This window comes from Gastrolobium bilobum, unplaced genomic scaffold (assembly GCF_033153095.1).
Source record: "Gastrolobium bilobum isolate Gb01-03AN ecotype WA unplaced genomic scaffold, APGP_CSIRO_Gbil_v1 utg27635, whole genome shotgun sequence".
Taxonomy (NCBI): Eukaryota; Viridiplantae; Streptophyta; class Magnoliopsida; order Fabales; family Fabaceae; genus Gastrolobium; species Gastrolobium bilobum.
This window is the reverse complement of record NW_026896329.1, coordinates 109,924-182,012: the sequence shown is the minus strand read 5'-3', so window position 1 is coordinate 182,012 and position 72,089 is coordinate 109,924. Positions and strand designations below refer to the sequence as shown.

At 34.4% G+C, this 72,089-nt stretch overlaps 4 protein-coding genes and 1 pseudogene across 7 annotated transcripts; 3 read left to right on the top strand and 2 right to left on the bottom strand.

The window, feature by feature from the left end:
- Positions 1-28,539: 28,539 nt before the first annotated feature.
- Positions 28,540-29,187, top strand: LOC133298976 (uncharacterized). The gene has a single exon (XM_061498359.1). It carries the CDS (start codon positions 28,540-28,542, stop codon positions 29,185-29,187), a length of 648 nt encoding a protein of 215 aa, XP_061354343.1.
- A 267-nt stretch (positions 29,188-29,454) lies between these two features.
- LOC133298975 (uncharacterized) lies at positions 29,455-32,733 on the top strand. The gene is made up of 5 exons (XM_061498358.1): positions 29,455-29,532; positions 30,002-30,014; positions 30,819-31,187; positions 31,505-31,691; positions 32,598-32,733. The coding sequence occupies exons 1-5, from the start codon at positions 29,455-29,457 to the stop codon at positions 32,731-32,733; spliced, it is 783 nt and encodes a 260-aa protein (XP_061354342.1).
- A 10,828-nt stretch (positions 32,734-43,561) lies between these two features.
- On the bottom strand, positions 43,562-46,277 carry LOC133298970 (proline-rich extensin-like protein EPR1). 2 transcript variants are annotated; one of them, XM_061498353.1, is made up of 3 exons: positions 46,062-46,276; positions 44,825-45,974; positions 43,562-44,689 (listed from the first exon to the last, which is right to left on the bottom strand). In XM_061498353.1, exons 1-3 carry the CDS (start codon positions 46,228-46,230, stop codon positions 43,702-43,704), a joined length of 2,307 nt encoding a protein of 768 aa, XP_061354337.1. In that variant the 5' UTR covers positions 46,231-46,276; the 3' UTR covers positions 43,562-43,701. The 2 variants fall into 2 exon arrangements, with proteins under 2 accessions (XP_061354337.1, XP_061354336.1); XM_061498352.1 differs by having other exon boundaries at positions 43,562-45,974; positions 46,062-46,277.
- Positions 46,278-56,663: 10,386 nt separating this feature from the next.
- Positions 56,664-63,041, top strand: LOC133298974 (pentatricopeptide repeat-containing protein At1g07590, mitochondrial-like; annotated as a pseudogene).
- Positions 57,115-67,762, bottom strand: LOC133298969 (protein DETOXIFICATION 19-like). Of its 3 annotated transcripts, none has more exons than XR_009749879.1 (8): positions 67,397-67,762; positions 66,351-66,895; positions 66,098-66,184; positions 65,943-65,999; positions 65,598-65,836; positions 65,384-65,502; positions 63,857-65,245; positions 57,115-57,192 (listed from the first exon to the last, which is right to left on the bottom strand). XR_009749879.1 is itself a non-coding variant. In XM_061498351.1 (7 exons), the coding sequence occupies exons 1-7, from the start codon at positions 67,709-67,711 to the stop codon at positions 65,114-65,116; spliced, it is 1,494 nt and encodes a 497-aa protein (XP_061354335.1). In that variant the 5' UTR covers positions 67,712-67,762; the 3' UTR covers positions 63,505-65,113. The 3 variants fall into 3 exon arrangements, 1 of the variants encoding a protein (XP_061354335.1); XR_009749880.1 differs by lacking the exon at positions 57,115-57,192 and adding an exon at positions 63,128-63,226; XM_061498351.1 differs by lacking the exon at positions 57,115-57,192 and having other exon boundaries at positions 63,505-65,245.
- Positions 67,763-72,089: the final 4,327 nt, after the last annotated feature.

The following is a 72,089-nucleotide window of genomic DNA, read 5'->3' as shown; positions in this document are numbered from 1 at the left end:
AATGTTTGCGTTTGAATTAGATTGCCTATTCGAATGAATAAATGAGTAAATAAATTGAATACCAAAAAAAAGAAATAAGTAAATAAATTTATACATGCAAGATGATGTGTATAAATGAGTAGCATTATTTTCTATTCTGTACACACCACAACACTGATGTGAAAGTAATAATAATTTTTTTTTTGAAGAGAAAATAATAATAATTATTTGCAACTCATTTTCATTACATTATTCTTACATCATTTCTTTTTTATGATAAAATAAACGCAAATATATATACATTTTATTGCGCTTTTAATTTTGTATTTATTTTTTTTCAAATATAAGAAAAGTGTACACATGTATAACAACGTGATGTGCAGAGATAACCAATGAAAAATTGGAACATAATAAATGCTGCTAATATTTGTCAACATATACATGTTGGATGGGGTGGATGGAATTTAAGCATTGTCCATTTAATGATACGATGTACTACATATCAATGATTAAAATCTCAACCAACATGTTAGATGGGGTGGATGGAATTGAAGCATTATTGTCAATGTCAATTTAATGATTCGATGAACTACATAGTTCATCTTATTTAACCTGAATTAAGAAGAGGAAAGTGGCGCGTACAGAGAAATTTGTGGTTATTTGACCTTGTCAATGGTCAAAGTTTTTAAACTTGCAAATATGTATTCCGTGTACATGTGTTTCTAGAATGGCATCACCTATTGGAAACATAAGGTCCTTTGTTGTCCATCCAAATCGCAAGTCCGGGATTTGAATATAATATTGTTTGTTAGCATATATAGGGCATTCCTTCACCATTCTAGCAATTTAGTAATCAAATTTAGATTATACTATTAGCTAAAAATTGTCACATTATACTGAAATCTTTCGTTTGATTCCAAATTGCTATCATGTGTTCTGTTCCACCCACACTGCATTGACAAATGGCTTGCTTGCTTCTCACACCACCTGCCCTCTCTGCCGCACCAATCTCGACCCCTAAAACCTTATACTCTGGTATGGTGATACTATATTGGACGCTCTTGAATTGAATCTACCCTTGAACTTTCTTTGAATTATCATAAGTTTTATGAAATTGAAGTTGATGTAGAAGTTTGCAGTAATTTGGAATTAACCTTGATTGACTCTTACTGTTACATCTATCTCATTGAACTTAGTTAGTCTTTTAATTAAATGGGAGTTGATCTAAGCGATAACAACTGTGTGTCGGTCTCTTGCATCCATGCTCTTTTCTTTTTGTAGTTTTATATGCATGTTGCTAAAACTGCATATTGAATTGTAATGGGACCCATTAGATATAAGATTTTGAATTTTATTGTGCCTATCCCTTATTGGTTTATAGGGTAGCTCTTAATTATAATCTTGCATCAATGTGTAACTGAATTATTGGGAGAGAAACCTCATCTTGAACAGTTTGCATTGATAGATTATGTGTTAAAATTGTTGGATTGATTTATAGCTGCACTGTAAACTTGGAAAGGTACCAACGATAATTTGACTAAACTATAACTTTTTTTTTATATATAAATAAGTTTGCGAATTAACTTGAACAAGTTGCCAAATTCTGCATAATTGGTTTGCTTGAACTTGAATGGACATCACTAAACTTGATATCAAATAAATTGTATCTTGGTGCTTGAGTAGGATGCTACACATACAGACGTACTTTGAGACGATCCACTTGTCCATCAAGACCAACCTTGACAGTTATATCCATATGCATCCAACAATAGATTTTTCAGAGGGAAGATGAACCAGATCCTAAGTACTATTGTTGTGAAGTTCACACATCTCGTCAATCATAGCCTGTCGCCATCCAGAATGGGATAACGCCTCACCTGTAGTCTTAGGAACATACACTAAGGAAAAAGAAGAGAGACAAGCAAAATATGATGAAGAAAGGCGATGATAACTCAAATTTATCAAATACATGGGTGGAGGACGAGATTTACGAGTACCTTTTCGGAGAGCAATGGGTAAGTCAATGTCGGAGGGCGGGACCGAAGCCGCAGGATTTGATGATGACAGAACTGAGTCCACGGGAACCTCATTAATAATACAGTCAGATTCTTGGGGTATGAGTGGATGTGGCCAACGGTGATAAACCTGGAGATGGGGATTTGGTGTCAAGATATCTGGAGAAGTGACCGAAGGAAATGGAGTATCAATAAAGTCACTAGGAATGGAGGTGGAGCCAACAAATGGAACCGACTCAAAAAAAGTCACATTCGTCGAGATAAAAGAGCAACGAAGATTGGGAGAGTAACACTGATAACCTTTTTGTATCCGAGTGTAACCAAGGAACACACGTTTGTGGGACTTAGTAGACAACTTGTCACAATTGGGGCCGAGTTCATGGACAAAACAAATAGAGCAAAAAATATGAATGGGTAGGGAATATAACGGCTTATGGGGAAACAAGATAGAGTACAGTACTTGGTTATAGAGAATAGAGGAGGGCATGCGATTAATAAGATAGCATGCGGTGAGGACAACATCGCCCCAAAAATTGGTAGGAACATTCCCATGGATTAAGAGTGTCCGAGTTGTTTCAATAAGATAACGATTTTTCCTTTCAGCAATCCCATTTTGTTGGGGGGGTGTGCGCACATGACGTATGGTGAAGAATGCCGTGAGAGGCTATAAATGATTGAAATGGTTGAAAGATACTCACAAGCATTATCACTATGGAAAGTAAAGATAGGAACACCAAATTGAGTAAGAATTTCATTATAAAACTGCTGAAATACAGAAAATAACTCAAAGCGATTTTTCAGTAAAAGTAACTATGTGTTCCGAAAATAATCATCAATAAAGGTGACAAAATATTAACACCCCCGAGTTGACTCAGTAAGACTGGGTCCCCAAACATCAGAGTGAACTAAACTAAAAAAAGATGAGGCACAATGATTGGCTTTATCAAGAAAAGAATTGCAAGTATGTTTCCCTAATTGACATGATTCGCACTGCAAAGTTGTCAGTTTGGACAAGCGTGGCACCATCTTCTAGAGCTTTATAAGACAAGGATGACCTAACTGAGCGTGAACAGTGAGTGGAAAATCTAACATAGAATGAGCATAAGAGAAACTGGAGAGCATGTAACGGCCATTAGACTCAAATCCGCCGCCATTTGTCTTCCCTGAACTCCAGTTCTATAAAATAGCAGAATTTTTTGTGAAAGAGATGAGACAATCAAGAGATCGTGTTAAACGACTAATGGAAATGAGATTAATGGGTGAACCAAAGACATAGAGCATATTATCAATAGTATGAGATGGAAAGAGATGTATTATTCCAATCCCACGAGACTGAACTTGGGAACTATTAGCTATAGTGATAGCAGGCAAATAACCAGAGGTAGAAAAGAGGAGAAAAAAGATTTATTACCAGAAATATGATCAAAGGCACCGAAATCAAGAACCCAATAACCAATGATTGTGAGGCAAGACATATCTTGAGGAAGGATAAATGAGCTAGGATTAGCCATGGCTCAAGAACAATATGCTAAAACAAAAAAAGAAGCACAAAAAGACGTCGTGAACAGTAATAGAAAGAGGAGAAATGCTTCGGTATGGCCGTAACAGACTCGAAACCACAAGGTAAGAATCGATCTGGACCCAGAAGTAGAGGGCGAGCCTACAGTGGAAGTATCGTGTGAAAACTAAGCTCCACGCGCCACTGCAGTTTTGGAAGTCTTGCATATGTTTCACGCGCGTGAGTTAGAATCTTAGAGCGGGCCTTGGATAGACAGAACCTTCGCATTGTGATGATCACAACCAAGGGTGGCTTGGCAAAAAAAGCGTAGGAAAAGTGATCGGTATTGGCAGTCATCGGCAATCAAATGGCGCCGACAACCTCTGATGATAATAGGTCTTACGGCGTTTGGTAGATCGGTTCCTTCTGAGTTTGTTGATGTAATCTTTGGCAGGAATGGTCACTGAAAAATTATTCCGGTTGCAGAAGACGGTGGCCGGAGAATTGACGGATGTGATAGTTACCGAAAAAATGTTACTCGACGGACAGTAGGTCCACCGGAAAGACGATGATTAGGATCTCTCTTGTTAGGTTCTAGATATCATGTTAAATATCAAGACCCGATAGATTTGTGAGTAATCCGTGTGTTTTAAGTACACAACGGAGATTCTATTATATAACTGGGAAAAAAAAAGAATTACAAAGAGACCTACATGATGTGAGACTTTTAAACTACTATTTACAACAAAGGTAAACCCAATTTCCTTGTTCCTTGCCCTGTTATGTTTCGACTATGGCTGTCACAGCCCTTACTATTCACCTTAGCTTCATTACTATGCTTGGATGGAGTGTAATGACTCCCTATGCGAATAATATGCTTGGTTAATTAAATTCCAGCCGATACATTATGTGTATGTATGTAACTTATGTTGCACTTGGTAATGAATATGTTTTGACCATATAAGAGTATGTGGACAGAATCGAAAGTAACTCCCATAGTCCAGTTGGTTCTAGCCCCAAACTCTTTCAATTTTGGATTTACAACGTTGGGAGGGAAAGATAAATTACCTCCTAGCCTAGCTAATGTTTAGAATTTAAATTTAACGAAACTCAAATTAAAAAAATTAATTCCCCTTACCTATGCTATGTTCGGCCAACTTGGAGAAAGAAGGAACCAAATAGACGTGATTTGTTGCTCGAAAAGCTTGGTAGGAAAGTGACGGTCACTTAAATCTCGTGTTATGCAATAGTAGTGTATTATTTACCTGTGTGGTTTCATGTATATGAAGACTAATGTTGCATCATTTCACTCATTTACATTGTATTGAACTTGTGTTGAACGTGCTGCACTCTTATGCATCATAACATTGCATACCCATGACACTTGATTTAAATAAGAGGTTAGGAATATAATATTTGAGCATTTATCATGTAATACCCGATACTGGGATATAGAATCTAGGTGGGGTTCGCATAGGCACCCATAGAGACTCCTATGAGCGCCACAGAGATTCTCTTTGAGAAATTTTTTTAAAATTCTTATTATGTATCTTATGATCAAGGTGTTATATACACAAAGGAAAACTTAGAAATTACCATGTTATATAATATGTTGCTATGTGTGCAGTATGAATGGATTGAGTGTCATTTACTTGCTTGGATTTTTCTCACCCTTTTATGGCTGTAAAATTTAATTTGCAGGTGCCTAATAATGTAAGGAAGTAAATGCCAAAGAGTTTCATATGTGGTTATGGTTTTCAAGTTATGTGCTTCACATTCGGTCATGGTAGTTGAAAACTTGTGTGGACTTGTTGAAATGCTTGGTTGTATTGAAAGAACAATGTATTCCAAATACGTTGTGGGCTATCTTTGTAACTTATGGACCTAGGTTATGTTCATGTATAAATAGATTCGGTTATGATGTGGTGTAAAACATAAAATCTTGATGTAAAATAATACGTAGAGGTACAATGTGATTTTGTTTTCCATCAAAAGAAGGTAATCAATTAACATGTTGTAGGTGAAATGTTGAGGCATTATAATCCAAATTGAAACTGGACTTGATACTATTTTAAATTTGATGAGGACGCAATGTTGTTGCAAGGAATTTGTGTTGTGAAACCCTTTACACAGTGTCTAGTAAGAATTCTGGTTGAAATCAAAGTCTGCCTGCAATTTTAAAAAATTTATTTCTAGAGTTGTAGGCTTCCAAATGAGGCAAATTTTATATCATTTTGAAGCCCGAGATGTCTACTTTCTACCATAAAAATTTCAGGATTAATCGACAGATAAATTTAAAAAATAATTCTAAAAGTAATTGTTGCAATAAAATTTATGTCAACCACAATTTTATATGAAATAATTCTCTTGAAATTTTCGATTTTTTAGTTTTTAATCGAGAGATAATTTAAAAAAGCTGTTTATATATGTCAAAGAATAACACTTGAATGAACCGATCAAGAAAAAATAAACACCTGAATGAATAGGCATAAAAATAATTTTGTCCTGATTTGTTGAATGTTTTTAATAGATGAAGATTGAAGCACATTATGGCTAAGTGGGAAGAGAGATTTTCCAGATATTTATAATGATCATTTCAACAATTCCTCGTACATTAACTTCCCCGAAAAAAGATCACAACCTCAAGACCCAATATTTAGGACGAGGATTGGGTTAAGAGAATACGAGATTCTTTGACTTCCGAAACCTCAATAAAGATAGGATAATTGCGTATACTCCTTCTTGTTCTCTGGCCTCTTGGAATTTTGCATCAGTGCCAACCAACACAACAGTTCTTCTGTAGCAGATTCACTCAGAAAAGAAGGGAGAGATTATGTTAATAGTTTCTTATAATGTTCCAAAAGTTTAGATAGATTTCCTTATAAAATTTATCCAAATCCTACAACATCCTTGGGAAGTTTTCGCGGTTCCACTACCCCATTCTCGCTTCCAAACTACAAGATTGTTGTTCTTAGTCCTACAACATCCTTGGAATGATCGTTATAAATATCTGAAAAACTTCGCTTCCCACTTAGTTTTGATATTTTTCCCTTTGTCTTTAGATTCATTTCCTTATTCGTTGGCATTTTCATTTGACAGTAGGAAAACATCATTATGGCTTGTCCTTTCGTTTATTTAAATTTTCAATTGTTTTATTTTAATGAATTTTAGATTAAGTTAGATTTTTATAATAATATAAGGGTTTGATTTTCTCAAGTTGCATAATTGTCTCATGCAACACACAAGATGAATAATTATAATAAAATGAATGACAAAAAAGAGTAGTTATGAAAAACCGATCATGTCATATTAATAAATTATTCTAGAACTTGGTTAAAAATAAATCGAAATAATTCATCATTTATATATATGATCATGCTATTTTTTAAATAGCCATCCCACTTATATATAATAACTTATATAATTAATAAGTTAGAGTGATTAAACTTAAATAAAATTAACTCTTAAGATTGAGTGTAATATTTATAGTGATATAAATTAATTCCCTCTCCCTCTATATATTTAATTTTATATTTTTACAACAAAAATGGTTTAATTAGTTTTTATGTTACAATAATAATATATAATATGAATTCACTACAAAATAAATTTTAAAAATTTTACACATGCATAGACAATCATTTAGGGGCACATGTACTATTTAGGTCTAGGATATAATAACATTTAATATACTAACAACTCAACAAAGATTTAGTCTCAAATTATATTTAAAATTTTATCAAATTTTTAATGAGCACAATAATGGTAACGATGTGTATTCCCTCTGCCGGTGCACAATCTGACATTATAGACACTTTATTGACCATATATAAGAGAGTGAGAGAGATCATATATATTCATGGATTGACCACTCTCTTCCTCATCGGCTTAATTCTACTATATTATTTTATATCCGCCATGCATCCTGAAGTTCTGAACATCATTGGTTCGGAACATGGTGCAATGCACAATATGTATGTATGTTTGGATGAGTTTAACTTCATTCCAACAATTCCTCGTGCATTAACTTCCCAGAAAAAAGATCACAGCCTCAAGACCCAATATTAAGGACAAGGATTGGGTTAAGAGAATACGAGATTCTTTGACTTCCAGAACCTCAATAAAGATAGGATAATTGCTGATAGTCCTTTTTGTTCTCTGGCCTCTGGGAATTTTGCATAGTGCCAACAGACACAAACAGTTCTTCTGTATCAGATTCACTTAGAAGAGGAGGGAAATATTATGTTAATAGTTTCTTAGAATGTTCCAAAAGTTCAGATAGATTTCTTATAGAATTTATCCAAATCCTACAACATCCTTGGGAAGCTTTCGCTGTTCCACTACCCCATTCTCGCTTCCAAACTACAAGAGGATTGTACCTAGAGGTCGTTTGTTTCACCTTTTAAAAAAAGTAACTTTTATCACTTCCTTATTTTAAAAGTACTTTTTATAAAAGTTAAAGCTACTTATATTTTTATAAAAAAATTTAGTTTTTGAAAAAAATATTTGGCTTTTGACTTCTGCTTTTCTTAGAAGTTAAAATTTTTAGCTTCTGAAAAAAGTAGGTTTTTGACTTTTTTTTGACTTCTCCTTTTTTTAAAAGCAGACATCCAAACGAATTAAAAACAATAAGTGCTTTTTTTGTTGAAAAAAAACAGCTTTTGAAGAAAAAAAAGCTCATCCAAACGGGCCCCTAGTCCTACAACATCCTTGGAATGATCATTATAAATATCTGAAAAACTTCTCTTTCCACTCAACTTTGATCTTTTATTATTATTATTTATCTTTTTCTCTTTGTTTTTAGATTCTTTTCTTTATTCACGCGAGAAAAATATGAACTGACAAAGTTATCTAGAGCTTTTCTAAAAGTCATGTATACATTTTGAGGATAAAATTTAATTTTGGAGAGGGAAAATATAACATCTTAGAATAATATATAATAATATTATTATTAATTAAAAATAAGCAATCAAAAAAATATAATTACTAAATATTTATCAAGATATAGAATATAAAATTAATTTAATAAAATATAAAAATTATTAAAATTATTGATTATCAATAAAATTAATAAATAATAAAATAATGATAATAGTTATTTTTTATGTCGTATTAATTTGTTTTACTTAATTTAAATGTTCATCTTTTATCCATGTTAATTTAACACAACAAATGAAAAAAAAAAATTATGTGATTTAAATGTTGGAATCATAGGTGGCATGTTATGCAATACTTGAATACTTAATCGTGATGTTGAATATCAATGAAAAGTGAATAGTAGGAGCAATTATAATCTAACTAATAAAGTGCCACAAAAATATTACAATATGACTAACTCAAGTACATTGACATGATGTTATGATAATATAAAGAAAAATGAGAAGAATTGAGGAAAAAACAACGTGAAAGTAGCTAACAAAAGACATTATTCCTTGGAAGTGGAATGACATTCTCAAAGTAATGGTTTTCTTAAAGTTAGATAAACAATTTTTTTTCTTAGCTATAGTACACGGATTTTTCTTATTAAATTATAATCTCTTCAACTGATCAATATGTCGTGATATGTGCATCATTAGTTTGTGTTACTAGAATATTATCTTCATTTGATAGTTTTATTATTATTACTTAGAAGTCATATTGTTAATAAAAAGAAAATAATAATATAATAAAATAAAATAGAAAAAATTAATATAATTGTGTATAAGTAGAATAAAAATAGTAAAAATGAGTACTGAATAAACTTATGGTGTAATATATATACATAGAAATATTTAAAATAACATAATTATAGAATCCAAAAATTATTGAATGGTCGGCCTAAAGTTACGTGTATGACCATAACAAAAGATAAGAATATTTCCACGTAACATTATTATAATAACAAAATAGTTGGAAGTGTGACAATAAAATGAGAGGTGCGGGAGGTTTGGAAACACTAAGGGCCTGTTTGGAGCACATGATAAAGAAGATAGGATATGATAACTTATCATATCCTACTTTTATCTCTTGTTTGGTGGGTCAATAGGATATGATTAGCTTATCCTATTGTCTCATTTTATCCTATCCAATACATGATTTCTTATCTTATGGGGAGAGCTGAGTTAAGATTCAACAAAATAGGATACCAATATTGGATATCCAATATATCCCCACGCTATCCAATATATACCCACGCTACCCAATATATTTGTATTTATTGCATTATATTTTGTTTTTTCTTTCTCCTTCTATATAATCTTATCAGATTGCTAATCAGGTGCTCATCAAACACAGTACATGACATAGGCTTATCAGCCCCATTTCATATCCTACCCTTATCCTATCCTGTCCACCAAACGAGCCCAGGGAGTAAAGAAGAGAGTGAAGAGAGTAGGAAGATAGAGTTCTTATAAAGAAAGACAGATAGTATTTTTGGAGAAAGATAATGTTGGGAGTAAAAATCATTCTCTTAGTTTCTTTTTCTTTCTTAACTTTATTTTATAGAGTAAATACCCTTTTGGGTCCCTAACAAAAAATACGGTCCCCACTTTAGTCCCTTACAAAAAAAAGTTAGTCAGTTGGTCCCTAACAAATTCAAAGTGAACCCATTTTAGTCCTTTTGAGGGACTAATATGGGTCTTTTTTGAAATTGTGAGGGACCACGATTTCAACTAAATGGGTCCACTTTGAATTTGTTAGGGACCAACTGACTAATTTTTTATTTGTAAGGGACTAAAGTGGAGACCATATTTTTTGTTAGGGACCAAAAATGGTATTTATTCTATTTTATATTTACATGGTTTGGATAATTTTGATATTTTTTTATTTTAGAAATGTTGTAGTTAGATTATTTTTATAAATAATAAAAGAATATATAATTTTTAACTGTATGATTTTGATGTGAACAGACCCATAGAGGTTTGGGTTCATATGGTAATATTGTAAGGGACACCTTACTTAGCTTTGAGCTCAGCTACTTAGAATCTTTCATATTCGGAAACCCTCAGAGATAGGGCTTTAACAGTTTCATAATATGAACATACTTGAGAGAGTGATATTTTTTGTTATCACGATCAGACTGGTTATAGTTAGAAAACCTAAACATTACTGAGATTTATCTCACAATACATTTATTTTTATGCTAACTTGTCCAGAAAGGAATCATGCCAAACATTTTCCTAACAAAAGACGAATGAGGGATGATGTTCTCTATTGATGAAGAAAAAAATGAATTTTGTGTTATGCTTGGAACACGAGAAGTGACTGTTACATTTTACCCAGATCGCTTAGAAACAGTTCAGTTTAATATGGAAGACTAATAGAATTAAAAATTGTATTCTTACTCTATGTAACAAATAAATAAGAGTAAAAAGTAGGATCAAATATGTGTATAGTTTGTGTTAGTATTTCGAACGAAACAGATGTACACGGCGAATCTATTTTATGTATAATTAACTATGGTGATGGCAATATTAGTTTCTTCACATGTCATCTTTGTTTCTTTGCTTGGAAATTGTTTGAGATATCCGGCATAGATCCAACATTTTGTTGTGACAAGTTGTCCATTTATCTTGGGGCCAAGCCAGTTGCATAAAAGAAAAGGAAACTCGGGCCCAAACGAAAAAATGTGTTGGAGGATCACGTGAAAGAACTACTTGAAGCCGAGTTTATAAAAGAGATACAGTATACCAATTGGTTATCCAACGTGGTAATGGTGAAAAAGCTTAATGGTAAGTGGAGAGTGTGTACGGATTATACCGCCTTAAATAAGGTATGTCTAAAAGACTCGTATCCATTGCCAAATATTGATAAACTCTTGGATAGTTCATCCAGGTTCTTGCTATTGTCATTTATGGGTTCCTACTCTTGATAGAATCAAATTCCTCTGTTTCCAGATGATCAAGAGAAAATCACCTTTATTTCAGAAAAGACGAACTATTCTTACAACGTCATGCCCTTTGGATTGAAAATTTCAGGGGCTACTTATCAAATCATGATGAATCAAGATTTTGAAGATCAACTCGGTAAGAATGTTGAAGTCTATATTGGCGATATGATTGTCAAGTTTGCGAAGCTCGCAGCACACGTGCAGGATTTGGAGCATACCTTCGGCAAGCTTAGAAAATTCATTATCAGGTTAAATCCGACAAAATATGCCTTTGGAGTTTCGACAGAGAAGTTTTTGGGATTCATGCTAACCCACCGAGGCATAGAAGCAAACTCGGACAAATCCAGAGTCGTGCTTGAAATGTAGGCTCTAAGAAAAAAAAAATACAATAACTAATAGGGTGGCTAGCTGCTCTTACTAGATTCCTCCCACGATCTGCTGAAAAGGCATTGCGTTTCTTTAAGTTGTTGAAGAAAGAAGTATGTTATGGGTGGACTTCGGAATGCAAAGCCGCCTTCGAGGAAATTCAAAAACACCTAGCAATGTCGCCTGTGTTATCAAAGCCAAGACTAGGGGATGCCTTGATATTATATTTGTTTGTTAGGGAAACTGCGGTGAGTGAGGCTTTAATCTAAGAAACTGAAAGTGGGCAAGAGCCGATATACTTCGTGAGCAGAGCTCTCCAAGGTTTTGAATTGCGATATCAGAAATTGGAAAAAGTAGCAATTGCTCTACTTATTTCAGCAAGGAGAATCTTGTTAGTATATAAGTGTCCTAGAGGTAATCTATTTTATCATATGCACACCTTTTTCTATTTAGTATTTCATGATTAATAAGTTTGAGCAAACTTTATCTTTATGATATTTATGTCTCGCCAATATTTTATTGTTAATATGCGTTAAAAGATAAAGACCCTAGGAATAGAATAGGTGTTCCCTCGGGGATCTATGATAGGGATCATGATCATGAGTACTCGATGACACTGAATGTCTATTACCTAAAATCTGTTCTTGGTCTTGAATCACCAAGAAAGGGTATTGGTGATCTCAATAAGACTAGTACGACATCATCTACTTGTATGGAGATACAAGGTAGGGACCTCATGGAATGCAGGCATGGTGATGCCTTAGCTGATGTCGTGGGTGGATCTGTTGGAGAACAGATAGCACTGAACTGACCCGCCGAGAGACTCCACAAGAATTCATTATGGAGAGTATCATTGGATTTGTAAAGTCTCTGAACGTTTGGTAGTGCGGATCGTCCTAGACTTAAGGATGTCATCGAATATTATGTCCTAGAGTTATACTTTGACTGTACAACTCTATCCGCTTGAAAATGGGGAGAACAATGTACTCTTGGGTATAACTCGAATACATGAGTATAGATGGACATGCCGAAAGGACTCACAATCCTGTATAAGGGATTAGTCGTTCACAAAGACCGGTAGGGCTGAGATGACTTCTAGTCGACTCGGGAATCTATGCATAGTAAGAGATCATGAAGAGTCATTATCTATCTTAGAGTCAATAGAAGAAGATTCCAAGTTCCTGTGAAATATTATATTTAGTCAATAAAGAGAGATGATACTCTATCCTTGCTCTCGATTAAATGTGAATGACGATGTGAGGGATAATGCTGGCACGGTATCCAAATCAGAAAGGTAGATCACTTGATCAACTCAATTAGTTCTGGGGCTACAAAGCATTGCTAGTGTAGCATGTAGTCATTAAATGGATTGGGCCTTTTAAAGGAGTTTAACTGGTTCAAGTTTATTTATGTCAGTAACTAATTGGGCCTAATGGGTCACACACAAAGGTTATTCCTTATTGCAAGTTATAGCAAGTTTGGGCCAATAATAAGTTATTGGGCTTTGTCAAGACTACAAGTCAAGTTGGGTTGGAGTAGGGACTCCAAGCCCACTTATCCATGCGCCCTTTTGGGGCATTACTGGTGAAAGAGTTTTCTCCACTAATGGTCCCAAATATGATGGTAGGCCAAAGAGGCCTTGGGGCATGCATCCTAGTAAGTCAAAGAGTTGACTTCACCAAAATAAGGTTTGTGCAAATTTGAAATTTGAAATTTGAATTTTGAATTTTGAATTCGAGTTATGAACTGGGATAAGATTTAATTTATATTTGAGTTTAAATTTCAAATTGCAATTTGAAATTTGAATTTGAATTTTAAATTCTATGAGGTTAGGTTGTTGAGGATAATTTAAATAATCTTAGGATAATTTAAATTATCTGAAAGAATTATCCAATAGAAATTGGATGAAGATTCTCTCAACTATTTTTTCATTTGAATTCAGATTTCAAATGAATATTGTTGCAACAAACTTTCTGAGGGAAGAAGAGGGAGAAGGGGCGCCTATGTGGAGAGAGATCCTGACTGGATTCTGCATTAGATTTCATGGAACAAATGGATATGATCCATGCTTGAATTTTGAATTCAAATCATGAAGCTTCCAAAGGCTCCCAACAGTCTGGTCTGTTATGAAGTGAGAGGATCAAGCAAAGATAGATCCTCTCATCATTCAATATGTGCGCCTAACATAGGGGAGCTGAAGTTGTTGAACATAATTAGAAAAAACTGATGCTCCCTCGCTCCTCCTAGGGTTCTAGGAAAAGTTCCATCCTTTCTTCTTCTCTCTCTTTGAACCATCACCTAACCTCAAGACACCATTACAGTCTTGAGAAAAATAATCCAAACACTTGGTAGCCTCTTCCTTACATGCGCCTAGCCAGCCACCGAGGATAAGGAGGGATCAAGGAGAAAAATTTCTCACTTGCAAGAAGGAGATAACCGTGTGGATCACTGTTGGAGGGCGTCATCCTTTTGCGGCTACAAGTGAAAAGGTAATTCTGAAACCCCATATCGGTTCAACGTAAAGAATTCATACATGGGGTGTATAGATGGTCTATGCTTCCACACCAAATTTTTTTTTGTTTTTCCACCCATGTATGCACTCCATAGTATGACTATGGTGCAGATTTTTGAACCAACAACTCTGGCCATACTTTCAAGGGCACACAATTAAAGTAAGAACAAATCAGTCCATTCGACAAGTGCTCCAAAAGCCGGATTCAGCAGGAAAGATGTCGAATTGGGCAATTGAATTGTTCGAATTTGACATCATATATGAAGCATAAAAGGCCATCAAATCCCAAGCTTTAGTTAATTTCGTCATAGAGCTCACCTCGGCTCCTGAAGAAGACCTAGCATCTCAAGATGTTTGGAAGGTTTATGCTGGCGGTTCATCTAACACGAAGGGAAGTGGAGCCAGGATGGTTATAGAAATCCCAGAAGGGATATCAGTGGAGAATTCTCTTCACTTGAATTTCCCAACCTCAAACCACTAGGCTGAATATGAGGATTTTATTGCTGGGATTTAACAAGCAAAAGAACTTGGTGCAAAGAAGGTTAAAGTGTTTAGCGATTCCCAGCTAGTCACATCTCAAATTGGAGGTAGCTATCAAATGAAGGGGCCATTGATGGCTACGTACCTAAACACAGGCAACCAATTAATGGCTAAATTTCAAGAAGCAGAGGTGAGCCAAATTCCCAGAACTGAAAATAGCAGGGTCGATATCCTGTCAAAATTGGCAAGTACAAAGACTATAAGGAATTACAGAACCGTGATAGAACAAAATATTCTGAAGCCGACGTGCATAATTGTTATTATGGATATAGAAGATTGGAGATCACCAATTATCGCATACATGGAAATGGGTGTACTACTTCCAGAAAGAAATGAAAGCAAGAAATTGGTCTGAGATGCAACCTCATATGCCATCATTAAAGGCTGGCTTTATAGAAAAAGGCTATATTCACCCTTGTTGAAGTGTTTAAACTCGGATGAAGTTGATTATGATTTGTTCGAAATTCATGAAGGAATAAACAACCAACACATGGGAGCCAAGGCTTTAGCTCAGAAAGCCCTCCGGGATGAATACTACTATCCGACAATGGATGGTGATACAAAGGAGCATGTTAGGAAATGTGATCAATGCCATAAACACGATAGAAATCTCCTAGCTCCCCCAAAAGAGTTGCATATTATCACAGCTCCTTGGTCATTCTTTAAATGAGGGATGGACTTACTAGGTCCATTCTCAGCATTTGAAGGGAAACTACGATGGTTAAATATAGCTGTCGATTATTTCACAAAGTGGATAGAAGCGGAACCAGTGGCCACTATCACCTCGGCTAGGATACGAAGGTTCTTTGAAAGGAATTTTATATGCAGATTCAGTATCATAGCCTAGATTGTTACTGATAATGGCACTCCATTTTCAAATAAAATTTTTAAAGAATTAATGATAGACCTACACATTTGAATCTGCTTCAGTTGAGCACCCTCAATAAAATGGCCAAGCAGAAGCGACTAACAAAATAATCATTGACGGGCTGCGAAAATGACTAGAAGTAGCTGCCAAAGGAAAATGGGTCGAAGAATTATACTATGTCATTTAGGGATATAGGACAACAACCTAAATATCAATGAGGGAAACCCCCTTCAGGTTGGTTTATGGATGTGAGGCAATCATCCCAATTGACTCAGTAAGACTGGGTCCCCAAACATTATAGTGAACTAAACTAAGAGGAGATGAGGCACGATGATTGACTTTATCAAGAAAAGAATTGCAAGTATGTTTCCCTAATTGACATGATTCACACTGCAAAGTTGTCAGTTTGGACAAACGTGGCACCATCTTCTAGAGCTTTATAAGACAAGGATGACCCAACTGAACGTGAACAGTGAGTGGAAAATCTAACATAGAATGAGCATAAGAGAAACTGGAGAGAATGTAAAGGCCATTAGACTCAAATCCGCCGCCATTTGTCTTCCCCGAACTCCGGTCCTATAAAATAGCAGAATTTTTTGTGAAAGAGATGAGATAATCAAGAGATCGTGTTAAACGAATAATGGAAATGAGATTAAAGGGTGAACTAGCGACATAGAACACATTATCAATAGTTTGAGATGGAAAGAGATTATTCCAATCCCACGAGACTGAACTTGGGAACTATTATCTATAGTGACAGCAGGCAAATAACCAGAGGTATAAAAGAGGAGAACAAAGATTTATTCCCAGAAATATAATCAAAGGCATCGAAATCAAGAACCCAATAACCAATGATTGTGAGCCAAGACATATCTTGAGGAAGGATAAATGAGCTAGGATTAGCCATGGATCAAGAACAATTTGCTAAAACAAAAAAAGAAGCACAAACGACGTCGTGAACAGTAATAGAAAGAGGAGAAATGCTTCGGGATGGCCGTAACAGACTCGAAACCACAAGGTAAGAATCGATCTGGACCCGGAAGTAGAGGGCGAGCCTACAATGGAAGTCTCGTGTGAAGACTAAGCTTCACGCGTAGTTGTAGTTTTGGAAGTCTCGCATCTGTTTCACGCGCGAGTCAAAATCTGAGAGAGGGCATTGGATAGACAGAACCTCCGCATTGTGATGATCACAACCAAGGGTGGCTTGCCGAAAAAAGCGTAGGAAAAGTGATCGGTAGCGGCAGTCATCAGCGATCAAATGGCGCCGACAACCTCTGATGACAGTGGGTCTTACGGCGTTGGGTAGATCGGTTCCTTCTGAGTTTGTTGATGTAATCTTTGGCAGGAATGGTCACTGAAAAATTATTCCGGTTGCAGAAGACGGTGGCCGGAGAATTGACGGATGTGATAGTTACCGAAAAAATGTTACTCGACGGACAGTAGGTCCACCGGAAAGACGATGATTAGGATCTCTCTTGTTAGGTTCTAGATATCATGTTAAATATCAAGACCCGATAGATTTGTGAGTAATCCGTGTGTTTTAAGTACACAACGGAGATTCTATTATATAACTGGGAAAAAAAAAGAATTACAAAGAGACCTACATGATGTGAGACTTTTAAACTACTATTTACAACAAAGGTAAACCTAATTTCCTTGTTCCTTGCCCTGTTATGTTTCGGCTATGGCTGTCACAACCCTTACTATTCTCCTTAGCTTCATTACAATGCTTGGATGGAGTGTAATGACTCCCTATGCGAAGAATATGCTTGGTTAATTAAATTCCAGCCGATACACTATGTGTATGTATGTAAATTATGTTGCACTTGGTAATGAATATGTTTTGAACATATAAGAGTATGTGGACAGAATTGAAAGTAACTCCCATAGTCCAGTTGGTTCTAGCCCCAAACTCTTTCAATTTTGGATTTACAACGTTGGGAGGGAAAGATAAATTACCTCTTAGCCTAGCTAATGTTTAGAATTTAAATTTAACGAAACTCAAATTAAAAAAATTAATTCCCCTTACCTATGCTATGTTCGGCCAACTTGGAGAAAGAAGGAACCAAATAGACGTGAGTTGTTGCTCGAAAAGCTTGGTAGGAAAGTGACGGTCACTTAAATCTCGTGTTATGGAATAGTAGTGTATTATTTCCCTGTGTGGTTTCATGTATATGAAGACTAATGTTGCATCATTTCACTCATTTACATTGTATTGAACTTATGTTGAACGTGCTGCACTCTTATGCATCATAACATTGCATACCCATGACACTTGATTTAAATAAGAGGTTAGGAATATAATATTTGAGCATTTATCATGTAATACCCGCTACTGGGGTATAGAATCTAGGTGTGGTTCGCATAGGCACCCATAGAGACTTCTATGAGCGCGCGCCACAGAGATTCTCTTTGAGATATTTTTTTAAAATTCTTATTATGTATCTTATGATCAAGGTGTTATATACACAAAGGAAAACTTAGAAATTACCATGTTATATAATATGTTGCTATGTGTGCAGTATGAATGGATTGAGTGTCATTTACTTGCTTGGATTTTTCTCACCCTTTTGAGGCTGTAAAATTTAATTTGCAGGTGCCTAATAATGTAAGGAAGTAAATGCCAAAGAGTTTCATATGTGGTTATGGTTTTCATGTTATGAGCTTCACATTCGGTCATGGTAGTTGAAAACTTGTGTGGACTTGTTGAAATGCTTGGTTGTATTGAAAGATCAATGTATTCCAAATACGTTGTGGGCTATCTTTGTAACTTATGGACCTAGGTACTGTTCATGTATAAATAGATTCGGTTATGATGTGGTGTAAAACATAAAAACTTGATGTAAAATAATACGTAGAGGTACAATGTGATTTTGTTTTCCATCAAAAGAAGGTATTCAATTAACATGTTGTAGGTGAAATGTTGAGGCATTATAATCCAAATTTAAACTGGACTTGATACTATATTAAATTTGATGAGGACGCAATGTTGTTGCAAGGAATTTGTGTTGTGAAACCCTTTACACAGTGTCTAGTAAGAATTCTGGTTGAAATCAAAGTCTGCCCGCAATTTTAAAAAATTTATTTCTAGAGTTGTAGGCTTCCAAATGAGGCAAATTTTATATCATTTTAAAGCCCGAGATGTCTATTTTCTACCATAAAAATTTCAGGATTAATCGACAGATAATTTTAAAAAAATAATTCTAAAAGTAATTGTTGCAATAAAATTTATGTCAACCACAATTTTATATGAAATAATTCTCTTGAAATTTTCGATTTTTTAGTTTTTAATCGAGAGATAATTTAAAAAAGCTGTTTATATATGTCAAAGAATAACACTTGAATGAACCGATCAAGAAAAAATAAACACCTGAATGAATAGGCATAAAAATAATTTTGTCCTGATTTGTTGAATGTTTTTAATAGATGAAGATTGAAGCACATTATGGCTAAGTGGGAAGAGAGATTTTCCAGATATTTATAATGATCATTTCAACAATTCCTCGTACATTAACTTCCCCGAAAAAAGATCACAGCCTCAAGACCCAATATGTAGGACGAGGATTGGGTTAAGAGAATACGAGATTCTTTGACTTCTGAAACCTCAATAAAGATAGGATAATTGCGTATACTCCTTCTTGTTCTCTGGCCTCTTGGAATTTTGCATCAGTGCCAACCAACACAAACAATTCTTCTGTAGCAGATTCACTCAGAAAAGAAAGGAGAGATTATGTTAATAGTTTCTTATAATGTTTCAAAAGTTTAGATAGATTTCCTTATAGAATTTATCCAAATCCTACAAAATCCTTGGGAAGTTTTCGCGGTTCCACTACCCCATTCTCGCTTCCAAACTACAAGAGGGTTGTTCCTAGTCCTACAACATCCTTGGAATGATCGTTATAAATATCTGAAAAACTTCGCTTCCAACTTAGTTTTGATATTTTTCCCTTTGTCTTTAGATTCATTTCCTTATTCGTTGGCATTTGCATTTGACAGTAGGAAAACATCATTATGGCTTGTCCTTTCATTTATTTAAATTTTCAATTGTTTTATTTTAATGAATTTTAGATTAAGTTAGATTTTTATAATAATATAAGGGTTTGATTTTCTCAAGTTGCATAATTGTCTCATGCAACACACAAGATGAATAGTTATAATAAATTGAATGAAAAAAGAGAGCAGTTATAAAAAACCGATCATGTCAGATTAATAAATTATTCTAGAACTTGGTTAAAAATAAATCAAAATAATTCATCATTTATATATATGATCATGCTAATTTTTAAATAGACATCCCACTTATATATAATAACTTATATAATTAATAAATTAGAGTGATTAAACTTAAATAAAATTAACTGTTAAGGTTGAGTGTAATATTTATAGTGATATAAATTAATTCCCTCTCCCTCTATATATTTAATTTTATATTTTTACAACAAAAATGATTTAATTAGTTTTTATGTTACAATAATAATATATAATATGAATTCACTACAAAATAAATTTTAAACATTTTACACATGCATAGACAATCATTTAGGGGCACATGTACTATTTAGGTCTAGGATATAATAACATTTAATATACTAACAACTCAACAAAGATTTAGTCTCAAATTATATTTAAAGTTTTATCAAATTTTTAATGAGCACAATAATGGCAACGACATGTATTCCCTCTGCCGGTGCACAATCTGACATTATAGACACTTTATTGACCATATATAAGAGAGTGAGAGAGATCATATATATTCATGGATTGACCACTCTCTTCCTCATTGGCTTAATTCTACTATATTATTTTATATCAGCCATGCATCCTGAAGTTCTGAACATCATTGGTTCGGAACATGGTGCAATGCACAATATGTATGTATGTTTGGATGAGTTTAACTTCATTCCAACAATTCCTCGTGCATTAACTTCCCAAAAAAAAGATCACAGCCTCAGGACCCAATATTAAGGACAAGGATTGGGTTAAGAGAATACGAGATTCTTTGACTTCCGGAACCTCAATAAAGATAGGATAATTGCTGATAGTCCTTTTTGTTCTCTGGCCTCTGGGAATTTTGCATAGTGCCAACAGACACAAACAGTTCTTCTGTATCAGATTCACTTAGAAGAGGAGGGAAATATTATGTTAATAGTTTCTTAGAATGTTCCAAAAGTTCAGATAGATTTCTTATAGAATTTATCCAAATCCTACAACATCCTTGGGAAGCTTTCGTTGTTCCACTACCCCATTCTCGCTTCCAAACTACAAGAGGATTGTACCTAGTCCTACAACATCCTTGGAATGATCAGTATAAATATCTGGAAAACTTCTCTTTCCACTCAACTTTGATCTTTTATTATTATTATTATTATTATTATTATTATTTATCTTTTTCTCTTTGTTTTTAGATTCTTTTCCTTATTCACGTGAGAAAAAGATGAACTGACAAAGTTATCTAGAGCTTTTCTAAAAGTCATGTATAAATTTTGAGGATAAAATTTAATTTAGGAGAGGGAAAATATAACATCTTAGAATAATATAAAATAATAATATTATTAATTAAAAATATGCAATCAAACAAATATAATTAATAAATATTTATCAAGATATAGAATATAAAATTAATTTAATAAAATATAAAAATTATTAAAATTATTGATCATCAATAAAATTAATAAATAATAAAATATTGATAATAGTTATTTTTATGTCGTATTAATTTGTTTTACTTAATTTAAATGTTCATTTTTTATCCATGTTAATTTAACACAACAAATGAAAAAAAAAATTATGTGATTTAAATGTTGGAATCATAGGTGCCATGTTATGCAATACTTGAATACTTAATCGTGATGTTTAATATCAATGAAAAGTGAATAGTAGGAGCAATTATAATCTAACTAATAATAGTAGGAGCAATACTTGTGGCAGCGTGTGGAGGCTCTGCTGACGGCGATCCACAAAACTTTGTGTTCGACTTTCCATCCTCTTTCCAACCATATATGGATCGCCTCATTCTGAGCTCGGGAAGTCCTCGAAAAGTCTCTAACAGTGCTGACTGCGCATCTTCCTCGCGGTTTCTCGATCTTGAACTTTTACAAAATATTGGAAAAATACACAGAAGGCACCAGGGCCTGATGGTCTTCATGCTGCTTTCTACCAGTGCCAATGGAAGATCGTTGGTGAATATCTCACAAAGCTGATTTTGGATATTTTCATCTCCCCCCGTAAAGTTTGTGACATAAATCAAACTTTAATCTCCTTAATCCCAAAGGTGGATAATCTGACTACCATCAAAGAGTTTAGACCGATCAGCTTGTGTAACATCTCTTACAAAGTCATCACAAAGCTTCTGTCGGGGAGACTGATAACTCATATTTTATTACACTTATTTATTACTCTTGGTTGGTATTTTTGTGATTTATTTGAATTAAATAAAGGTCTTTTGGGTCAAATCACAATTCTAGATTTTTATTGGGTTTAATTTATTTTCGTCAGAATTTTTCAACTTTACGTTACTTTTGTATTTTAGCCATATCTTGGTGCATAGTGTTCGGATTAACTCCGTTCTTCTTGTGTTTTTCAGATAACACAGAGAGCTACAATTCTTATGAAGAGCTCAAAGTTCAATTCGGACTGGAAGCTGGTATATTTCGGACGCGAAGTTGGACGCGTTTTCCTGAAGTTTTATTTGATTATTGGACATGTAATTTAAATTAAAACCCAATTACTTAAGTGGCAGTGTTTTAGTTTTATTTTATTTTATTTATTTTATTTCGTATTATAGATAGATGGGCCGATCAGAACTGAGCCCTAACCCGATTTGGATAGGGGTATATGACGGCAGAGTAGGAAACTTTTAATCATTCTGTATTTTTCGAAATTGAATATCAAAGTATTTTCTCTGAAGCGTTCTTCGCGTTCTTCATATTTTTCTTCTTCTTCTTTTTATTTTATTTTAATCATGTTTACCTTAGCCATGCGAGGCTAAGAACCTTTTAATCAACCAAAGGGTAACGGATTCCATGGATTAGTCTTGAGGGTCTGCGCTTTATTTTAAATCAGTTTCGTTTCCCTTCCCAACTCAGATTGATATCGTGCGATCGTGGATATTCAATGTGAGATTCGCGATTGCGATTATGGAAAGGGATTAATCATCAGATTTGATGGTTAGATTGATTGACCCTATGACCTTAAATCAAACGGGCTGATGCTCTGCGATTGTATGAGTAGAAGCACCGTATTTGATCAAATGCTAAGCGATCGCTTAGAGAGGGTTGTCAATTGGAAATAAGGATTCTGATTCGATCGACGATCAATCACGATTCTAATATCTTTTTATCCGAGGAAAGACGTCCATGGAACCCTAACCTTAGGTTGGTTAATTTTTAATTACGAATTTTTATTCCAAATTTATATTCTGCATTTTTAATTATTCAATCAAAATCCAAAACCCCCTTTCAATTTTCTGTCATCATAAGCGATTTTTACCAAAACAATTTCCTTGAGAGACGATTTAGGGTTTTCACTTTACTACAAATTTTCTGAACCCTAATTAGAAAATAATTTTTAATTTGCGCGAGTTCGACAGCTCGTGTCAGAGACTGAAGGAAATTATGCCAACTCTTATTTCCCCTACACAAAGCAGTTTCGTTCTTGGTCGTAATTGCTCGGATAATATTGTCGTGGCTCAAGAAGTGATCCATTCCATGAATATCAAAAAAGGGTCAAAAGAGTGGATGGCTATGAAGATAGACCTTGAAAAAGCTTTCGATAGACTAAGCTGGTCTTTCATTCAAGACACCCTTATGGAGGCTGATTTCTAGGTAACGTTGTCCACTTGATTATAATGTGCATTTCTACTACATCCTTCAATATCCTGTGGAATGGTAGGAAAACAAGAGACTTTAAACCTACATGTGGCTTGAGGAAGGGTGACCTTATTTCTCCCTTTATTTTTATTCTCTGTATGGAGAGACTTTCTCATCTGATCCAGGTTGCTATACAAGTGAAGGCTTGGAAACCTATTCAGCTCAACAAAAATGGCCCTGACCTCTCACACCTTTTCTTTGCGGATGACATAGTGCTTTTTGCTTAAACGTCTCTGGATCAAGCCCATGTTATCAATCAAGTTCTCAAGACCTTCTGTGAGTCCTCTGACCAGAATGTTAGTAAGGACAAGACAAGAGTTTGCTTCTCAAATAATGTGTGTGGTGCTAGGGAACAAGAGCTGAGCGACTGTCTTGGGTTCAAATTAACCTCTGATATTGGTAAATATATTGGTGTCCGTTTGAACCATAAAAGAGTTAGCAGGCAGAATTTTGTTCATGTGATTGATAGGGTTAACTCCAGACTGGGTGCCTGGAACCAAGCCTCCTTGTCCCTAGCTGGTAGAGTTACACTAACAAACGTTGTTCTTACTGCTCTTCCATCCTACGCAATGCAATCTAGCCTACTTCCTCTCTCCATTTGTGCAGATATTGAGAAGGCCATGCAAAATTTTATTTGGGGTTCCACTGCAACTAAACGAAAGGTCCACCTCCTAAGCTGGGATGGTATATGCTCCCCCAAGGAAAAAAGAGGACTCGGTATTAAGAAGCTCCATGCTTTTAATAATGCCATGATTATGAAGATTGGCCACGACATTCTGACCAAGAAGGATACTCTATGGGCTAAAGTCTTTAGAGGCAAGTATAAGGTGGGTGATGATTTGCTTCCGTCTATTTCCAGGACAAAAGTTCGTTCTAACCTATGGAAAGGGATTTAGAGCTATTGAAATTTTACTACTGGTGGTTCAAGGATCATGGTTGGCAATGGGAATGCTACTAAGTTTTGGAAAGATTTCTGGATCAAAGTTGTTGGCCCTTTACACTCTTGGGCTTTAAGCGACCTTCCCGTTGAATCTTTGAGCCTTTCTGTTGCCCATCATTTGTCTCCTGATGGACATTGGAATTGAGATCTGTTATCGGATCTTCTTCCCAGCTTTATTTGTGACCGTATAGCAGCTCTTATTCCCCCAACCCCTTTGGACGGTGATGACCGTGTCATTTGGGATCTCTCAAATAATGGTCTTTTTTCTATTAAATCAGCTTACAACCTCCTATGTGACTTTGATTCTAGACAGAATTCACCCTCTTTTGGCTCTCTAAAGAATTGGAGAGGTCCTCATCGCGTCTCGACTTTCCTTTGGCTTCTCCTGCAGGACAAGCTTCTCACCAACGATCAGAGAGTAATTAGGCACATGGCCAGCGAAGCCCACTGCTTGAGGTGCAGTTTCCCTGTCGAGGACTCTCTCCACATCTTCAGGAACTGCCCTTTTGCTAGACTAGTCTGGAATATCCTGCTAAGCCCTCAATCTAGGGGTGCTTTCTTTTCACAGGATCTTTTTCCTTGGCTCACCTTGAACCTGGACAACCACACCAGTCACGCTCTTCATGCAGATTGGAGCTCCCTTTTTGGTTCTGTCTACTGGTTTCTTTGGAAGGAACGAAATAACCTGGTTTTTAATGGCACCAGTTTATCTCCCTCCAATCTGGTTTTCAAGGCTACGGCTTCACTCGATGGTTTTATGCAGGCTAATCACTCTCTGCAGGTTACTGGCTTATTACCGGCACCTCGAAAGGAAGTTCTCATTTCTTGGAGCTTCCCTGATATAGGCTGGGTAAAGCTAAATTCGGATGGAGCTTGTTCTCTTGTGGATGGAAAGATGTCTTGTGGGGGGGTTTTAAGAGGTGAGGATGGGAATTGGATTCTGGGTTTCAATAAATTCCTGGGCAGTGGTACAACCCTAATGGTTGAGCTTTGGGGTATGTTGGTGGGCCTGGAACTTGCTTGGCATAGGAACTTTCGTCTGGTTTGGCTAGAGGTCGACTCCATATCAGCAATAAATCTGGTAAACACTGAAGGCCAACCTAATCACCCTAATTTCACTTTAGCAAATAAAATTCGTCTACTCATCAGCAGGAACTTGACTATTAAAGTATCCCATGTCCGCAGAGAAGGTAATGAAGTTGCTGATTGGTTGGCTTGCCACACTTCCTATTATGATTGGGAAACCAAACTCTTCGATCATCCCCCTACTCTTTGCTGGAGCTTGTTGTATAGGGATCTGATGGGAGTTTCTACTCCTAGATTAATCAGGACCTAGTCTTTCTTTTTGCTTTTCATTTTCTGTTTTTTCTTTTCCTTGTAACATCCAAAAATATATATATATATATATATATATATATATATAACGCAATGTACATTAATGATCTTTTTGCTAATTTTGTTTTCATAGTTGAATTTTAGATGATGGCTTTTTCTTTTCTTTACTTGTACATGCATACATACACTTAAAAGTTATAAGAGTAATATATAATAAAGATAAAATGTTGGAAAAATAATATTCAAAAGAACGAAATGAAAAACTACTCAAGTCATTATTGTTGTCCTCTCTTCACTGCAGGTATATTTTATATGAGTAGTAACATTGCTAGCCAGTATCTCAATCCTGCTTTTATCCATGCAATAGCTATTCCAAGAGTTGACATGCTAGATAAATTAGACAATCTATATCTTTTATTAATGTCTGTAATTTTTATAAGTATTTTTTCTAGAGTACCAAAGTAAACCTATTTATCTTTTGTACAATTCCATGTGTTTTTTTCCTCTAAAGATATGTAGTGCAACTTTTGTCGGTTCTTGTGAGTTGATAGGAGGATCCGAAAATTGTACATGATGGTAGTTATGGTGGATATAGTAAATTTTCCTCAAGTGAGAATTGATTAGGACATAAGCAAATAATAAAGTAAATAGTAGGGTTGAATTAAAATGTTTATCTTTCATTCTTACATCAACATTGTTTATATGGAGAGAAATACGTCGAATGGCTATTGTTCATGTCATATGTCTTGTACTTTATTAGTACATGATTAGAATTCATTCTCAAAGTGTCTACTATGAGAATTAATGGTTTAGTTTTCACCAACTTCATGTTGGAGATCTCCCTCTTGATCTGGCTCCATCATCCCAACCTTGATCACTTTCTCCTTCCCAATAACCTTCATTGCCACGTTTTTCCCGAAGTTTCGCGAATGATATTCTCCAACATATTCTCAGTGCACGAAGATCTATGGATTCAGAGAGCACCATATAGAGCAACGCTCTTTTATTCCACCAAAGCAGCCAGCCAAGGAAGCAATTTTGTGGAAGTGCCTCCACTGTAAGGCGGGTCCGGGGAAGTCCGTGGCGGGGGACCACCACCAATGAGCTAAGCTACTCCAAGTACACCAAGTGGGTCTGACACCACCTCTCAACCCAAAACCTTAAGGCATTGGGTTCATGGGTCCTTCCACTTATATACTCTTCACTTAGCCCATTACCAACCAATGTGGGACTCATCACACTTGAATATCTCAACAATCTCCCCCTCAAGTGTGAAACCTAACATTGATATGCTTCCCCTCAACTGAGTACCCCAAGCGCAAAGTACTCAACTCGCCTCCTAGCCAATTGCCAAGCTAGCTCGAGCCTAACCCGGCTCTAAAACCACTGTCAGGCGGGTCCAGGGAAGCCCGTGGCGGGGGACCACCACCAATGAGCTAAGCTACTCCAAGTACACCAAGTAGGTCCGACACCACCTTTCAACCCAAAACCTTAAGGCATTGGGTTCATGGATCCTTCCACTTATATCCACCATTACCTACTCTTGATCTAGTTGGGCAGCAAGATGTGCCATACCAACCACTGTTCGTTGACCTTGAAGTTGGAGCATACGAAGAGGTGGATTTGGAGTTAAGGCTTTAGGTTCTATGAGGCTTTGTGATTTTGATTATGTATCAGAATTAATGGTTTCGTTTTTACGTGTGTGTGTGTGTGTTTTTTTTTTTAAGTAAATTCATGTGATGTTAATCTTATGAAGTTAATAGAGTGGTTTGTTGGGGTTGTTTTTTGTTTTTAAAATCAAACAAGTTGTTTTGTTGTTGAAGTCTTAGTTTTGTATATTATTTGCATTTTATATGCATTTTCAACGATGTAGTTTATGTGAAGGAGTGCAGAAAAGCTTTTGTTAACTGGTATCTCAGAGTGTTAGTCTGTTTTAATGTTATATCAATATCATGTTATATGTTTCAGTTTTAGTCCTTTTATTTTGCTGTTACTTGACTTACTTCAAAGTGCTTATATCTCAGTGCTCATTTGAATTATAAATCAAGGTTTGAGTGCCTTAAAAATGAAACTAGAGTTGAAAATTATATGGAGTAAAGATTTCTAGTATTTTTGGGGAAAATTATGAACTTTTATGACTGAAAATCGTTGGTTTTTATACCAGGTCGGAGCGACACGGGTGAAGGTTGAAGATGACAGTGTAGCTAAACTTGTTTGTGAAAAGCATTTTTGTTGGCAACTAAAGAAATCAAAAAGTTGCATGAGATCAGAATTGAATCCTAATATTTTGCCAATTGAACTAATAATAACTTCATGATATAATTTTTATATGAGTTATTATTAATTTTACATGAATTAATTCATGTCACTCTATACATACAATATTAAGGTTATTAATGGGAATATTTTATTATTTAATATTATTGCTTATGGTTAATTACAATAATATAATAAAGAATATTTAGTGATTTATATAATTTAATTAATTTTTTTGGTAATCTATATAATTTAATTAATTAAAGCTTAGGCATAATAACTTTAATTATTTAAATTATATATTAAAAGCCTCTAGATCACGTAAGGTAGATGATATTAATTGTAATGAGTCATATATAATATAATAGATATCGTCCCACATGAATTTCTATTATTTTGTATGATTAATTAAGATAAAGTATTAAATTATATTTTTTTGATTTGCCCATAGGGACCAGGAAATATAATTTGATAAGTTTTATCATGATGTTTTATATGAATTTAACGGAAGAGTGCAGTACAATTATTCAGAAAAAGTTTCCTCTGAAGCTTAAAGATATAGGAAGCTCTATCATTCCTATAGAGATTGGAAATATTGGTGTCAGGAAAGCATTGTGTGATTTGGGAGCTAGTATTAATTTAATGCCACTTTCCATTTGCAAGGCTTTGCGAATTCACGAATTAAAGCCAACCATAGTCTCTTTACAGTTAGCTGACAGATCTATCAGAAGGCCAGATGGGGTAATTGAAGACGTTTTGGTCAAGATAGATAAATTTATCTTCCCTGTGAACTATGTTATATTAGATATGGAAGAAGATGCTGAAATTCCCTTGCTCCTGGGAAGACCATTCTTAGCCACTGCAAAAGCTATGGTAGATGTCGAGCAAGGTAAACTGATGTTTCGAGTAAACGAAGAAACAATTACTATTGATGATCTTGAGCCTATGAAACATCCAGTTGATGGAGGAGATTGCTTCAAGATTGATGTTATTCAAGATGTTGTACTAGAAATAGTTGAGCAAGCACTCTACCCATTGATGGAATTGGAGTCAATAGAAGAAAAGCTATTACAAGATGTCACCGAAGTAATAGGCGAAGAACAACCATTGAAGGAACTTCCATTGGACGATGTTACTAAATGAGCACCTAAAGTTGAATTGAAGGAACTGCCCCCTACCTTGAAGTATGCATTTCTTGGTGTGAGAAATACTTATCCAGTCATCACCAATGTAAATTTGACAACCATTGAAGAAGAAAAATTGTTGAAAGTTTTGAAAGAGCACTAAATTGCCATTGGATGGTCTATTTTAGATTTGAAAGGAATAAACCCATCTTTTTGCACATATAAAATATTAATGGAGAATTATGTGAAATCAGTCAGGCAACCACAGAGAAGACTTAACTCAACCATGAAAGAGGTTGTAAGGAAAGAAGTCATGAAACTCTTAGATACTGGCATGATCTATCCAATTTCTGATAGTGCATGGGTGAGTCCAGTGCAAACAGTTCCAAAGAAAGGTGGGACTACATTTGTGCTTAATGAAAAATAATGAATTGATTCCCACAAGAACTCACCGGCTGGAGGATGTGCGTCGACTACAGGAGACTCAACACCGCTACGAGAAAAGATCACTTTCCTCTACCATTCTTAGATCAGATGTTAGAGAGACTAGCGGGGCAAGCATATTATTGTTTCCTAGACGGCAATTCCGGATATAATCAGATAGCAGTTGCTCCAGGAGATCAAGAAAAGATGGCCTTCACCTGCCCTTATGGTGTATTTGCATACAAACGGATGTCATGCGGGTTGTGCAATGCATCCACAATTTTTAAGAGGTGTATATTGTTTATTTTTCTGATATGATTGAGAAATTCATTGAAAGTTTTATGGATGATTTTTCGGTTTTTGGTTCGTCTTTTGATATCTGCTTAACTAATCTAGCTTATGTTTTACAGAGATGCGAGAAAAGTAAGCTAGTACACTTAACTGGGAAAAATGCCACTTTATAGTAATAGATGGCATAGTTTTAGGACATAAATTTTTTGAAAAAAGAATTTAGGTAGATAGAGCAAAGATAGCATTTAAAAAGAAACTTCCTCATGGGAACGATCTCGTACTCCGGTACACTTTTATTACTTAACGACTGGTGCACTTGCCGAGTCGCAACACTTGAGATCAGAGATAAGAAAGGAGTGGAGAACCTCGTAGCGGATCATCTGACTAGAATTCAAGAGAAGGAACTTCAAGATGGTCTGGAGTTGGTAATTAGAGACGATTTCCCGGATGAGCAAGTCATGTCAGCCAAGATGTTACCATGGTTTCAGAAGGAGCAAGCTCTTGTAATTGGCACTCAACCATGGTTTGCGAATTTTGCAAATTTTAAGGGAGCTGGAACAATTTCTAAAGAATTTTCGTGGCAGCAACGAAAAAAGTTTTTACATGAAGTGAAGAGGTACTTGTGGGATGAACCCTTTCTCTTTTACAAATGCTCAGATGGAGTTATTAGAAGGAGCATTCTCGAGCAAGAGATATAGGATGTCTTATGGCATTGTCATGGTTTGGATTATGGAGGACATTTTGTTGGAGAAAGAACAACTACAAAAGTGCTAATGAGTGAATTTTATTGGCCTACATTGTACAAAGATGCAAGACAATTCGTGGAGTCGTGTGATTGTTGTCAAAGGACGGGGAACATTTCCAAGAGACACGAGATGCCTCTAAACAATATTCTTGAAGTATAGATCTTTGATGTCTGGGGAATTGATTTCATAGGCCCATTCCCCACCTCATATGGAAACAAATATATCTTGGTGGCAGTGGATTACGTATCTAAGTGGGTAGAGGCATCTGCTTTGCCAACCAACGATGCTCGATTTATAATATCCTTCATTAAGAAGAACATTTTTGTGAGGTATGAAGTACCGAGAGCAATGCTCAGCAACAAAGGTACGCATTTCTGTAATAAACAAGTTGAGTATGTGCTTGCTAAGTATGGAGTTAGACACCGTATTGCCACACCGTATCATCCTCAAATTAGTGGGCAAGTGGAAATATCAAAACGAGAATTGAAGCGCATTCTTGAGAAAACAGTGGGAAATGCTCAGAAAGACTGGGCTAGCAAGCTTAATGGTGCCCTGTGGGGTACCGTACAACCTTCAAGACACCAATTGGCATGTCACCATTTCAGATGCTATTTGGGAAAGCTTGTCATTTACCACTGGAGATGGAACACAAGGTTTTATGGGCTGTAAAATATTTGAATTTTGATATGAAAGCAACCAGTGAGAAGAGGCTCCTATAGTTAGATGAACTAGACAAATTCAGATTATCCTCATATGAAGGCGCAAGTCTCTACAATGAGAAAATCAAGAAGTGGCATGACAGAAAAATATTGGCCAGAGACTTCAAGGTAGGGTAACAAGTTCTGTTATATAATTCCTGGTTGAAACTTTTTCCAGAAAAGCTCAAATCTAAATGGTCAGGACTACTTGTGGTGAACGAGATGCGTCCTTATGGAACAATAGAAATTAGCCCAATTGATTCTGACATAAGCTTTAAAGTTAACAAACAACGATTGAAACCATACCTTGGAGGAGAAATTGATAGAGGAACAGCTATCGTTGCCCTTGTTAAAACTCAGAAGAGGTACGTCAGGCTCGTGACGTAAAACAATTGCTTATGGGAGGCAAACCAACAATTTATAGTTCTTCATTATGTTACTTTCAGTTATTTTTATTTTTAGTCAAATAAAATATAAAATATAAGCACTGAGATTGATAATCAATTTAAAGCGCACATGTACGTCTAGTTCAATATCTAAAGTTTTTGCGCATAATACATACTTTAAGAAATTTTGGGTTTAGCATTCAATTATGATAATAGGTGTGAGGAATAAATTTTTAAATAAAGCATGCAGAGAAAATAAGAATTTTTTTTACAAGTATAGGGCGCTTAAGCCCCCAATTGATTGAAAAAGGGAATTTATCTCTGCCAATGCACGCTTAAGCCCCCAAATGGGAGCTTAAGCACGCTATAAAACGTAAATATTCCATTCGAAGAGCGCACTTAAGCACCCAAATGGGAGCTTAAGCGCGCAAAAGAAAAAAATTTTGAACATTCCTCTTTGCTTGAGCGCGCTTAAGCGCCCAGAAGAGCGCTTAAGCGCGCTCCAATGTGAAGAGCATCAATTCGATTACACAATCTTCATCAAGTTGTGCGTATTCTAATATATTTTTTTTGATTACACAATCACTAAAGTCCAGGATTCTGTGTTGCAATTACTGAATTCACTCTTTTTTTATGCTAAGCTAAGCTATTGGGAATAAAAAGGGCTAACCACTGATGGTTATACCCATATCACAACTGTTGATTGTTGTGAGTATTATAACATGAGAAGTGATATCTGTAATATTCATATCTGTTACACTACATCTGTATTCCATAGTTTGTGGATATATCCATACCTATTTATTACTTCAGAATATATCTAAAAATAAATCTGGAAATTGTTTTGTGTAAATTACACTAACTTGGAAGTTCTCTACATTTCAGGAAATGGCACCAAAGGACAAAAGTGTCAGGAAAAGAACTAGAGGAGCCACAGTTGCAAGGGAAACATCTAGCTTCTCAAATTTTGATTCCCACAAGTTTAGGACAGCTGCATATGAAGAGAGATTCAGGAAGATGATAGCCACAAAACCTATAATGTGAGAGAGAAAATTCTTGCTGGAGGAAGAAAAATACCCAAAATTTTACAATAACTTAATCAAGCAGAGATGGAAGAATTTGGTCTACTATTCACTGATAGCTCAGATGCCATTTGCAGTGAATTCTATGTAAATGCATACACCTTAGAGCAGGGAGCACATCGAGAGTACATAAGCCAAGTTAGAGGCAAAGTAATTGCCTATGACTCCGCATCTATACAAGGACTTCTCAAGACTACCTTCTATGCGCCCACACAGAGATGTGAGTATCAGCAGACCCTATAGGATATAGAGCATGGACCAGCTACAAGGGAAGAGGAGCATGAGACTTGGGATCCAATTGAGGAGGTTGCTCTGATTCTTGATACTATTTCCATGCCAGGATAGACATGGAAACGCACAGCTGACCAGACCCATCCCAAGCTTTTGGTCCTTAGCCAACTTAATGGAATACCTAAGGTATGGTACCATTTTATAGTCAGCAACATTATACCCACTTCCCACCAGGCTGAGGTAATTTTGAAGATGACAATCCTCATTCCCTCTATTATGACTAGAGACACAGTAGAACTGCCTGAGATTTTAGCTGACAGTATATATGACATAGCTCACAACAAATCTCAAAAGGCAGCCTTAGGTCATAGCTCTTTCATTCAGTACTTATGTGCATATTCAGGTGTGGAGATACCTACAGAGATTAGGCCTGTACGGTCTCACCCCACCATTGATGTTGCCTTCATTAAATATTACTTAGGTGAGCAGCCACCTATTGATGCACCAATAGAGCCAGCACGACAGACGAGACAGCGAGATATTTCGACTCTATGGGATACGGTTCAGGCTATTGAGAGCCGCCAAATAAACATGCAGCGTCAACAGGGCTTTATATAGCGCAGAGTGGGTTATGCCCAGCACAGCCAGCAAGCTTTTCAGGAGTATGTGTGCGCCAAGCTGGCGGACCCGTTCTAGCAGCGTGACATCGTAGCACCATCTTTAGACCACACATCGTATTCTGGTTCTGAGGAGGAGGATGCATTTATTGCCTCTACACAGACTGCTACTGTTGCGACTGCAGACACTACACAGAGAGCTGATGTTACTCAGGATGATCATGGATGCTACAGAAGAGAACACTGCACCTACCACTGACATGGACGAGGATTGACTATCATCTCAGTGCTTGGATTTTTGTTCCTTACATTTATTTTCTTTTGATTTTGTTTTCATGATGATACATGATCTATATTGAGACTGATTCTGATATTTTTTTGGATATTCTAACATTCTAACCAGTAGTTTTATGATTTGTGATCTGTTTCAGAGCACGATTATATTCTGATTTAAATTATTTGCTGAGGACAACAATATTTAACTCTGGGAATAAGTACCACACGATCTATCAGACTACAAAATTCACATGGTTAGAAGGAATTCATGATTAGACAAAGAATATCCAACAATACATGGAGCTTTCTTAATTATCTTTTTATTTTATTTTATTTTAATTTATTTTTTAAGAATCTTCTCAATAAATTTTAGTTTGAATCTCCATCTCCATTATCAATAAATTTTGGTGAAATTTTAAGTTTTTCATTGTGCTTAATAAGTATGCATAGATGAATTATATACATGAGATTGATTTTTATTAAATCAAGAGTATAATGATGCAAATTCTGTTTTCACAAATAAATAAGCATCAATTAAGTAAGTTTAATAATTTACTGGAATAATAAGAGTGATTTAGATAAAGAGTAGAAGATAAATCTTACATCCATAGCCGTGAGCTTTTGAGCCTAAATAGAGAATCAATTTTTTGGTGTGCACTTCACTGTATGAATTACTCTAGAGCTTGTTTTATTTTTTACTTGAAATGGTTTGTGGTATACTTGTTGAAATGATATAGGCATTTCTTTTCTAAAGCTAGATAGCCAAATAGACACCCTGTTTGTGAATCATATTTAGCCCTTTGAGTCTAGGCCTGTTTATTCATTGATATCCTATTGCGAAAAACCACTCCACATACATCCTCACCTGAACTAGATTGAATTTAAAATTTAAATGAGAAGCTGAGCATAATTAAAAGGAAAATTGGTATAATCCAATTCTAGTATATGAAAGAAAAGGTGAAAAAAGGCAAAAGCCAAAAGGTGGTGGAATAATGAAATGAAAAGAAAATGGTTGAAATGTGTATCTGTATAGAAAAAGAAAAGAAGGAAAATATTCATGTTACATAAATAAATGAAAGAAGAAAAGAGGAGAAATTGAATACGAAAATATGTTCACTATGTGTTGAACAATTATACCAGTTCCTCTTTGAATTTGAATTTTGATCTGTAAGCCACTTACCTAGATAATTCTTTCTTTTTTACCTAAGCCACATTACAACCTTGATGAAGACCTTTTGATCAACTTTGTATAGTAATCAAGACAGTGGAGAGTGAGAATATAACCAAGCTTATGGTAGTGTTAATTCAGTAACATATTAGTAAAACACATACCCTCATACACTTGAGTGTGAGTGAATAAAAGAAAATCTTAGTGAAGGGGTGTTGTGGGTTTGAATTCTACTACTCTTTATCTTGAGAACTCACGTTATGATTTTATAACTGGTGAATAATAAATGCTTGCTTGAGTTTGATGTATCATTATTATTTTTCTTATATGAAGTCTGAATACTCTAGTATCTTGATTCTAATCGGTGTCCTGTTGATAGTTCATTGAGCATAATCACCGTCTCCTTTCCCATAGTTTATTCTAGTTAATTGCTGGGGACAACAATCTTCAAATCTGGGAATTGTTTGATAAACTTTTAGTTTATCTTGTTTTATAGACTAAATTTACATGAAATACCTAGTCAAATGCATGAGAATTAGGGTTTATTAGTATAAAAACACGAACTATTGAAATATGAATTAAATAATAAATTTTTGCTTATTTTGAAGGTGAATAAAATTAAATGAGAGAAAATATGAAGTTTAAAGACTTGGAGATCAAGAACTTGAAGATCATGGAAGACCCAAGTGTAAATAGAAAAGGTTGCTCATTTTGAAGAGGAGGCTTAAGCTCCCATTTCGGAGCGTAAGCACCCAAGTTTCTAAAAGTCTCTACCAGAGTGCGCTTAAGCGCCCAAATGTGAGCTTAAGCGCATTGCCAAGCAAAATTTTTCCTTCGAAGAGAGAGCTTAAGTGCCCATCACAGCACTTAAGCGCCCTCACACTAATTTGCACAGCTGACCCAAAGAGCTTAAGCACCCATCACGGTCCAACTTAGGCCCAATTGAACGTTTCCACTTAGACCACAGATTCTTTAACTATAAAAGGACAAAATAAGACAGAAATCATTAAGATCTGATCAAGGAAGTAGAGAAGAAGCATAGGAAACACATAGTTCATGTTCTTGAGAGTCGGAGACAGATTAGAATCAAGTTTGCATTGGAAACCTTGAAGATTCACCACACTGTCATGGAGTTTGGGGGAGATTTCTTGTTTTCTTTCATTCTTGATTCTACTATGTTAAGCTAAGTTTTTATAGTAGTTAGGGTTAGATGGGACTCAGTTAATCTTTTATGTTTTGAATAAATTCTTGATGTTATTCTTCCTTTTTATTTTGAATGAAGTTATCCTTTCTTAATGATTTCTATGAGCTTGAATCTTGTAGATTGATCTTAGGTAAATGCATGGCAATAGGAATGTTGGTGTATGATCCGTACATGATAATTTCATCGTATTCTTTATGATTCTAGGGATAGATATAAGGTTTTACGCAATGTTGTGATTCTTGAATGTAATGCTTATTTTCTTGAGGAATAACCGGGGAACTGGGGTTCTTGCAAGATTATAAAGATTTAGGATGTCAAGGAATTGAATCCCAATTAAATTAAATAGAATCGATTGGCTTTATATTAAGGGCGACTAATCTGAAAGAGTGAGTTCAAAACATAATAGGGAGATTGGGGGAAGTTGAAACCCTAGCTACGTTTCTTTTTTGTCAAATAATCCAAAGTTTTTTTTTATTCTTGTTCTTGTTTTAATTAGTTTTAATATTCTGAATTCAAATCAAATCTTGTTACAAATTCATAATTGATTGTCAAACTTAAGAGGACATAGTGAATTAGTGATTGAAACTATGATCCTCGTGGAAACGATTCTGTACTCGTACACTTTATTACTTGAACGATCGGTGCACTTGCCGAAGTCACAACATGCAGCCATACTTTCAGAATATAGACAATGTAGTTCTTTCTGAGCTGATTTTATTAAAACCACAAAATCAGGATAAGGTCTCTCTCTCTATATATATATATATATATATATATATATATATATATATATATATATGAGGAAGGTTATACTTACAACATTTTTTTTACAACCTCTTACAACCATATCTTAACACCGTTGATTTCCGTCAATCAACGGTTATCATTTATTGTGAATTAATAATTAATTAATGAGTTTAATTTGCGAAAATCATAACCGTTGATTCACGGAAATCAACGGAATTAATTATTAATTCACAATAAATGATAACCGTTGATTCACGGAAATCAACGGTGTTAAGCTATGGTTGTAAGAGGTTGTAGAAAAAAAGGTTGTAAGTATAACCTTTCTATATATATATATATATATTTGCCTCTAATTAATTAATTCAATTCTATTTGATGTTTATTGGGTTGCATCATATGTCAATTTTTAAGTGTTTCTGTTCGACATCCCATTTTATATCAATTTAATTACTTAAGAGGTATTTTATTTTTCCATTTTGAAATACTATTGCGTGTTTAGAAAAGAAGTAAAAAGTAATGTAAGCTTTTTGTTGGATAACTTCAAATGTTTGACATTTTCTGGAGGCCTGGGTGTTCTAAAATTCAAAACTAAGGATTTTTCTTTGTGTAGAATATATCAAGCAGATACCAAAACTTCATAGCAGGCTAAAATTTTTAAAGTTCATTAATTGCACATCTTTCTTCAAAAAAAGAGATCTAGTTAATGTGTCTCATATCATGTATTTACTTTCTCTGCTATCTATCATGTTCCCAGTGTTAAATTACTGTGGTAACTTAACTTGCATGTTACTCTTGCAGACACATCGAAAACGGAGGTTCTTCTTTTTAGTCTTTGACAACATGGGCAATGCTACAACATGCTTCTAGTCCTCATTTTTAATTTTATAATCTGTAACCATACACACTGTTCCTAAAGCAATGTTGCATGTGTAAGCCTTGATGCAGTGCCTCTCTTTCGTGGTCATCATTTTGTGGAGGAAACAATTGTTCGTGATACACGAAATACAATTTATGAAAAGATTTCTCTTAAGTCTAGAGGAACATGACAAAACAATATATACCTACTCAAGTAATTGTCGGTCGAATAGGGATAAATTGGTAAATAATTTGAGAATGGAAACAAATTGAGAATGAGGCAGAATAATTCTTCATATACACGGTTTGTTTTGACATACATGTCATCTAGCTATCACAAAACAAATTTGTAAATTGTACTTAGTTTCTTCCAAATGATATACAAAAGCCAATGTATCACTCTGAGTAATTGATTCAAGATTTGAAGGTAGTTCTATAATTTAGTTAAAAAAATTTACTATATGAAGTGGAATGATTAATTCAGGTGTCGTGGATTATAGGTTTTATGCTGTCACATCGCAATAGTGTCCAAGAGGCCTTGGCCTTACACTTGGAGAGAACCTTTTGGTTGCATGAGTAACTCAAATCCCTTTTGCCGACACTAGGCCTTCTTCGATTTTCTTTCTTTCACACAGGGACTGTACCTAAACTTTAATGCATATCATGAACTTCTGTTGACTGAAAATGATAGCAACCAATGTATCAATAATTCAAAAATATAAAAAGAAAAAAGAACCGTTGATCTCCAATTCAATGCATATACACTATGAAACTGACCTGTTTGATATAATAAATGTCGTGGTGTTGGGCCAGAAGCTATGGTTAGGGACTCAATATATGATTATAGAAAATAGATATGTGGTGTTTGCTCATTCCGTGTGGAAGGCTTTTTGTTCTATCCACTTTTATACGTCACATCAGGGGAAAAAATTGGTTGATTTTATCTATTTTTTGAAGAAAAATAATAATAATAATGAGAGAGTCGCTATTATTATTATTATTACTAGTTTTTCTTTACTTTATCTTTAGTATTAATGGGAAATATTATTTTTTTGTTATAGTAAAATAATTATCTCATATTATAAAAATAAAATTATACGTGGGACTCACGGTAAGAGGAGAAAAAAAAAATGATGGAATCTACTCTTTTTTTATGTGTATAAAAAAATTGTTTTTCTCATATAAAATAAAATAAATATAACACAATATTAACATGTAAAAAGAAAATTAGTAAAGGGTAAGAACTACCATCCCCGTTGAATGATTGAAGTGGTTAGTAGCACTCTCAGGCGTAGCTACCTATCTATCCTAAAGCGGTAGGATGTGAAGGAAAAAAAAAAAAAAAAAGTCTCAACTGAACGCAGTTCTGTTTAAAATTAAAAATGATCTAAATTAGAGTCCATTAGGATGGTTTTTTTTTTTTTTTTTTTTTAAAAAAAAAAGAACTTTTTAATTTAAATTCATTTAGATGTCTCTTTTTTAAAAAAATATAAGTTACAACAAAAATTAAAAACTTAATTTTTTTAAAAGCTAAAAATTTTAAGAGTAAATATTATTTTTGGTCCTCAGAAAATTTCATGGGGCCTGTTTTAGTCCCTAGCAAATAAAAAGGCCCATCGTGGTCCCTGAAAAATTTAAATTGGACACATTTTAGTCCTTTTGAAGACTAATATGGGTTTTTTTTAAATTTGTGAGGGACCACGATTTCAACTAAATGGGTCCTTTTGAATTTTTGAGGGATCACGATGAGCTTTTTTATTTTCTAGGGACTAAAACGGGCCTCGTGAAATTTTCTGAGGACCAAAAATGATATTTACTCAAATTTTAACTTCTAAAATAAGCTGAAGTCAAAAATCAAATAATATTTTCAAAAATTAAATATTTTTATAAAAATATAAATAACTTTAATTTTTATAAAAAACTTTTAAAATAAAAAAGAGATAAAAATTATTTTTTTTAAAAGGTAAAATAAACGGGTTCTTAAATGTTTGAAAACATCTGCGTACACAATCCGAGCGTCTAGCAGACAAGGATAAAGATTAAAAAAGATCTCGACTTACCTATTTATATCTGAAAAACTTTATTATTAATTGGTTTGGTAGACAATTACCTTACCATAAGGTCAAAGAGAAGCAGTAGTTACAATCTTTGTGAATAGGAGAAGAGTGGTCGGTAGCGTCACTCGCCGACCCACGTTCGGTGACATGTCCTCAAATGCGGACACAAGATTTTGCATTTTAATTTTTTGTAGTCACGTAAGTTATTATTTATCTCTTAGTTTAATATTTATAGTAAGAATAAATATTTTTTTTTTGAGGTTAATAAATATTATTTTAAGTTCTTAACAAAAAAATATGTTCTCCATTCTCTTACTAAAAATTAGTCTCGAGGAGGTTTTTAAGAAATTCAAAGTGGATTAATTTAATTAAAATCGTGATCACTCACAAATTTAAAAAAGACCTACATTAGTTTCAAAAAGACTAAAATAGGTCTACTTTAAATTTCATAGAGACCAGGTGACTATTTTTTTTATAATGGACTAAAGTGGGGACTCATTTTTTGTTAGGGACAAAAAATGATATTTATTCTTATATTAATTAGCAACGCAGCAACGTACAGAGATAATTAAGACAACGTAGCAATTCAAATTGATTAGAGAGAAAACTTATTTTTACTCCCCGTCACATACCTATTCCCATGATTTCTTCATTGTTTGTTATGAAAACAACTAGATTATGAGTGAGTTCAAGCATTAATTTAAACTTTTTTTACAAAAAAAAAAATTCGCGGGCACTGCCCTGAACTCCGCCACTAAATGTGCGGATATAAAAAAAAATTCCTGAGTCCGTCACTGGTAGCGTAACCAAGGGGAAAGAGAGAAAAAGCTAAGAGATAAAGAGATCGATTGCATTAAGCTTAGTGCTGAAGGCTTTGGCTTAATCAATATAATGTAAAAAGGTGAATTATGCTGAATAAATGACATGTTGGGATTTGCAGATATTTGTACATCGCTCAATTATAGCGAAGCAAATGAAATTTTATCCCTTTGGAGGATATTAAAAAGCTAGATTCAACTGATAGAAGTTGGTGAATAATGCTCTTTGTGTTGGGTAGAGCTATGCTATCTTGAATTCGATGTAATGTGGACTTAATTTTAAAATAGAGTCCGATTTATTAATTTCTGTATAATTAAAATATATTTTATTCAATCTATTTTAAATTTTTTGTTATTTGTGTGCTGATCGATATTGATTGTATGGCGTATCATCCTCAAACATTATTCATTTATAAGAGTTTTTGTATAATCATGCTATTTCAGACTCCTTGCAATTCTAGATTTAATTTTAAAGCAAAATTCTTTATCAATCTCCTTATTGTCAAAATATATTTTAATAAATTCGTTTTAAACTTCTATTAATTCAAGCAATGATTTACTATATATGTTGATTGTATAGTTTGACCACCCTCAAATATTGTATGCTCATAAGAATATACGTAAAGCATGCTATCTTATAATATGTGCAATGATGAGATAATCTTCAAAAGTTTTAAATTTAACAAAATCATAAATATTTAGCGTGAAAGTTTTTGTAACCGGTCCAAATTGTTTTTTTAGGACTCGAATCAGACACCATTCAGCCTAATAATTCCTTCCTTGGAAGTCACTTACTACCTGTACTACCCCCTTTAATTCAGGCCTTTTTAGCATGTGATAATATAATTTCTTTGAAAGTAGCAATTTGGGCCACCAGATGGGGTAGTGTCGACAATTTATTTATTCCTTTATTATAGATTACCCAAATTCCAAGGACTATAAAGTTTAAACTGTTTCTCAATGATAAATAGCACATTCATAAGCATATTCCATCGGCTGTGGTTTCTCTCTCAAACATGTTCACAATTTAAATCCATTTCGATGTGGTATGCTTTAATTTTTGGTGCCTCCCTTTTCATCAATCATGAATGCCTTAGCATGAAGTTGTACTATGTCTAGAACCTTTAGTAAATTTAAATTTTAGATGAGAAAAATATGTGTCATTTTAAAGAAGGTAAAATTATGTTATTTTAAATGAAAAAAAAAATTATGAGAGAGAAAAAGTGAAAATAAAATAAAATTATAGGTTTCATCTCTTTGTAAGAATAAAATGACACACTACACCAAAAAAAAAAATGACACAACTTATATTATTTAAAATAACAAATTTTTTCCCAATTTTAAATGATAAAAGCAGCAAAATCTTCTTTGAGTTTTTACCATCTAAACCACATAATTTTTTAATACACTCCAGTACCACTGTGGTCCTTCCACTCAAATATTGACATGTGTATTAATTTTTTTTCTTTTTTTTCTCTTTCCTCTCTCCTCAATTTGTTGTCTCTTTCTCTCACCTCAATTCCACCCTATTTCTTTTACTCCCGGACCACTAAGGATCGTTTGGATGAGTTATTTTATGTAAAATTACTTTTTATGTATTGTTTTTTTTAAAATAAATTTTTTTAAAAGGAAAAGTTATTTTACGTTTGGATGTATGATTTGAAAATTACTTTTACATAAAAAAATTGTTTGGATGTTAAAATAAAAAAACACTTTTATATAAAATTACAATAAAGGAGAGATAAAATAGTATGATCATAGGATAAGTAGAGATAAAATAGGTATGATCGTAGGATAAATAGAGATAAAATAGGTATGATAGGATAAGGTTAAAATTGTATTCTAAAAATTTATATTATCTTTTTTCCAAAAAAAAAAAAATTATATTATCTTTAAATTTCTGCTTTTTTTCAAAGCAACCAAACTACTGGCTATAAAAAAAGTAGCATTTTAACTTTTATTTTAAATTTTACTTTTTTAAAAAGTTATTATCCAAACATCTAAAAATTCTTAAAAGGACTCTTATTTTAAAAAAAAGTAATTTTTTTAAGAACAAAAGTCCATCGAAACAGGCACTAAATCTTCGCTCCTAAAGCACATGCACCATACTTTACAAAAATGTCAATCATATCCGCATATTGGACGGAGAGAAAAGAAAAATAACAAAGAAAGAAATTTTTTCAAATTTTCTTTACATGTCATTTAAGTGAGCGTTTATAAATTTAATTTAAAAAAATTATTTTTTAATTGTCAGCTTTTCCCATGTTGTAAAATCGACTTCCCAAAAATTGCTATACTTTTTGGATGATACAGAAAAGGACGAGCATCATCTACACATGACAATAATAATTGTTTTCGTTCATTCACAACTAAAGAAGTGGACGACGATGAAAGTGACGATCCATGATAAATAATATATGGACCAAAACTTACGTATTTATTTCGCAATATAGTTAGGTGCATGTTAAATGTAGTTTGAAAACATGAGCAGATTCGTATTAACAACAATACATTAATTAATGTAACAAAAGTTGCTTTCGATGATCTATCTAGAGAATAATCATTCATTCAAGGATAATAACAAAAAAAAGAACTATAATTATTTTATTATAGCATGCTTATTTTATTTTCCATTTTAAGTTTAACAACAAAAATCATAGAATAATCACTCTTCTATTTATGGTTAATTTATAATAATCAGTAAAATATTTGAAATAAAACATATAACAAATCAGCAATGGTAAACTCAGAGCAACAAAAATTGCTATGTGAAATATAAACACAAATACACCGATTATACATACAATTAATTATGAGATTGGATCTCTTATGTCCAAATAACAATATTACAAAAACAAAATTTTAAAATGTTCACAAATTATATCAAAACTGAAAAAATAAATAATAATAACAATAATAATAATGTCTCGTTTTCTACCCAAGAATAGTGCTTAGAGCAGCACCAACTAAAATGGTAATAGAATACGCCCATAACCCTGAAGTAGTTGAAGCCCATGCAGACGACGACACAATGCCGCCGTTTGACCCGGCTGGTGTCGTTTCGTTAGACGACGACGGCGTTATGGAAGGGGCGGGACTAGACGATGTCGTTTGGGGCGATCCTGACGGCGATAGAGTTGCTGCTCCCGGAGACGCGGCTGGAGCGGTGGTCGATGGGGAAAGCGATGGTGGTGATACTGTGGCCGGCACAGGAGAACTCGCCGGAGGGAGGAGCGAAGGTGCGTAGGTTGGTGCAGTTGAAACTGAAGGTGGTTGAGATGGCGGGAGGGACCTTGATGGATATGGTGATGATGCTGGTGTGAATGGAGATGGTGAAATTGGTGTTTGAGGTAATGGGGATTGAGAGATAGGGGAATTGGATTTTGGAGGGTTTGGAATGTAAGAGGGTGGTTGAGAAATTGGAGAATGAGTGTTTGGAGGTGTTGCAATATATGGAGGTTGATTCATGGGGGAAGGGGATTTTGGAGGTGTTGGAATGATGTAAGGAGGTTGAGAAATGGGAGAATGGGTATTTGGAGGTGTTGAAACATAGGGTGGTTGATTCATGGGGGATGGGGTTTTTGGAGGTGTTGGAATGATGTAAGGAGGTTGAGAAATTGGAGAATGGGTATTTGGAGGTGTTGAAACATAGGGTGGTTGATTGATAGGGGTAGGAGTATTTGGAGGTGCTGCAACATATGGTGGTTGATTCATGGGGGAAGGGGTTTTTGGAGTTGGAATGTAGGGAGGTTGAGAAATAGGAGAAGGGGTTTTTGGAGGTGTTGGAATGTAGGGTGGTTGGTTGACAGGGGAAGGAGTTTTTGGGGGTGTTGGTACATAGGGAGGCTGAGAAATTGGAGAAGGAGTTGTTGGAGGTTTTGGAGCATAGGGTGGTTGATTGACAGGGGAAGGAGTTTTTGGAACATAGGGAGGTTGAGAAATGGGAGAGGGAGTTTTTGGGGCTGGAACATAGGGTGGTTGATTTCCTGGGGTAGGAGCTTTTGGAGGAGAAGGAACATTTGGAGGACTATTATAAACAGGAGAAGGTGTTTTTGGAGGTGTTGGAATATGAGGTGGATAATTAATAGGGGAAGGAGCTTTGGGAGGAACAGGAACATTGGGAGGACTATAAACAGGAGAAGGAGTATTTGGAGGTGTTGGAACATAGGGAGACTGATTGCCAGGGGATGGAGCTTTTGGAGGAGTAGGAACATTGGGAGGACTATAAACAGGAGAGGGAGTGTTTGGAGGTGTTGGAACATAGGGTGGATGGTTAATAGGAGAAGGAGATTTTGGAGGAGTGGGAACATTGGGTGGACTGTAAACAGGAGAAGGTGTTTTTGGAGGTGTTGGAACATAGGGTGGATGGTTAATAGGAGAAGGAGCTTTTGGAGGAGTGGGAACATTGGGTGGACTGTAAATTGGAGAAGGTGTTTTTGGAGGTGTTGGAACATAGGGTGGATGGTTAATAGGAGAAGGAGCTTTCGGAGGAACAGGAATATTGGGTGGACTGTTAACTGGAGAAGGTGTTTTTGGAGGGGTTGGAACATTGGGTGGACTATAAACAGGAGAAGGTGTTTTTGGAGGTGTTGGAAAATAGGGTGGATTATGAATAGGGGAAGGATTTTGTGGAGGTGTGGGAACATAGGGAGGATGATTAACCGGAGATGGAGCTTTTGGAGGAGTTGGGACATTGGGAGGATTATAGACTGGAGGAGTTGGAACATTGGGAGGATGATATACAGGGGAAGGAGTTTGAGGTGGTTTTGGAGCATAAGGAGGCTGATTAACAGGTGAAGGAGCTTTTGGTGGAGTTGGAACATAAGGAGGATGATACACTGGAGGAGAAGGAGTCTGTGGAGGTGTTGGGACATAAGGAGGCTCATTGATAGGTGGAGGAGTTTTTGGAGGTGTTGGAACATAAGGAGGATGATAGATAGGGGAAGGTGTTGTTGGAGGTGTTGGAGAATATGGAGGTGGGTTATGATGCTGTTGTTCTCTCACAGCCATGACTACAACAATAAGTTTCTGACCCTTTTCACAATTTCCATCTTTACCACTGATGAAGTAAAAAGGACCCGATCGATCAAGCTGGAACACTGAGTCACCATCCTCAAACTTCTTGATCGGGTTCTTCTTGTTGCATTTTTCATAATCCTCCTTGTTCACCTCCAATACCGCATCTGAACCCTTCTTGTACTTGAAAACTGATAACACATAACACAAAAAGAAAACCATAATTAAAAACCAATCACAAGCAACAATCAAGCACAATATAAGAAATGGAAACTTACCAAGAGAGTCACTGACTTGGAACCTGTTCCTTTGAGTCCATTGATTGTAATTCTCAAAAGGGTTCAAAACCCATCCATCTTTTCCACCAACATAGAATGTGTAGGCATGGGAGCATGAGAAGAGACTAAAGAGAAACAAGAGGAGGCAAATATGCCTCTGAAGCTCCATGAGGAAAATAAAAGCTAGTTGTTAAGGACTGTTTATTGATTTTACATGTAACATATATAGTGTACATAAACTAGCACTAGTGATGGTATATATATAGTATCTACAGAAAGAAACTTCAGAGAAAATTTAGATAGCAGAGGATAGAGTTATGGGAAGTAATGGGGGAAGAGATTGAGATATATAAAGGGAAACTTTTCCTCATTACCGTTGCAGTGATGATGTAGGACCAAGCGTGTGAAATGCAAGGGCACTACGTGTGAAGAGCTTACATGTGGCGAAATGATAGAGTTGTAACGTTGGAATTCATGAATGTTTATTTATTAAAGGGTTGTCGGGGGGTTAGACCCACATGCTTGATGGAACTCCATCATTTAGCTACCACACTAGTCCAAAAACAGTGCTCATTGTTCAATGGCTTTGACTCAATGTGGTGCAGTTTTACCCATGTTACTTATTGCTGATATTTTATTTTAGATGCATACTGTTATTAATTTTGTGGTCATTATTCTGAGGCTCAAAGATTGGTCATTATTCTGAGGCTCAAAGATCAATAGTATATATATATATAGATATATATATATTTCTGCTTTGAGGATTATGAATTATGGTGCTCTGCATGTGTAATATATTACATGGTTGATTAAGTTTTTAGAAAGTTTAAAATCATGATTAACGTAGAAGCTTACTTTTTATAACTTTTCCTTTTTGAAATTTTAATTTTTAAAACTTAAACTACACATGTCAAATTAGGCTTTGTCATAGGGTAGTACTGTAGTAGTGCATTTCCTTTGGTGTATTGGATTCCGAAGTCAGACCCCCATTGCCATTGGTAATTACTGTCTCATTTTCTGGTCAAATATGTTTGTTCTTTTCTCTACTATTGTTCTCTCCTGTTATAAAGGAGACTTATGGTTGGATCTTTTACAATTATGTATCAAGCAAATGACAAAAATCGATATTAAAATTATTTTATATTTTTTAAAATAGTCATCTTATATATTTACAATTTTGTTCATATATGCCATGCATTCAGCCAAAAAACGTTAATCAACTAAAAATTATTAATTTAAATGATAATAAATATATTTTACTAATCTTTGTTAAGATGACTATTTTAAAAAAATTAATAATTAGGATACCGGGGGTTCAAAGAGTCGAACCCGTGAAAATACCGGGGTTCTGATTCGCCTCAAAGAAGTAATTAAGATCAGTTTCAAAAAAAAAAATTAATAATTTAAATTAAAGTAACAAATATTAGTAAAATATATTTATTATCATTTAAATTAATAATTTTTAGTTGATTAACTTTTTTTGGCTGAATGGCATATATGAACAAGATTGCATTAACTTATGTAATTAAAAGTATGGGTTCGTTTTTTCTGCAGTAAGCCAATACGACGTCGTTTTGGGACCAAAATTATGGCGTTTTTGTAATTTTAATTTATTTTAGGGTTATAATAGTCCTTATATTTATAATTTTTTAAGATTTTAACACCAAAATAACGTAGTTTTGAGAATAAATACAGATAATTTCTCCGTGCGGAAACATTTTTCCCTAAAAGTATTTTGTTTAAGTTTGAAAGACAAAACAATTTTAAACCAAACATACTGATAATTATTGCACTTGGGGTATGAATGTTGACTTTAACAAAAACCCTTACTCCCATCCAACCTTGTAGTTGAAATTTAATTGGTAGACTAGAAATTTCCCATTTTCGAAAAATATTACTCTTAGGTGTTATAACGTACCATACTTTAAAAGGGTTTGATGTTTGTAATTTTAAATGACATAAATTATATCATTTTAAAAGAGACATAGACACAAGAAATAAAAATCATGGGAGAAAAAAAGTGGGTGGTTTTTTTTAATTTAAATTTTAAATAAAAAAATTTATTTTGTGTCTATCTTTCTCTTAAAATGACATAACTTTATGTCATTTAAAATCACAGACATTTTTCCCTACTTTAAATTAGCACTTGATGGGACATTCTTTTCTCCTCTAAAAAATATTCTTCTAAAATCTCTCCTATTAAATGACTAAAATCATATAATTTTTCATAGAAAATAAAATTATTCCCGTTTCAAATCATGGGCATTTTCTCCCTATTTTATATAAGGGCCTTTATTTTTATTTTTATTTTTTAGGGGTGTTGCAAAAGTCGCCTCTATGAATAGGTAAGTAATTTATTAATTCATGTAACACTAATGATCATAAATAACACATCAAGTGTTCTTTACACAATAACATCTAAAAAAACAACGATTGAACAAAGACTCTTTTAAAATAAGTAAGTAAATACATATTTATTTTTTATTTTATTTAATTTACTAAAATTTAAAGATGATTTTATATTACCTTATTTACTTTAAAGACAATTTTAATTTAAAAAAATTCCTTTGCATTATTATAACAATATAAGGCCACAAGGAATGATTAAAAGCTCCACATGCTGTATTGATTATAATCTAGCTAAAAAATATCTTCTCATAAAATAAAGATTAAAAAAAAAAAGTTGCACTGATTAAGTTATTAACGAATTAGGCCAAGACTAACAAAATGGGGCCTTGAAGAACTACAATTATCAATGAAAGTAACTGTTGATCACAAAATAGAGTATAATACTCCAAGATCGAAGTACATAATTTGATAACGTAATGAAACGAATTAAAAAAAGAGTAGTTATGAAAAATCAATCATGTCAGATATGTAAATTATTTTTGAACTTGGCTTAAAAAATAAATTCTAAATGATTTATCAATTTATATATATATATATATATATATATATATATATATATATATATATATATATATATATATATATATATGATGTGAAAACCTGTCCATCCATGTATTTGGCGGAACAAAAAGAGTTAGTTATGCTAACAATGTTGCTGCAAAAACATGCTAGCAACTCCAAGAAAATCATACCCTTCTCATCTCTAATTACCAACGCCAAGTCGTTTAGGAGAATTCACTTTGGCCATAGCATCGACATGGATCTTGTATAGGGATGTACAAAAAATCCAAAATAACTGAACCACATCAAGAACCACACCAAACTGAACCAAAATAATTGATTTTTTTAAATTGGTTCGGAAAGTTAAACCAGTTTTATTATTTAAAACAATCCAATTTAGACCTGTTTCAGAATTGGATTTTAAGCAGGTCAAACTAAACCAACACATTTACATAACACAACTCATCAATCTCGTTCCTAATCGAAGCATATTTTTGCTCACACCCTAAGTAATACCCTAAGCATATTTTAAGCATATTTTTTTCCCGATAAACTTAGGTGTACAAATTACAAAGTCAATAAAAAATTGATATAATGATAAAGTATATTATATCATACATTTAAGGTGTTTTTGGTAGGGGAATTTTATTTTGTTACCTGAAAAAGTTCACATGGGATTCAAAAGAGATCATGTTTGATAGAAGTTTTTAAAAAATTTATCTAGGGTTCTAATTTGCATTAAGAATGTGACATTGTGTGTAAAATTTTATCCAGATTATCACTTGAGAATACCATCCAAAGGCTGATATTTTGATTTAGCCGGAAAACAAAAAATTGGGGAGCGAAAATTTGGACACGAATATTCTTGAAATAACGTGCCAAAATTTGATAGGTAAGGGTTACTTTGATAATTTTAACTCATTTTTCTAGCAATATTTTAAAAAAATTCTACTCTACCAAATACGCTTTATATTTACTTTATATTTCAGTACCTAATGTTATATTAAAAATACGTCTCTTTGCCCTTTATACTTAATATTATATTTATATTTACCGGTGTTTTTATTTTCTCGGATAATAATGTAGAAGATAAAGAACTAACTTTTAATTTATTTATTTTTTTGGGGAGGGTAATTATTGCAAAGGCCGTCTCTATGAATTGGTAAGTAATAGTGTAATACTATTCCAATTTTATGTATTGATTCATGTAACACTAATCAATAATCATAAGGTAGTGTTTGGTTGGGGACAAAAAAATTTTTACTAGGAAAATATAATTGATAGGAAAATGGTTGAAAAGTAAGTTTGGTAAAAAAATGTAAAAAAAGTTGTTTGGTTGACCGAAATATTACTTGGGAAATTTATTTAAATATGCAAAATCTATGTTCGGGAGAAACTTTGCACCTGTATTTTCACTTCTCCAGTTATCTCAAAATACCACATCTCAAGTGGTATTCTGTAACAGTAAATTTTATCTAAAAATCAACACAAAAGTCATTTTCCCATCTATCCTATTTACCTAGTATTTTTTGAAAAAATCTGAACCAAACGTGATATTTTTTAATATGCACTTACACTTTCCCATCAATTCCAAAATAAATCTTCAACCAAACACTACCTAAAGAACACGCGAGTACTATGTAAGGGGTACACATGACTTTACTTCTCCGCCAGAAGAAGTTATTCCGCTTTTTGTTCAATAATGCTGTGGGGGTAGATGTCCCCAGGTGGTGTACTACGTAGGCTCTGTAATAAGCCTTAACATTTGTTTAACTTTCATTTTTCTTCAAAAAAAGAAAGAAAAGAAAGAACAAGTTAGAATACTGATTAAGTATTCTTTACACATATTACCAAAAAAAAAAAAGTATTTTTTACACAAAAGCATCTAAAAACAACAATCATGTGACTATTATTATGAATTTGTTTTTAAAGTGATTTATGTATTGATTCATGCAAGACTAACCATAGAAATAACACATTATAATAGTGCTTACACAAGCATTCTTAACACAAAAACACTAAAAACAACGATTGAGGAAACACTTTTCAAATCAATCTCTTTTCAAAGTTAGTAATTACAGATGAATTTAATTTTTTTAATTTAATGTACTAAAATCTAAAAGTTAATAAATCTTTACTTATGTACTTTAAGGATATTTTTATTTTAAAAGAATTTCTTTCTATATTGGGTTTTATAAGAGTTATATTGTAGGAAAAGTGATTGTGTAATGTTATAGAGATTCGTTTTGCGTGCCTTAATTTTTTTATTTTTTTTTTTGCTTTAATAAGTGCGGACCTCACAAAATATTATGTGTGTAGGAAACTTTTTTATGTCATGTGACATGATAAATGCAAATCCCTTATATATTATAACAATGGATATCTTTTTTCTCTGTTGTTCGATGCATCACTTTTTCTGGTGAAGTAGACATAAAAAAGTAGGGCCCATCATTTAAAAAAAATAAAAAATCAAGATCCACCGACATATTCTGACTTTCTATGTGTTGTAGTGACATCAGAAGTATAAAAGCCTATAACAATATAAGGTTACTAAAAGCTCCACGTGCTGTATATCGATTATAATGTAGCTAAAAAATATATGTTTGAAAAACATGAAGATTTTTTTTTTCTTAAAAAGGAAGAAAGTTGTTCTGATTGTTGTTAGCCAATTGGGCAAGAGTAACGACATTGACACGGGACACGATATGACACGACACGTCGACACGTTAATTCTAAAAAATGACATATTTCGACACGTTAGGACACGTTTTGATATCAAATAATATTTTTAATATATATAATATAATTTATATTTAATAGATATAACAATCCATAATAAGTCATATAACCAATCAAATATTCAAATTTCATAACATAAATATAAATATAAATAATTTTTCGTACCTTGTTAATTTTTCATGTCAAATTTCATAATAGAAAAAAATTGATTTATAAATGATTTTTTATTTTTAGTTAATAAAATAAAATTAAGACTAAAAAAAAAAACGTGTCTGAGCGTTGACCACGTATCCGAAAAAGTTGACTGCGTGTCAAAAAAACGTGTCAGAGAGTTGACCATGTGTCCTAAAATATTGACCGCGTGTCGGAGCGTTACGCACAATTCAAAAAATATCGCGAGTCCGTGTTTCATAGAGAGTAACACACTTGGTATAATGACCAGCGAAGGTGACTCCATGAAACTGTTGATCATGAAGAGGGGGAAAAAAATAATCTAAGAGTTGTTGGTCTATTGACAATTTAGTTAAATCTCAAGATTTAACCTATTCAAAGGATAATGAGTTTAATTGCTAAGAGTTGTACTTTCTAAGAAAAATGGAGAGATTCAAACCAAAAATAAAATTAGTCGGACTTGTTAGAGTTTTAGACTAAAAACAGAAAAGAAAGCATAATACTCCCTTACGTGGATGGATAATGTAATAAAATGAATGACAAAAAACAGTAGTTATGAGAACCCAATCAGGTCAGATATATAAATTAGGAAAAAGTTCAAATACCCCTTTGTGGTTTGCCTTTGAATTACTTATTCCCTTATTTATTTATTTTATTATTATTTACCCCCTATGCTTTTTTCATCCAAATCCCTCATTAACTATAGTAACCCAAATTTGTAAAATATCTAATTGCAAAGGATTAATTATTTAATCATCTATAATTAAGATTAATTAAGTGAGAGGCTTAATAAAAGAATTAGATTAATATTTATCTGACACATTATAGATAAAATAAGTGAAATACTTAATTCAATCAATGTGGGATGTAATTAGGTTGAAAGACACCTTTTAAGTGAGCAAGTGGGCTCAAGTGGATGAGCTTTTATTCAAGAAGGGCCTATCAGACACTCCTCTGTTGGATATTTGTTATAATCCAATTGTTTAATTGATTTAAAATATATTTTGATGATTACAATCAATTTAATGTTAATTTAATTGATAATATTTTGTTGTCTTGAAATTACTAATGAGCTGATTGTTTGAGATTTCAGAATAATATTTATTCTGATTTGAAATAGTATTCATGATAATTGAAGATTGCATGAAGATTGAAGAAGATATGGAAGATATCATGAAGAGAGAAAAAAGCATGGGATCAATATTCAAGATAATTAAAGATTGCATGCAGATGGAAGAAGATATGGAAGATATCATGAAGATATATAAAAGCATGGAATCAAGTAAAGATTAGGAAAGATTTTATTTTTTTAGATTTCATGTAAGAGAAATAAAATATTTTTTGCCAAATATTTGATTAGGATTGCATTGCATAATAGATTAAGATGTTCAAAGTGAAAAAAATACAAGAGAGAAAAGAGAGAATAATATACAAGAAAGAAAAAAGAGAATTAGATTTTCAAGATTAGGATTCTTTCTTGTGCATCAATTGAAGAGCTTTCTCAAGACATTCATTCATCCTTTGGCAAAGTGAATATTTCTCCATAGGAATTCATATTACCTATATGCTTGAGGAAAAAAAGAACTGAGGTAAGTCATTTAATTATAAATTTCTTCTTGACCTTTTTGAAGGTTTGTACTGGGAAACTGGGATATCAGCATGTCTCTTTTTCTTGGAAATTGAGAGTAAGTTGAGAACCCTTGTGTGATAGGGTTTCGGAATCCTAAAGGGTTAGGGTTTCGTAATGGGAGACTAGGATACCAGTTTGGGAATTTATGTAAGGGGTAGACTAGGAAACTAGAGAACTCTTTGTACACAAGTTTCATAGTGGAGTTCCCCGTCGAATTTCAGTATTCGATTTTGGGCCCGTGGTTTTTCTTCCCTTTTGGGTTTTCCACGTAAAAATTATTGTGTTAATATCTCTTTATCCTTATCTTGATTTATTGTTTTGAGTTAATTTTAATTAGCGAATTATTTTTATAAAATTCAATTCACCCCCTCTCTTGAGTTCATCTGGGACCAACATCCTCGTTGTTGTCCAGTGAGCGTTGTAATTACTCGCTGGTGGAGCTCGCTAGAGCGAGTAGTCCAACGAGAAGTTTCGAAAGTGGTTTAATTAGAGTGAAACCAAGACAGACTTCGGGGAAAGAAAAGAGAAACACTGAGGAAGCCATTAATGAGCATTTAAGACCTCCAAAAACCTATCTTCCTTGTTGCTTGATAAAATCACTTGTGGTTGGAAGCAAAATTGCTTAAATTTGCAAGGAGAACACAATCCTAGACATAGAATCCATTGTGGAGGCTTGTGGGTGGAGATTTTGCCTTGGGAAAGGTGAATTTGTGACACTCCAAGGAGTTAGAGGTGTTGCATTGCTTCATTGGGAGTTGAAAGACATTCCTTGTGCCACTGTGGAGCAATTTATGGTGAGAATCCTTGAATTCTTTGTGTTTTGAGTAGAAATGCAAAGTTAGGATTTTATGCAAATATGGCTTGATTGGCTATGTTGGAGTGTGATTGAGACTTAGAGTATGTTGGAAAAATGCTTAGGATGAGATTTAAACGGTGAAAATATGATTAGAAAACTGTTTGAGTAATCTTCCTAGTTTTCCATAAAATGCATGCCTATGTATTGAGGTTGCTTGTGTTAAAGAAAATGGCTTAGTGATGGTATCCATGTTGTTTCTAGGATTGAAACTTGTGGACTATCGTTGATTGAACAAGCATTGGGGGAGCTAATGGAACTTGAGTTTGAAAATTGATTTGTTTCAAGCTTAGGTAAGTCATGACTTATTGGTTGTTGTGAATTATCTTGTATATTGTGAATATGTGTATGTTCACTAGCTTGCAATTAGATTTGATTGTTGTTGACAATTGTTGATTGCAAGTGCACCTTTTAATTAGGTGTTGTTTGTTAATAAACCCTTGGTGTGGAATTCGTGTGCTTGGAGCAAGCATTTGGCTAGGAGGCTTCCGAAGTAAGGTTTCGGACCTTGGGATTTATCCCTTGACTGTTCCACCAAGCTTGTGTGGGTTTTGGTTTATGTGGTTTATTAATAGATTGAATTAATGCATTATATATAATGCCTGTTGTGTGGTGTAAGAGATTGTTACACGGGTATGTGGCAAGGGGGATCCTTGTGTAATTCATACGTTATGTTGCACGGTTGCGTAATTCATATACCGTTATATTGGCCTTATGATTTTGTCTTAAGCATCCTGTTTAAGGTGTGTTTACCACGAGGGATGGTTAGGACACTGTCATTTGTATTCTGAGGATAGTGTGAGGCACTAGCAGGAATATTAGACAGTTAGTTTGCACACTTTGCATGCATACATACATTCAAGATTATGTTGTTTATTGCTTGTTGCCTGAAGTGAACTTTCGAGTTGAGAAGTCCTCTAAGGACCCCTAGTTTACTAAGATGTTTATCTCACCTCATGTTGTGAGGACCCCCTTTCAAATACATATGATGTTGGAGTATCTATTGGCATGATGCCATAGTAGATTGCATGGTGATGCTTTATTTTGATGTATTTTGGGATATCCTATGTATATGTTTGTTAAACATGTATAAGAATTACATTCGTAGCCCATTTGATATATCATGATTTATTTTGATGGACTTAGCCTATGATCATTCTCCTTTGGTATCCTAATGTTGTTGGATGGAGCCAAGAGTTTGATCATAGTCATTTTACATAGCTAAGTTCCAATATATGTAATTGAATCATTTGACGTAATTAGACATTGTGTAATCATGGATTATATACATGTATGATAGAAGGGCATGGATACCTATTTTGCGTGTTTTGAAGTCTATTGCCTATGTACTTCACTTTTGCATATTGGCAATGCATAATGAATTATGCAAGTTTGTCAAAAGGTATTGTAGATTAAGTTAAGGTACATAACTTGTAAACCAAGTAAAGCTAAGAAATGGTATTGAGTTAATACAAATTATTGAGGATGTAAGTGCACCTTAGTTTGTTGGGCTAGTGGTTGTCATTCCATGTCTATTAGGTATCCAAGAGGTGTGCCCAAATGTGTGAGGAATAAGCCATGAAACAGAAAGGTTATGTTCAAATTCTAGCTTTGCTCGCTGGCGAGGAGACCAGCTAGCTAAATAAAAACGAGACAGAAGCTGAGCTGAGGCAGGGGATTGCTCGATGAAGTTCTTGCTTCAATGAGCAGTTGGGCGAGGAAGTTTGTTGCGACCCTTGCTTCAGCGAGGTGAAGAGCGAGGAAATAGAACACCTGGGCAGTAGCTACTCCCTGGGAATTTAATTTGGTCGCTGTAGTGCTTGCTTGACCAAGAAATACAGCGAGCTGAGTAATGTGCTTGTTGGGGAGCTCACTTCAGCGAGGAGCCTAGCAAGTTGCCCAATTTGCTGAAAAATGAAAATAAGTTTGTGGGGGCTTATGGGAACCCCATAACAATGACTAATAGGACCAGTGTAATATTATTAAGCCATAGTTGATTATTTCGCAATGTCATTGGGTTACAGTTACTGTTTTGGTTTAATTTGAATAAGGTAATTATTGTAAATGAAATGAGCACAGTTTAAAAAGAAATAGTTTAGCCGTATTTTTAATTAAACCATTGTGATTGTAACTGTGTTTAATATCATACGTAATGTTAACAAATCAGGTGTACAACGGGGCGTTTTATTAACAATGTTAGAGTTGCTAATTAATATGACTATTCTACCATTCTTACAAAATACATTTCAGTTATCTTGTGTCATCTTTTTTTCCAAGCTTTCCAAGGGTTTTTATAACTATGCTTGTGGAACTTACACCTAAGTTTCATAGAATTTCACATGGGGATAAGCTTTTCACTCATGTTCCAGGTGAATTTCAGAATGAGTTGCTTGCAATAATCTAGTGATTGCACCTGGATAAAGGTGTAATAAGGCTTTCACTTGAGTACATGAAAAAAAGGAGGGAATTGGGTTATCCCATCTCGCATTTGGTTTTCAACCAGCTCATAATTCCACATTCATCTTCTAGCCTCAAGAAGATGATACCCAAATTACTCATCCAAATGAAGGAGGTTAATAAGGTCACCCCACATGTGTCCACCTATAACATTTTGATGAAAATAGAAGCCAATGAAAATAATCTTGAAAATCTGGTTAAGGTCTTCAGCAATATGAAATGAGCACAGGTTGAACCAAATGAAATATCTTACTGCATTTTAGCTACTGCACATGTAGTGACCAGGTTATTACTGTAACTGAAGCATACGTTGAATCCGTGGAGAAGTTAATTACAGGAAAAAACTTATCAACATTGGATGTGTTATGGACCTGCATAAAGGCCCACATTAGAAGTCTTAGGAAGGGCTAACAACTAAAAGAATATTTCTTCATTAATGCTATCAAGAATTGAGCCTCCAATATTTTTAAGAAGCCCAGAATTCTGCTACTGCTAAGTAATCCATCTATAAATAAAAGGTTAAACCAATAAAATATATATATTCTAAATCTTCTCTCTCTTAGCTTTCACTGTGCATACACTCACCCTTTGACTATGCCATTTATTATAGTATACAATGATCCGCTGATCTTTAAAGTATTTCCCTTATAGATGTTTGAGAGAAGACACACAAATCTAATAGAAACATGCCAGCTACGGGCTGGACATCTTTGTTACCACGTACAGGATGTCCTGCTTATATTGTATGGGTATCAGGTGAACCAAAAGGAGCTGGAAAGAATTTGGGGCATCATTCAAGAACTCCCCTTTGTTAGATCTAAAAGTTATATGTTAGCCATTGAAGCATGTGGTAGAATTGGACAGGTAAACGGAGCTTAAGAACTTTGGTTAGATATGAAATCAACAAAAGAATTGAAATTGTTGAAAGAGTTTGTTTTTAATTTAAATTAGTGTTAGAGTTGTTTAAATGTATAGATAAGATTAAGTTGTTAGGATAATTTTTCCTATTATTGTTGAGTAGTTTGTTATACTTACTTGTATAAATACCTCATTAAGGAGGATACTGAAATCAATGAAGAAGAATTCATTTATACCTGTAGTCAAGTTCTGACATGGTATCAAAGCGTTCGAAATCTCACCGCCTCCCACTTTCTTTGTAGTGGAATTTCCACATGTAGGTGGGCTTGTATGTTGTCCACCCTTCAAGCCCAGTGGGCTCTCGTGTGAGGGGGTGTGTTGAGAAATATAGTCCCGCATTGGTTGTGTGAGCAACTAATGTGGAGTTTATAAGACCTTGGACACTCCCACCCTTCGAGCTAGCTTTTGGGGTGGTGACCTCAAGGTTCTTAACATGGTATCAACCTTAAGATCCTAGGTAAAACACCCCAGTTTTATTTTTTCTTTTTCTCCCCATTACCCGTACCCATCACTCTTTCTTTAATTTTTTTTTCCTTCTCCTCACCCGACTCGAATCTACCCCCATTCCTTTAGTTTTTTTTTTTCAAAACCCGACCCGTACCCATTCTCTCTTCCCTAACCTAAACCCCAAATTTCCATGGTTGACAACACCTCTCCAGAAACGCCCCCTTCCTCCCCAACTGTTGAATCAACACCTGCACCTACACCTTCGAACATAGTTATCCAGCATGATAACTCATCTTTTCCCATCTCCATCCTTCTCGACGACAGTAATTATCCTCTTTGGTCTCAACTAATGGAGATGAGGATTGACGCACGGAACAAATCGAGCTTCCTCACTGGTGCGGCAACGAAACCTGTCCCTTCTGATCTCTTGTATGACGCTTGGATCACAGATAACAAACGGGTGAAGATTTGGTTAATCGATTCCATGACCCCTCCGCTGATGCAAAGATTCATCCGCCTCGAATCCGCATATGAAATCTGGAACGCTACCCTCAGAACCTTTTACGATGGTTCTGATGAAACTTGCCTCTTTCAACTCAACCAGAGATCATTCTCCACCAAGCAAAACGGTCGCCCACTTCCCACCTACTATAATGAGCTTCTCTCAATCTTTCAGGAGATTGATCACCGTCTGACTTCCTCTGCTACCACCTTGAATGGTGTGGTCGAAACACACTCCTTTATGTCTCGCATGCGCGCCCATTTGTTCCTGAGTGGATTGGACTCCGAATTTGAACAAGTTCGAGGAGAAATCCTCCGTAAAGACCCCAAATTGGACCTCGAGAGTTCGTATGCTTACGTCCGTCGGGAACACCAACAACGCATCACTATGGGTCGTCCTCCACCCACCGCCGACTCTTCTGCTCTGCTATCCCAAGTCCCTCGCCCCTCTGTGGTGACAATCCCTCCAAAGAGCCGTAAGGAAGGCCCCTCTGGAAAAACTCTTGCATGCACCCACTGTGGAGAATCAGGCCATACAAAGACCAGATGCTATGAAATCGTGGGATATCCTGAATGGTGGGATTTCACCAAGCGTCCTCGAAGGAAGGTAACATCGAAAGCTCTCCAGTCCTCTACCGATGGTGAACCCTCTCCCAATCCTCGTGCTCATGTTGTGTATGAAGGCATACTAGGTAATTCTCTTACTTTTTCTGCTCACACTCGGGATTCTTCATGGATAATTACACTGGAGCGTATGATCATATGATTCGAGATGCTTCTTCCTTAAAAAATTGCTCTCCTTGCACTACCTCAACCATCACTACTGCTAATGGTGGTTCTGCTCCTGTTACGGGTCAGGGTATTGTTGTTCTGACTCCTACTATCACCCTTTCCCCAGTTCTTGTTGTTCCCTCTTTAAATTATAATTTACTCTCTGTCAGTACCACTCATCATAATTGCAATGTAATTTTCTGGTCCATATTTTGTATTTTTCAGGACGTCCAAAATCAGACGATTCTTGCCTATGGTGTTAGGCGTGGCAATCTCTACTACTTGGAACTCCCAGATGATGACTCTGTTCCCTGTGGCCGAGCCTCTGCCTCTACGACTCCAGGTTCTTCACCTTCCTCTGTTGCTTGGCTTTGGCATCGCAGACTTGGTCACCTTTCATTTAGTTATCTTAGAAAATTGCTTCCTAGTTTATTTCCCAATTTCAATTCTTCTGAATTTCAATGTTCTGTTTGTGAAATGGCTAAAAGCCATAGAATTCCTTTTTACCCAAGTTTGAATAAAAGTAGCATTCCCTTTCAAGTTGTGCATTCTGATGTGTGGGGACCTGCCAAGGTCACATCTTTCTCTCACTCGTATTATTATGTATCGTTTATTGATGAATGTACAAGAATGGTGTGGATCTCTTTATTAAAAAATAAAAACGAAGTCTTTCCTGCCTTTAAAAAATTCTTTCACATGATCCACACCCAATTCAATAGCTCCATTCAAGTCCTCCAATTCGATAATGGCCTTGAATACAAAAATGGTGTCTTCTCTGAATTCCTGCAATCTAATGGTATAAAACACCAAACCTCCTGTGTCTACACACCGCAACAAAATGGATTAGCGGAGCGTAAAAATAGATAGCTATTGGAAATAGTCCGGGCCTCTCTCTTTGATATGAACGTACCTTCTTCCTATTTGGGTGAGGCTGTCCTTTTTGCTGCGTATATTGTAAACCGAACCCCCTCTAGTGCTTTGAATTTTCTCACCCCTCAACAGAAACTTGAGACCTTCTTTTCCATTCCCCACACTCTGAATCTTGAGCCTAGAATATTTGGATGTACCACTTATGTCCACATTCCCGAACCCCTACGAAATAAACTTGACCTTTGTGCCCGCAAATGCATTTTTGTAGGTTATTCGGATCTCCATAAAGGATACCGTTGCTATGATCCAAAAACTCATAAAATGCATGTTACTCTCGAAGTCTCCTTCCATGAAACCGAGGCTTACTATTCAGGGGGAGTCACTTCTTCTCCTTCCCATGGGGAGATTCACCATATTGGAGAAGCAGAAATCCAGTTGACTCCTAATCCAGCCTCATCTATTCCCATAAACAGTCCCACAAATGAAAATCCCTCTCAAGACCCCACCTCTGAACCTGCTGAAACAATATCTTCCAGTACAGATTCTCCTCCATCAAATGAGATGCCAAGTCCACCACACATAGCCGAATCAACTGATGAGGACAGACCTGAAGTACTTCCTGAAAATGAGGTAACACCTGAATCTTTAACCCCTACTTCTTCTAATATTCCATCTCCACAAATCAGAAGGTCCGAACGATCAACAATAGGGATACCAAAACCCTTTTATGAAGAAGATCCGAAAGCAAAAGTAAAATACCCCATAAGTAATTATGTATCCTCTCACAAGCTATCCGAATCATATGCTCTAACTCTCAATCAATTATCCACTATATCTATTCCGAATAGTGTGCAGGAAGCATTAGAAGATCCTAAATGGAAGCAAGCCATGAACACTGAAATGGAGGTACTTCAAAAAAATGAAACATGGGAATTAACTTCCTTGCCAGATGGAAAGAGGAAAGTTGGATTCCAATGGGTGTATACTGTAAAGCTCAAAGCAGATGGAAGCATTGATAGATACAAAGCAAAACTCGTGGAAAAAGGATATACACAGAAGTATGGAGTGGATTATCAAGATACATTTGCTCCGGTGGCCAAACTCAACACAATCAGAATTCTTATATCTATAGCAGCCAACAGGGACTGGCCTCTAAAACAATTTGACGTAAAAAATGCCTTCTTGAATGGAGATTTAGAAGAAGAGGTATACATGGAGATACCACCAGGAGTAAAGCTAGCAGCTTCACAAGGAAATTCAGTGTGCAAATTGAAGAAGGCCTTAAATGGCCTTAAACAGTCACTAAGAGCATGGTTCGGAAGACTTACAGTGGCAATGAAAAAGTTTGGCTACAAACAAAGCAACTCATATCATACATTGTTCGTAAAGCATAACAATGGCAAAATATCCATACTCATTGTCTATGTGGATGATATGGTGCTAACAGGAGATGATGCGGAAGAAATGAAGTCACTTGAAAGGAAGTTAGCCTCTGAATTTGAAATGAAGGACCTAGGCGAATTAAAATATTTTCTTGGGATAGAAATTGCAAGATCAAAAAAAGGCATTTTTTTATCTCAAAGAAAGTATATCTTGGATCTTCTAGCAGAAACTGGTTTGATGGCATGTAAGCCAACTCTCCAATTGAGATGAATCATTCACTTGCTATGTATCCAGATCAAATTGAAACAGACAAGAACAGATATTAGAGGTTAGTGGGAAGATTGATTTATTTGTCACACACCAGACCTGATATAGCTTATGCTGTTAGTGTGGTGAGTAGATTTATGCATTGTCCTAGTGAGGAACATATGAATGCAGTGTATCGTATCCTTAGATACCTGAAAGGATCACCAGGAAAAGGTCTCTTGTACTCTAAGAATGATGAAGCTGGCATAAAAGGATACTCTGACTCTGATTGGGTAGGAGATATAACAACTAGACAATCAACCTCTGGCTACTTCACCTTTGTAGAAGGCAACTTAGTCACTTGGAGAAGCAAGAAACAAAAGGTGGTAGCAAGATCTAGTGCTGAGGCTGAATACAGAGGAATGACTCATGGCATTTGTGAACTGTTGTGGATTAAAAGTATTCTTACTGATTTAGAGATCAGATATGAGGAGCCTATGAATTTATTTTGTGATAATAAAGCTGCAATAGATATTGCTCATAATCCAGTGCAACATGATAGGACAAAACATGTTGAGATTGATAGGCATTTTATTAAAGAGAAGCTAGATGGAAAAATCATTCAGACCCCTCATGTACGGTCAGAGGAACAAGTTGCAGATATGTTAACTAAAGCTGTATCCGGAAGAGTTTTTAAAGAAATGACTAACAAGTTGGGCATGATTGACATACATGTGCCAACTTGAGGGGGAGTGTTGAAAGAGTTTGTTTTTCATTTTTTTTTTTTTTTTTTGAATACAGAGTTTGTTTTTCATTTAAATTAGTGTTAAGAGTTGTTTAAATGTATAGATAAGATTAAAAATTTTCCTATTATTGTTGAGTAGTTTGTTATACTTACTTGTATAAATACCTCATTAAGGAGGATACTGAAATCAATGAAGAAGAATTCTTTTATACTGTAGTACAGAAATCTATAGAGCAATTCAATTCAATGATATTTGTATATTGCAAACATGGATTCGTTAACAACCAATCTAGCCTGTACAAAAACATGAAGACAAATGGGTGCAAATCAAATGCATAACTTATCGCTGAAGACATCCATTTTAATTCATTTAGGTAAGGTAATTTATAAATTCTTGAGCAGTAGCAACTGCTGCTCGTTTAATGGGGTCTATGGCAATCCTGTCTTTCTTATTGTCACTGCATGCAGATACCAGAGCCCTGTTACTGCACCTCCAATTATGGCATTCTTCTGCAGTAAATCCTCTGCACCTCCAACTCATTATTACAAAGTGAAGTGTATTTTTGTAAGGGTAGAAGAATCATATTAATTAAAAACTCTAACAGTATTAACGAGAGACTTGGATGAAAAACAATATAGGGAAGTAAATGATAAAAAAAAAGAAGCCATAAAGGATAAATGATTAAAAGACAAACCACATAAGGATATTTGAACTTTTCCCCATAAATTATTCTTGAACTTGGGTTAAAAAATAAATAAAAATCTAAATGATTCATCAGATATAAATAGATACTACATGAAGCAAACTAATACATATATAATATTATCAACTAATATTCTCAAGAAAGAAAAATAACAAGGTTAAAACTAAAAAGGGTTCATTAGATGTCCTGTCATAGTATATAAGATTTTGTCCTGTTACCCCTTATAACTATGTACTTCAGAAAGTACATAATTATAATATTACAAAAAAAAATTCTCTTCACATCAGCCAGCAAATTTATAAAAAGTTTATGAAGAGAAAAAAAAAAACTTTAATATTATAACTTTGTATTCCCTAGAATACATAGTTATAAGGAGGTGATAGGAGAAAATCTTATATCCTCTTAGAGGACAAACAATGCACCCAACTAAAAAAATCTATATCATATTACCCTTGATGCCTTTCAAATTTGGCACTGAGCTTTGCACCTCTTGGCACAGAGGCCCTTGAGTTCCGGGTTAGTGGGAAAAGGGTTGACACATCCTGCAGTGCACTTTCCATAACAATGTCTAGATGATCCATCATTCAGGGGTTCTCCATGCAGTTGTGCGTGTTCAGCCTGAGCAAATGTGGTGGCTTGAATGTATACTTCAGCTTGTGCTGCCTCTTTAAAAGCGTGTCCAACCTGAGGGTATCTTAAGGTGACTATCACAACAACAAAGAGGATTGATGCAACTTTGTTAGAAGACATTTTCATTATGTCAAGGTTTGCTTCTTAATTACACCAATGGAAACAACCATAATATGTGTGGTGTGCTTGGCTTTTCATTATTAGAACCTTATATAGTCATCAATCACGCTAATGGAAGTGTCTATTTTTGGATTAAAAATTGAAAGATGAATTTGTGGTTTTATTGTTCTTTCTAAATATTGCTCTACTTTATTAATAGGATTCACACCGTTCTTTGCTTCATGGTCCTGTGTGACCTCACACCTTTAACAGTTTGAGTATTACTAACGTTGAAACCATTCTGTTTTCTCTTGCTCCTCTTGTTCATTGATATTATTTGCATTTTTCATTGGACAAACAAGATTTTGATTCTTTCTTTAGTTCCCTTTTTAGATCAATGTAGTCATGCACCTAGCTCTATCATATTACTTGAATTATTAATAAAGAGCAATGTTATACTTACCATCGCTTTTTTTCTTACAACTATTTTCATTATTGTTTGATCCAAAAATAATAAAATAAGTTATAAGCTACCCTTTGTAAAATCCAATAGTTTACATTGTTGATAATTTCATGAACAATATCACACGTGATATTCTTCCTTCGACCAAGTGGAGTTACATGGTTATCTCAACTCAATATCACCCCTACTCTCCAAATCCTCCAACTCATTTAACTAAAGATAGATCAGGAGCAGGATATTAATATAGAGGAAACATTTTTCCTATAATTATAAACTTTCACTCTTCTCGCATATTCTAATGCAAGCCATTAAATAATACCATGATCCTACTAACTTATCCTGTTCAAATTATACATATATCTCATATAGTTTCTACAAATATCTTTTCCCTTATTATAATGAATATAAGCACCAATATTTTAGAAATTTCATGACATGTTTTGATCAATTTTCCATATGGAAATGCAGTATACTCCATGTACTACTTTTATTGACCCAGTTTAGCAGGCAATCAGTTAAATAAGAAGTGGTTGGACTTCATCTTTATCCCTGGAGAGATTCACTTTAGTCCATTTGGCACGCCTTGTCAAAAGTAAGAGAGCCCCAGTTTGACACACCAGTCCACAAATCAGACCAATCCACAAACCCTATATCATAAAGCAAATTCAAAAGAAACATAATGATTAAACTAATGAATGCAAAAGGTTTTTATTGCTTGTCATAATCAAGATGATTCTTATTGGCATCACAACATGCATAACCACATTGTGCAATAAATATTATACCTTATACAGCAAATTGGTCTTAAATGCAAGGAGACATGATATTGGTAAACCAATAAGATAAAAAGCTGCAAGGTTGACAAAAGCAGCCAAGTGCTGCCAACCACATCCTCTGGCCACCCCTGCAATATTAAAGACATTTTCCTCCCTAAGAATTTTTAGTTAATGATCAAGTTGTAGAGACATCACAGGTTAAAGGAAAATCTGAAATTCAAACCTGACAAGACACCTTGAACAGAATCTAGTAGTATGGAAATTGCAAGAAAGGGTGCCACTGAAGCAAACTCCTCTTTGATAGCAGAACTACTAGTAAACAGCTGAATCCAGATATTATGACCAAATGCAAGTGCCAAAACAAAACACAAACCAAGGAGGAGAGAGAGCTTGAGAGTGACACTCATTGCATTCTTAGCTCGATCCGGGTGACCTGCTCCCAATTCATTGGAAACCCTTGTGCTACCAAAATCAAACATCTACTTCTCAACAATTTTACTAGAATGCAGATTCAGAAGAACACACAACAATGCAAGAAAAGGAGAATATATATTTCCAATCAACTAACCTTGCAGCCGCACTAAGACCATAAGTTATCAGGTATGCAATTAGTTCTGTGTTTGCACTGCAAATATTTTTGAAGATTGATGATAATGAATTATTGGAAAAAAACACTTTTATTTTAGGAATAAGTGCATAACTTGAAATGCATTAGATTCATACCATATTGCAATCAAGGAAGTAGTTATTTCTGGGTTAGGCAAAATTCCAGCTAAGAAAACCATAATCTCGAAAGCCCAATATTCCAAACTTGCATAATTTAAAAACAGATTGTAAGATTCATGAGATAAGTTGATCAAATTTCAACAATATTCTCTATTGTTGAATTGCAGATAGAGTTCAATCTAGAATATTTGTTTGTAAGATCAATCATCAGAAGGGGCTAGCAAAGTGAAAGGTTGTTAGTGACTCATACCATACCATTGCTGCAGAGGGCAAAGCTAGTTTCAAGTTTGTGAATATGTAATGGAATGAATGCATTGAAAATCCTTCCCATGTCTGCTTGAACTTCTTTGCATACATAACATAATAGGCCAACAATGGTATGGATATCCATAATGAAATAGAAGCTGCAATTGGAGCACCTTTAAAGCTGAGATCTGTCCAGTGAATCAAGGCATATGCAATAAGAATATGAACCAAAAGTGGAATAGCTGAGAAGACCACCAATGGAGTTACAACAGATTGTGTTTGAAGAAACCTCAAGATATTTTGCAAGATGCCATATGCAAATATTCCGGGGACTAGAAACTTGGTATAAAGGGCAGCAGTTTTGGCAATGTCATGAGATTGATGAAGCAACACTAGGATGTGTTCTGTATAGAACCAAATAATGGATATAATGATAGAGAAGATAAGAGATATGATGCAAGATGCTTGCAGATAAATTCCCAACACCCGGTACTCTTTTGCACCGAATCCTTGTCCACAAAGTGTTTCCAGTGCCCCACTTAAACCAACCTAAAACAAGGGAAAGAAGGAGGAGTTTGATCTTGTAAGAATATATACTTAATCCCATTGCATTCAATTCAGCTAGTTTTGAGGCAATGTTACATATCACATGTTAAATTTGCACAGACATAGATATAGAGAGAAACAATAATTGACATTTAGCCCAATAAATTGCATCATTGACTCACATATATATTAGTTTCAGCTTTTAGCCCTCACCATCTTTCAATCAAATTCCTAAGCATGCATAACAATGATATATATATATATATGGATCAAGATCATTTAACACCGATGTAAATTACATACCAGTGTAAGTTATATTCTTTATCTTAATAGTTGGTCTTATTTATATCTAACGGTTCTGACACAAAACTTCTTATTTTTGTACCGGGACTAAGAATATCCTGCACATAAATATATATCAGTGTGCGTTTTTTTCCTATAAAAGAGCGATAAGTGTTAAAACATCTTGTTGGCTATAAAAATCAAGGAAAAGACAGGAATTACCATGACAGCTATGCCAGTGACACTGAACCATGAGTTAGCCAAAGTAGCACCAGCAAGCTGAAGCTCGCCAAGGTGGCCAGCGAGCATTACAGAAACCAAAGTGATCAAGTAATAGAATAAGTTGGTAAGAATCATTGGAAGTGAAAACAAGAGTTGATGCTTGGCCTCCTCCAAGTCCAGGACTTTGTTCCACCATCCCTCAACTTGGGGTCTTGTTTTTTCTCCTTCTTGTCCCTCTTCATGGTGAGTTACATCTAATAGAGGTGTGAACTTTGTTGTTACTTTCTCATCTGAACTCCTCCTACTTGTCGACATATTCTATCTTTTGTTTGCTTCTCTTTCCTCTGCTCAACAATATTCATATAAACAGCGCCTAAAAGATCGGTGAATATGGACCATGAAACAAAACAATCGAACTTTATGACATCGCATGATTCTAGCTACCCTCCACGTGTGATGACAGTGATTCACAAACTTTCTAATACCTCGTGAAACATGCGGATTGGTATCGGAGAAAATCAATATAAAGTTATATTAAATTAAAAAAGTTTAATATTTGTCATGCAGTAAGAGATAAATTTATTTTTTATAAATATATAAAAGTATGTGAATTTTTTTTTTTTTCTTCTTATGTGGCACCGCCACTACAAAGAGTATTATATCCTTGATGGTAAAATATTGATTGCTTGTTGAACACTATAAATTATAAGATTCACATGAATTCTTGCTTGTTGAACACTATAAATTATAAGATTCACATGAATTCTTTATTTTTATAAGTGTATAAAAAATAAATTTATTTATGAGAAACGTTAAACTTCTTAAAAAAAAACTAAACTCATTAAAAAAAGAGCCTATCCATTTATTTATCACTTGTAAGTGACATCTCTGGGCCAGTGATGTGATAGTGCTCCAATGCTCAAACTACAACAGATCTCAAAATCTGCACCCCGAATTGTTGTCGAAGTAGCATGAGGAATGGCTTGGGGTTTTACTCTTCAACGGCGTTAAATGTTTTATATCTGGTTAAAGGAAAGAAAATCATAATTTTCTAGCAAAGTCATAGGATAAGAACCCATAAATTGCACCATTAAGCGTAACTATGTTTTACATAGTGGACTAATTCAATTTTGAATTTAAATCTCTTTATATTTGTCAAGAGTTGTAATTTTTAAAAATCAAATCTATTATTATTTAAATAAGTCAAATTCCGGAATTTAACTAGCCAACAATTCTTTAATAAACCGTCTTTAGATATAAAAATAATGGGATTTAGCATTACAATCGGTGAATAATAATAGGGCTTATATCATATTTAAATTTTATTTACTTACCAAAAAAAGTTATTTTAATAATTTATTATAATTTTTTAATTCAATTTATTATTTTGTCATAGGTCTTTATAAACAAGAAAATTTACAATGTTTCTTTTTTGCATGAATACCTTGATGGAGATGTGATTACAATGTAAGAAATCGCAACGTTAAATGAAAATTTTAGAAATTAAATAATAATTAAATAAGAATAATTAGATGGGAAATTTAATTAGTTGAACTAAATCACCGTTTTGAGAAAAGGGTAATTAATGAGTGTTTCGAAGTAAAAATACAATGGACAAAATCACCCGAAAGTTAAAGATAATTAGTGATTATTACTCCATAAATTTTATGGAGTTAAAATGACTATAAAATATTTATATTAATATTAGTAGGGAATTCTAATTATTTAAAATTAAATCACTTTTATTGTGAAAGTGAAAATATTGTTATGTCGCGATAAAAGATGTTGTGAGCAAAATTACCAAAAATCTAGTGATATATTAATAATTATTATTCAATAACATTTTAATAGTTTAAAATTATCTTTGATAAGAAAATTCATGAGGATGATGGAAATAAGTGAATTAGTGAGAGTTAATGAAGGGGAATTCTTACTTGGAGCCCAAGTTAAGTCAAATAACCTAAAGACAACCTTTAGCCTCTCATATGTTCTTCTTTCTTCATTTCTCTAACCCTACCATAGTCTCTCCATCTCACCCTCCATAGTTTCATTTTCTCTCTTGAAGTAAGCCAAAAACACTCACCACTCACCACCTTTCTTTAACCTACTATGGAAACAACATATAACCTTGAGTGTTAGTGAGAAAAATATCATCTTAAGTGCTTTAATTTCAAGTTAGAGGACTCAAAGGTGGAGTTTGACATTGTTAGAAGCTTGGAGACCCTATTCTTGCTTGGGTAAGGCATCTTGGTGAGAAAGAACCAACCTTTGGGTGAGAAAGAACCAATCTTGTCACTCCATTTTCGTGCTCCTTGCTGCACAAGGAAAGATCATGAGAAGAAAGAAAGGAAAATCCTTTCCTTTTTCTATTTTAAAGTTCTAGGTAAATACCCAACACTTTCCCCTTAGATTTTCTTGGAAAGGGCATGTGTAAATGATGTAAAAGTAGGGATTTGGTAACCTAAGCTTTAATAGTTGATAATATATTGAGAACATGTTGGAATATTGATTAAAAGGTCATGTGAGCATAGTAGAGGCCTAAGAAGACCATTGTGCAACAAAAGAAGCTATTGTTTTGGCCTCTATCGAAGTGGGATTTAAATTCTTTCGAAGTGCATTTGAATCTCTACTGTTAAAATGATGAATTTTAGCTTCTATCAGTAAGCATTCAAATCCTTCTCGAAAAGGATTCGACTCCTTAGTGCAGCAAAAACATGGTTTAGTAAAATGGCAGTATCTCGAGCTACGGAGCTCCAAATTGAGTGAGGTTTGAACCTATGTAAAGATAACACATAGGGATATAATCCTATAAAATCTCAAAGCTATTGGATAAGTGTATCAATCGTAGTTAGAGTTTAAATTCGCTGCCCAATTTTTGAAAGTCTGGTTTGCAGCAGTCAGTTTGCGAAAGACGACATATAATATGTCGTTAGAAAGCTTGAGAGGTCTAATTTAACATAGTAAAATATTAGAATTTTTTGTAAAGAGTTGCAATACCAGTTGTAAAATGGTAAACATAGTTTAGCGTCGAATTCGCCAATAGAGTCAGTTCTTTCGGATTGGTCCTTAAGGAAATGATTTGTTGACTCTATTGTAATACTAAGTGGTGTGTTAAGGTTATCAAATCTTAAGAAATAAGTATGGGCCATTGTGAAACGAATGTAAGGTATAACTTGAATAATTACACTAATGGCTTTGGAGAAAGCCTTAAGTGTGATAGTTGGGAATGAGATAGAGTCTTTTTACATATTATAGACTATAATATATATATTAATTGTCTATGAACTGTGAAAATAGGTTGTGATACTATTGGATATCGTGTTGGTGATCGTCTGGACACCAAGGTTTTGTTGGAGGACATATCGGCAACAGATAAGTTTTCGGTTCTCAGGGTTAATTCCCTGTTTGTTCCACCAAACTCTACAGGAGGATGGTTTATTTTCATATATATATATATATATATATATATATATATATATATATATATATATATTATTTTGTTAAATTGAGATATCCGCTTATATATATGTGGTATGATTTGGAATTGAACTTGTGATATAATATGTTGATATATGGATGTGATGGTGTTTACCTACATGAGATGGTGATGCCTGAGTGTAGGTCATAAGGGGAATCCTTATGTTTTGGGTACGTTGCATAATGCGTACATTATTCTCTGCCCATTAGAATTGTTATTGTACACATCACATGATATATACTGCATTATATTATTTTATGAGGATACGTTATTTTGTTACGATTATACTATTTTATAATTATTATGCTGAAAAGTGAACTTGGGGGCAGAGTAATCCTTTGAGAACCCCTAGTTTACTGAGATTGTTATCTCACCCCGTGTGGGGACATATTTTCATGTGTTAATTACATGATGTTGATGTATCTCGAGGCAAGAGGTCGGCGTAGAGATTTTAACATGACATGAGACATGCATTACTGTTATTGGATACTTCTATGAGACATGATTACTATTTATCATACTTGTGTTATGTTTATATTTGTGATGGGCATGGGGGTTGTCTATGCCATGAGTAAATAATCTTGTTTATTGTTTATTTGAGAGCATACATAAGTAAGTACATTTGAGCATGGAGTAATTGCATTATTTGGTCATATGATGTTATGACATGTTGACTAGGTTGATTATTAGTTAAGACAATGGCATGTATATGATAGCCTATGCCATGAGGTGCTAAGCAATATAATGTATGTATGTATGTATGTATGTATGTATGTATGTATGTATGTATGTATGACTAGTATAAATGCATTGAGCTAGAAATCGTACTATGTGATCCTATGTTAGGGTTAATTAGGTAATGAAAGAAATTGGTTGCATGAAATGTGTAATATAAGTAATAGAGTGCTAAGTATGGTCAATTATGACAAGTATAATTGTAATTTGATAATATAGATATCAAGACTTGTATATTTTAAGATGGGACATTAAGCTTAAGGATGTACTCTAGTAAGATAAAGTTCATGAAATGTGTAATTAATCATGTATGTAAGTTATAAATAAGATAATTAGAAGAAAAAGTAATATAGAATGTACTTAACTTGACATGCAAGTAATTGTTAGAAATTAATATAGAATGGAAAAAGTTTAGTCACGTTCTTATACAAGATTAATTATGAATTAATATAATTAGCTTCAGTATTTATTTGACTAATT

Bases quoted from the DNA above. Each gene is read 5' to 3' on its own strand.
- LOC133298969 (XM_061498351.1), bottom strand. From the start codon at position 67,711: ATGTCGACAAGTAGGAGGAGTTCAGATGAGAAAGTAACAACAAAGTTC. The intron at 66,185-66,350 runs GTATGAGTCACT...AAATTATGCAAG, and splicing joins CCCTCTGCAGCAATGGTATG to TTTGGAATATTGGGCTTTCG. The intron at 65,503-65,597 runs GTTTGAATTTCA...TTAATATTGCAG, and splicing joins TGTTCAAGGTGTCTTGTCAG to GGGTGGCCAGAGGATGTGGT.
- LOC133298975 (XM_061498358.1), top strand. From the start codon at position 29,455: ATGAAAGAGGTTGTAAGGAAAGAAGTCATGAAACTCTTAGATACTGGC. The intron at 31,188-31,504 runs GTACCGTACAAC...AACTTTTTCCAG, and splicing joins GCTTAATGGTGCCCTGTGGG to AAAAGCTCAAATCTAAATGG. The intron at 31,692-32,597 runs GTACGTCAGGCT...TCTACATTTCAG, and splicing joins CTTGTTAAAACTCAGAAGAG to GAAATGGCACCAAAGGACAA.
- LOC133298970 (XM_061498352.1), bottom strand. From the start codon at position 46,230: ATGGAGCTTCAGAGGCATATTTGCCTCCTCTTGTTTCTCTTTAGTCTC. The intron at 45,975-46,061 runs GTAAGTTTCCAT...ATGTGTTATCAG, and splicing joins CCAAGTCAGTGACTCTCTTG to TTTTCAAGTACAAGAAGGGT.
- LOC133298976 (XM_061498359.1), top strand. From the start codon at position 28,540: ATGAATTTAACGGAAGAGTGCAGTACAATTATTCAGAAAAAGTTTCCT.